Raw genomic sequence first — 72089 nt, forward strand, 5'->3', positions numbered from 1 at the left:
TTGTGTTCTATCACATTTTTTGCCTGTAAATTGCATCCAAAATATTATTCAATTGCAGTTTTATAACCCTTCACTTTAACCTCCCACCCTATTTCATAATAAATTTGCAACCCTGTCACCATTTTAACTTCTTGCTTCAAGTTTTTTTGGATTTAGACCTTGTGGAAAGTCCACTGGGTTTCCAAAGGAAACCTTAGGAATCCTTCCCTCTGACATTCTGGCAGCCTTTATTAATGAAGTAGCTCAGCTTCAATATAATCTGTGGGCATCTACACTCATTTCAAAAGATCTGCCCACTCTTGATCTTGAACTGCCTTTATAAATTGTGACTTATTTCTCACATTTCTAGACTTTTCTTTTTGCCACTCTTCTATATCCCTTTCTCTGTCCATTCTCCTTTCAAATAAAAAGGCTGCCCTTTAAATACTCTTTCCCCATTGCTTCAATTTGCCACATCCATTTTCAGATTTCATATTTATACAACCTGCTCCTTGATAATCTTATTCTTAAATGGTGTAATTGATGTTGTTAGATGCTCGTGGATGTCAAAGATGCTACACCTTTCAAAGATCCCCAATACTGCCTTGCAGTTACCTGCTTAATAGCAAATACACATTCTTTATTTTACATACTCTCTAAGACATGTCAGTGCACTTTGGGCTCTTCTCCCCTCTACCTGGTTTTAAGTATGCTGTATCTCTATTCCACTTTCTATTAGCTCTTTCTTGGTTCATATGCAAGTGGATGTACATGGTTTTTCTCACTCTGTTTTTTTACTCATTAAGTGTCCTTCTTACCAGGGAGCAGGATGGGCCAACTGGTTCCTGAGGAAAGAGGAGCCAGGTGCTGAACATGGCAAGGTGGACAGGGCAAGGGCTCAGTCCCTCCTCAGGAACACTGTCTCAGAGCTGGCCCTGAGCAGAGGTAGCCAAACCTCCAGAAGATGGGGTTCTCTTAGTTCCTTTCCTGTGCTGCCTCTCAGGTGTTCCAAGAAATCATTGGTTTGGGCAACTTCTGATGATCTCCCTGTTCTTCTCCCTGTTCTTCTGCAGAGACTAGCCGGTCCTCCATCAGAATCTGTTCCTTGCAGTGTCAGTCCCTCTCAGATTAGGACCAGATGTTTTTCTATTCTTTGAAAAGATGATTAAATGTTAACTCGGATTTAAATGGTGGGGTTTTAGTTATTTAAATGGTGGGGGTTTAATTACACCTTGCATATATATGCAAATATGTAATTACATCTTGCATCTTCCAAAGTATTTTTTGGTGATCATTTCTGATAATATTACAACTTTTAAAATGTGTTTCTTTCTGTTTCTTTTAGTATCTCCGGAAGCAATTGGATTCCTGTCTGCTGTTGGGGTGTTCATTATTCTGATGTTGCTACTTTTCCTATATATTAATAAGAAGATGTGTATTGAAAATGTTAGTGGTTTCCCAGATCTCGATTCAGGATATACTACAAGAAAGAATTCACAAGATAAACTTTGTAAGTATCCAACACACAGTGTACTAAATCTAATTATAAGAATGCACATTGTTACAAGGATGTAGCAGCACAACAACATTGGCTTTTTCTGTGACTGAAGTGCTTGAAGGGAGCAAACCTTTGTATGCACAAGCCACAGAAATTCAACAGCTATATAACCAAAGAGTTTGCATTTACTTATGGGGAGATACTTCTCTTGCACACTGAGAATACTCTTGAACTTATTTTAAACATTCCATAATTTTGTATAACCAAATCTTTTCAGGTAAATTTGTGAATGCGATTATTGGATTTTCACTCAGCCTGTTAAAACCCTTTGCCATACATTTGGAAAAGATCTTGCTTTTATTCACCTGGAAAATAATTTTAAAGAATAGTTTTAGTGATATCTTATATCTGACTTAGACATTACTGGATATCTTTTAATACAACTAGGTCTTTAAGCATCATGTGTAATGAAAGTAGTTAAACTTTGAAAAAGATATTGAGGGTTGGTTAAACAACCTCTTTGTAGTTTTGTACTGTGGAAACTGAACAGGCTTTTTTAGCTGACTTGAGAGAAGGAGACAGGCACCAGACAACAGAATGTGAAATTGAAGAGGCCTTCTTCCCCTCTACCTCTCTAAAAGATAGAGCTAAATTTTTATTTTCAGTTTTCCAGGAAGTGAAAAAAAAATTTCTCCACAGAAATTGTCTGTCATACTACCTTACTTTTTTGCTATAAAACAAGTCTTGATATTCAAAAATATCTTACCTTATGTAAAAGACAACAAATGTTTTGGGGTGAAGAAGTCTCCACGATGTGTATTGTGTTATGTTAAAAGCTTGTTTTAGTGTGACATTGATGAAAATTTAAACGTCTCACAATTTCTTCTTTTCAGGTTAGAATAAAAAAAAATCCACCTCACACAGTTGTCTTGTTTTTGAAAATAATGAATTTTATTATGGCTAGTTGATGCTGCAGTTGGTGAAAGACTATGGTTTTGCTGGTTGATTGTGGCTTCATTTCAAGATATTTATTTAGCTGCTTTCTTATTATTTTCAATGATTATTGAATGAAAAGCGAAAAGCTGCAACTTCCCCTGGTAAATGTATTGATTTTTGAGATAGCAAAGGCAAGTTGCTCTGAAATTGAAGGTGGAGGAGAAACAGAGATGATCAGGTTGTGAAACAGGGGACCTCTCAGTATTAAGAGCTGTTGCTGAATAGCCTGGACAAATGGCATTTTTTAGAAACCTTCACCAAAATCTGAGCCTCCCCTCTGTGTCTTCCCTGGTGGACACGCTCAGCAGTGCTGTGGACGACCTGGCCAGTGTTGTTGGTGAGGTTGGCTACTCTGTAGCTGACTCAGTGACAGAGCAAGTAACGAGCATGATCAATGGCCTGCGGGCAGAAGATGAGAGCTCCAAAACGCAGAGTGACAAACCTGTGGAAGGCAGAGAGGAACATGCACCGTCATTAACTCATTCTCAGGAAATGAATATGAAAACAAAGAGAGGTGCTGCAGAACATAAGGAGACTCATAATTCTAATTCGTTGGATTTTGTAAGAAAAGGTACAAGTCAGGTTGGAGTGTCTAACCCTGTATTGAACAAAAACCAGTTAAGAGGCACAGATCGTAATAATCCTCTCAGTGATACAAAAGTACCTCAGGATTTGAAGACTGTAGGAGGACCTTTTAAAAAGGAAGTAGGAGGGGGAAATGAGTGTTTTGTAAATGATAAGTTCTTGAAGGATAGTAACCTGAAAAGTAAAAAACTTACAGTGGAGCAATCTATTGAGGAGCAAGATAATTGTCTATATGCAGTATCAGATAATTCAAAGAATTGTGAGCAAAAAAAATTCAAACCACAGTCACCTGGAGCTGATTTTAAAGATTCTGATGAAGTGCACAATATAAATGTTCCCCAAGATTTAGAAACAAAACAGAAGGATAAATTATCAGACTCCAGATTGAAGAAGATGCACAATGACCGTCCCAATTGCCTTAATGAAATCAAAGACAAGAAATCTGAAGCCTTCTTTGAGAGAAAAAGAAAACCCATCTCAAAGGATGAAGACAGTGCATCAACTGCAATTCCAAATGAGGGTAAAAGGAAAAACTCAAAGAAATTAGAAAGAGAACTATGTAATAAGAAGACAGCAGGAAAAGGTGAGGAGTCTGTCAGCAAGCTGCATTCCTCAGCCTTTCCTGAAACTTACGATATTTCTGACTTTTTTCACCTAATTTGCACATTTAATAATAGGGTTTCCTGTGAGTGAAACTAAGTTTGTTTCAGTGCTTCATTTTCTAATTATATTAGTATTTCTTGGAAGTTAATTACTTTCCAAAGTATTACTTAAAGGAACTGATTAATAAATGCCTTTTTTCTGTTCTAACTTTATTCTTTCTCTATACAGTTTTTCTTGCCTTCAAAGCCTTGTGTGGTTTCTGTAGAAAACTATCAATTAATTAATACTGGCAATTAACACTTGTTCTGTGAAAGTGATTTTTATTTTGTTTCTTTAAAAGGCATTGCATAAGATGTGCTATGACGATAAAAAGAATAATTTCTTTTGCATTTACATTACAGTAGATCTTCAAAATGTTTCTGGGATACTTAAGATAGTGACTTCAAGACACAATGAGAAATGAGAAACTCAATAAGAAATGGCATTTAAGTGATTTTAAGTGCAGAAAGTAGTGGATGAGGCTTGTCTAAAAGTTGTAGTCTGCGTTGTTATGGATACTTTGTGTGCCGTCTTCAACATCCAATCTTAGTGTGATAAGGGAGTTGCAATAATAGTTTGTGAATAAGAAGTAAAACCTTGTAATTTTGCATACTTTTGCAGGCTGCATAATAAACTTTTAGAAAGCAATACATGCTTTTCTAGAGGTGCTAATTCTGTAAAGAAATTAATTATTTTCTAATAGAAACCCATTTTTTTTTCCCTTCAATTGTGTGTTTTTTCTTTATCTGAAAAAGTCAGTTATCTGCTTTGTTGAGTTTTGGTTTGGTTTTGTTTGTTTGGTTTTCTTTTTAGTTTCAATCAGGAGTGTTTTCCATGTTTGTATGATTGACTATGATCTTAACTATTTCTTTACATAATAATACATTTGTAAGGTATATTCTCTCAAAAATGTCATTTAGGTCCCATAATATGCAAATTAATAGCTTTCAATAGGTTAATAATTGCTCATGACCTGTGAAATAAAGGAAAGGTTTTGCTAAGAACATAAATTCTTTTAGGCAAGTTTCCAAATAGGGTATAAAAATCAAATGAGAAGTGATAAGGCATAAAACTCTGAGATTTTTTTTTTTTTTTTTAATGTTCGGGAAGCTATTTTTCCCAAGAAACTGAAACTGATCAGCTTTGTAATTAAAAAAAAAAAAAAAAAAGCATAAACAGCTTATGTTTAAACTTTGAGAAGGTTTTTAAGTCCTCTGAAGACGTCTTGCTTCATGACTTATAATAATGGTATACATTCTCATTTTTTATGATAGAAACTGCAAAAAAAATTAAAAACTGCTATCACTGAGAACTTCCGGATGCTTACAGAAGTCAGTGTATTATTAAAGATGTCACTTTCAACTCTTCTTTCAGCCATGTTGCTGCCATGTTTTATGCTATTCCACTCTTTATGCAGGCTGATTAATGAACCTGATTTCATATTTGTGAATACATTTCTTGTAATGTTAAGGGATGCACCTAATACTGATGTTTAGCACTGTATTTTAGGCCTGGTATGCTCTGATTTAATTATAGATGTGGAAATCTGTAGAAGTTTCAACGTGGCACGTTTCAACCCCTGGAGGGCCATATGGGATACAAAATTTTACTGTGTGTTACAGCAAAGGAGATTCCTTTTTCTGGGCAGTCTCTTGCAGTAAATGGGGTAGCTAGAATATATCCTACTTGGTGTGATATTTTCAGTAAATGATCACTGAAATTGAACTTGCTTTGTAGCCATCCATAAATGGGAAGACCCATATCTGCTAGACTTGAATTAATAGTCTAGAGTTGAAAGATCTAGTTGCTCCTTAGAAGTCTTTTAGAGCACCTATTATTTTTCCTATAAATAGTACATTAAATTGATGTACACATTGTGTGTAGAGCAGGTAGCCCCACATACAGTTAAGGTTTTCTCATAATTTCCATTTCAAGACCTTATTATGAGTTTCCTAAATTGTGTGCCAAATTTGAAAGAATTGTGAAGAAATTAAGCATTCTTTCTGTCTGAGATTCTATAGTTTGGTTTTTTCCTAAGTTACAGTATAAAATCTTTAACTGTTTCCAAAAATAGGTTATGGGAAAAACATGAAACATGCTGGATATTTGTGCAAAAAAAAAAGCCCAAAAAATGTAGATTTCACCTCATCTTAATAAAGACGCTGTGGCACTTTTGTGTGTTGGAATATGTGCTTGAAATGAGCACTTCTGCCATGTCAGAAATGCCCATGTTCTTCTTTGAAAAAAAACACCTAAGTTTGACAAAGTTGTAAATTTCTTAGAAGTTTGCTTTTTGAAAAGACATGGTAAACACTTCTTATACTTTGCTTGTTAAATTCACTGACCATCACATTTGCACTCATATGCTTCATTGTGGGGATTGAAGAATGGAGCAGATCTTACCCTGCCTTTGATGCTTATGGTTGCTGAGGGACACTGGGGGTTTGAACAGAAGAACTGAGAATAAACATATTCTGTATGAGGACAGACACCTTCTGAACAAATAGGACCCGATACACATGGTAGATTGGGATTTGAACTAGGAAGGGTGACAGCTGTGGAGAGAGCTGATAACGTAATATGAAGGTGGAGAGACTAAAGGTGAGAGAGCAAGGTTACATAAGTAGTTGGTTAGGTGCAAGTAAAGTGAATTTGGGATTGAATAGCCAAAGAGAACAGAGGAAATCACAGTAAGAAACCAAAAGCGTGTGCTTGGAGCAAGAACTTGGACTATGAGGCTGGGAAGCAGGAACTTGGCATAGGATTTTACTTGTATAAGTGTAACTTTCCAAAAGATTTCTTACCTAAACTTGCAGCAGGAGGTTTGTCTGTATGAGTACCAGGGAGAAAAAGACCTCTATGGGAAGTGATTCCTAAAAGTAGGAAGGCTGGAGCTCTGTAGTACTAAGAGGCAAACACTTGACTGTAAAAGAGGCCTAGATGGGTGGCATACATTGAGTTAATCTAATTTTAGCTGGCTGAAATTTTGAATAAGCTGAATCTCTCTTTTAGCAGGAATATGCAGCCAGAGGACTGAGACTAACTGGGCATGAAGACAGACACTAAATGGGAGTGGAAATGCAGATCTGGTGCTGAGGGCCTGAAAGAAGGGAGGGGGAGAGCAGTTGTGTGTGGCTGGATAGCATGTTAGACAATATTCCCTCAGATTCAGGAGCTGAGAAACAGCATTACACACTCAAAGCTCTGCTGGTAGTAGAAATGCACGGACACATCATAAGCCCTAGGTTTGCTCTCAGAGTAGAGGTGATGCTGACTTCTGAGTTTACATGAACTCTTAACTCCTGTTAGAGTCTGATGTCTACAGAACCTCTGCAAGGCATGCTAAATTTGAGCAGAATCCATTTGAACTTTAGAAAAAGGGAGGAGGAAATTGTCCCTTTACAGAAATAAAAATGCAGCTAATCTTTGATCTGTGGGAGGAAGTCATGCTTGAGATATAGTTGGAAGACATTGGCCACAGGAGTGGACACTACAGAACTGCTACAAAATAATTAACTAGATAATTTTTTTCCCCGTGTAATTTTTGCTGTTGCCAGATGTTTGCAGTAGAAATCTGCATTGATTTCAGTTATTGAATAAGGAGCTGTTTATTGTAAGTTAAATAGAATTGTGCATGCAAACATCTTTCACTAGCATTTTCCCATTTGTTATTGTGAGTTTAAGCACTACTGGCATAACTATCCATAAGATGATTTTATTGTAGGTTTCTTTTTTTAAATCAGTTTCATTTCTATGCCACATGCTCACTGCAAAAATCAGCAGGGAATGTAGGATCAGGAGCTGCTTGCTTGATATGTTAGGTATCCAAATGTAATATTGCAGCAGTGTTGGATTTACTTCACATAAATTATTTGAAGCCTTTTCCTATCTAATGAAGGGTTTCAAGAATGTCTATGTGCCGCCTTACATGAATTGATCTGTTTTCTGTTAAATAAGTGTTAGTTTGGTTTTTTGGGGCTTAATGATCTTTCAGGTCTTCTAGAAAATGAGAGCAGCTCTCAGCAATTACAAAATCACAATGCTTGTAATTACAAGATATTTTTAAAATATTACAGAAATTTTAATTGAAATGGCTTAAATATCTTCAATAATAACCTCTTATGGTTATATTCTTGTATTCTATTTTGAGCTGTAGTCGATTTGCTTTATTTTATTCAAACAGACAATTCTTATATGAGTAAAGACCAGCATGGTTCATCATCTGAGAGTGAAGATGAAGCACTGGGTAAATATCATGAGGCCTTGTCTAGAACCCAGAGTTCCAGGCTGCCAGTGGTGGATGGCAGACAGCAAAAAAACTATATATGGGAAACCAGACAAAAATATAGTCCCCTGTCTGCAGAATATGATGGATACAGTAGTGAAGCCTCAATAGATGAAGGTAAGAGTGATTTAAAAGCCTTCCTTTTATTCCAAATTTCAGTATTGTGTTCTGGATAAGTAAGTCCAAGACGGGAGCAGCTTGGCTAGCAAATAGTCAATGTCTGCAAGAAATATCCAGACACCTCTTATATTAGTGCATGCTCAAAAAAAAAAAAAAAAAAAAAAGAAAGAAAAGCACACATTTGTATACTTTCTTCCAGAAATACTACAAATGATACAATATCTTGTTATATTAAGTTTCATTTAATTTTATCATTATTCATTTCATTTTTGGGGCAATTTAAGCTGTTTTGATTTAGGAAGGAAACATGGCAACTCTTGTTGAATTTGTGGTACTATAAATATGAAGAAGACATGTTTTTCCTGTATTAATAAGCTGCTCTAACAGCGATGTAAATAGAATTGGTTATTGGCTACAGTGCATATGGTCATTGCAGTATGCATTTCTGGAATGTTCTGTATCTTTTCTTCTCTTGAAATTACAGAAAGAAATTACTACAAAGATTAGATTAATGTATTTTTTCCATGGTTAAAAGTTGGATTTAAACAGTGGATGTTTTCTTACATGCTATGTATTTCTTGATATTAAGTTGGGGTGACAGCTTGATGTAGAGGCTGAGAATTCTGCTGTCAATATTTTGTCAATATGCATTTTGTATTTGAAAATAGTTGTGTGAAAACTGTGTCTGTAGCCAGTTTCAAGCATGAAAAGTGAACTTTTCTGGGAGTTAGGTGAAAGTCAGATTCTGGTACAGGTGCTGGATTATAGTAAGGTATTTTTGGTCTTCCTTTGGTTTGTTAAAATGCAAAAGTTTTTTAGTCTTTGATGCTTTCTATTAAAAGGTAGATACATGCAGTTAAAAGACATTTCACCTTAAATGTTGTATACAGTCCAGAAGGGCTTGAAAAGATTTAGAATTTCTACAGTTTGATATAATCAAGTTATGTAAAAGTCTGTTTGCAGCTGAAATTTGAAATTAGTACATGGTCTTTCATTATTCCAGGCTAAGACTTGAAGGACATGAAAGCTCTATTTCAAGTAAGTTGCAGAGTAAAAGGATTCTCTTTTGATCATTAGAAAATTAGTTTCTCTCCTTTGCTGTTAAATTGTAGGAAGGCAGGTAGTCTGAGTTCCAGCAAATAGTGAAGGAGATGCAGAAGAGAGGTCAGGTGGTAAAAACTGATCCTTGAACACTGTGATGGAGAAGGAATAGGCATAGTAAAAGCATGTTTGGTTTTGATATCTACTGAGCTCTCTCAACAGTGTTGGTGGGGGGAATCTGAGATATAAGATACTAAGAGTTTTTTATGGCTTCTTCACTACTGGGAAAGAACGATGATGCATATTAACAGGAGATGGAAAAATTACTAGCAAATAATACCAGATATTAATTATACAAGAATTACACAGGAAGACTCCTTTCAGATATCTAGAATAAGATATTTCTCTTTGCAGACTGCTGAGGTTAGTTTATGAAATAACCATAGTTATACGATATTCCTCTTTTTATTTTGTAATTGCTCAGAATTTTTATCCAGTCTAGTTCATCTGCTCAGTGAAATGTCCTGTGTTCCTCTGAGCATTTTACTTTGGCTCTATAGGATTTAAGCTTGAAAGTCATTGTGCTAGCCTGTATCAATTTTTTTATTATTATTTTTATAATTGCATTCCTTATCATCCTTTTAATCCATCAGAATTTATATTTACTGATTTTTATCAGGGGAGTGATAGTTTCCAGTCTGGAAATCTGTATCAGGATTACAACCTAAGACAAAAGAACTTTTGTGGCAAGTCCAAATATTGCATCTGGAAAGTTACCCCCTCCTTGTTTTTTGTTATTCTATTGCTAAATATATCTGTCACCAGGTGCTATTCTTTTTCAATGCTCTGTCTCTTCTGGAAGCAGGCTGGATATAAATGCCATTTTTAAGTTTATTGTGGTGAAAGAACATTCAGGGTTTGGAAGCAAAAAAACTTCTAAAACAAAAGCTATCAAAACATTCTAACTTAAATTTTTTAACAACATACTTCTACTTGCACAAAAACTTTAATGTCAGTATTTTACTTTTGCTGCTGCTTATGAGAGCATTCTCTTCCCACATTTTACAAGGAATGGAGAATAAACTTATTTTTTTGAGAGCCTGCAAGCATTCTACACCGTATGTTTGGCAAAATGCTTGCAAATTAGAGTGAGGAGTTAGTCTCATTTTATTAATCCATTATTCTCAGATAAAATTGTGTTCAATACTATTAAAAAAAAAAGGTTTTGGACATGGTAGCAGATTAACAACCTAATATTTTTCACTTCTCAGTGACCTGAAGGTGTCATACTGGAATAATTAGTATTAGTACTTTTCATGTTCTTCCTAAATTACTTCAAAGAATCTTTGCACAATGATAAAAAATGTTTTAGAATAGAGGAAGAGACAGTGTATGCCTTATGTGATGGTCATTACAGAGGGAAAGCTGTCCCACATAGAATTTTGATGAAAAGAAGTGAAAACCTTATGAAGAAGACCTGCAATCAGAAATAAATGAGAGATTATTACTACCAAGCTGTTCATATGTGTTCAGAGGAGCAGTTCACTTAACAGATGACATTAAAAATCTCTGATTCCGAGGGGGAAGCATCAGCTTTCCAGATGTTTCAGTGTGATTTCTAAAAATGCAGAGCTTTGCTGTTCCATAAACTTGGGAAAAAAAAAATCTGTAGAAGACTTGATGCTGTAGGAATGCTGAATTATTTTTTTTTTTTGTTGAAGAGTTGGCTTTTATGGGTATTGAATTATTTTTTATAAAAAATGTAAAGTCAGATTATAAAACCATTTCTTGACTCTTTTGTGGACCGAGCAGTGTGTTCCTATGTGCTTTAATATGAGAAAAAATTGTCAGTGCATTTGACTTTGAGTGTTTCTGTTTTCTCATAGGTAGTTTGTCATGTCTGCTTCTAAGTCTTTAACATTTCAGCTGTGCTTCTGCTGTAAGGCACTGATCTGTCCATATGTTGAGCATCTATCACTTGATAGTGTTAAAGTGAAGTGATGAGAGGACAGAATTAATTTTTTTCTCAGCACTGTTTTTGTCCTGCTCATTGCCAGAAAAGCAGACCTTGATCATTAAGGATAAGGACAAGGGAGAGTGGTTTTAAGGAGATCTGGAAGATCTACTGAAAGAAGGTAGGTTTAGCTTAGGTATTAGGGAAAAAATTCCTTTTTGTGAGAGTAGCAAGGCACTGGAACAGATTGCTCAGAGAAACTATGGATGCTGCATCTCTAGCAGTGTTCCAGGCCAGGTTGGATGGATTTCTGAGCAAACTGGTCTGGTGGAAGGTGCCTCTGTTCAGGGCAAAGAGGTTGGAATGAGGTAGTCTGTAAGATCCTTTCCAATACAAAGCATTCCATGATTCCATGACTCTATGCATTCCATCAGAGATAGAGCAGTACGAATAATGAAAGTGTTATTTATTTTCAGAAAATTCTGGATTTCTCTGCTGAATTTTCTCTTCAGTTGCTTATCTCTCACGTGCTCTATTTTGCAATAGCGAGCTGTGTGTTTTCAAAGGAGTCAAGAAACAGTTTTGCTGATAATTGTTTACTCTGAACTTCTCTTTTTAAATTCATTTGTTTAGATGTGTGTGAACTTAACTCCATACACAAAATTTAATGGAGAGACAAAAATATAATCTCGTCTTTATTAATACACCCTGTATGTTTTGCTTGCCTTGCTAAAAACATGTATAATATTAATATGTTGGCATCATTCAGACAACCAAAATACCTGAATGTAGTTTAAGGTGTGCTTATTATCAATTCTGTACTTAGTCTATTGCATTAATTTTCTGGCTGCATGCCTCTAAAAGCATCATATTCTGAAGCCTGAAAAATTGTGTTGTATGTTTTCATAGCATTCTTTTCTCCTCTAGATGGCCATATTAATCTTTCTTTTCAGCATATTTGTATAGAACTCACATGGCGTTTTGTATAACGTTTTTAATACTGAAATGAAGAAAGCGATATGCTCTGCAGGATTTGTTGGTGTGTTTTCATGATGGAATGTTCTAGTAGCACTTTTAGTAATTTTTTGTAATTCAGGGATTTAAATTTTCATTCACAAATACCTGCTTATGGACAGTGCCTGATGTAGTTTATATATTTGTATTGCACATGATGCATTTAGTTTTTTGCATGTTTTACATATAGATGCACACAATGAAAGATAAATTACAGCTGTGTGTGGATGCAAATGTTTCTACAGACTGTAAGCCATTGTAAATATAAAACTTCTGCAGTGAAGTCCTCATGGACAGGCTCAATTCCAGAGTAGCACCAAAAGAAAACCTAATTCAATAGGAAATCAAGTTGATGACAAATGTCAACATTAAAAGTAACATGGTACAGAGGTTTACACCTGAAATTTCCAACTCCTGCACAAAAGACCAAAAGTTTTTAATCTAAGAAAGGAGAAGTTACATGTGTAACTGCAGCATGTGTGGCTTGATCTGTGTGCTTAGGTTCTAGAGTTCCAGAGTCAGCTTGAAATTTGAAACCTTAATTTTGCTAATAATATTATTTTTGTACTTTGTAATATTATCCAGTAAAGTATGGATACTTACTGAAGTAAGTATCTTCTTCCTGTTTTCCTGACAAAAACTTCCTTTTAGGTTTTTGTAATGTGTATCCTACTTCTTATATTATTTCCTATCATTTCAGTGTTGAATATGTAGTGTTGTCTTTATGTGCTCCAACTATTTGTAATATATTGGAAGAGGGAATTAATATAGATTGTAATATTACACATTTCATTCAGAAAATAAAGAATAAAAAATAAGGGGGGGATGGGGGAAGCAAGCAAAACCAGCGCAATAAGATATTTCCGCTTACAAAGAATTTATGGTTTGAAATAGGCATCTAAATAAGGAAGTGTAAAAATTTTATATTTAAAATTGACATTAAAATTTAAATTGGAAGTCTTTGTATTTCATAATAGAAATAGTTTTTAATATCTATATTAGGATCATAAGTGGACCATGCCTTCTTAACTTGAATTTCAAAAAACCGTACAGTAGTATATTGAATTGGCCTCTTTGTCTCCAGTAGTGGCTGCTTCCTCAAATTTGAAAAGTCAAGCATTATACTGACAAGTCATTGTGTTTTTAGTGTCTCCATAAGCTTCATAGGCAATGTGTTTTCTCTAAGGAAACAGTTGCCTAAATTCCTAAAAACTGAAGTTTTTAAACTTAGAAATGTTAGGATAAATATATTGAAATTACACTTTGCAGGCAGATGTCAAAAACTATAGATGGCTCTTTGCTTCTGAAATCAAGATTCTCTGAATCCCCTGAGATGAGATAGGTAGGAGAGGAGAAGAAAACAGTTTGGGTTTTTTCATAGTTAATTTGTGATATGCTTAAAGCATTACCTCTTTAACAGCTGTGCAAAATTCCTGATTAGGAGCAAGCAAGGGGAATTTGTCTCATTTTGAGGCAAAATAAGTCACATCATGACGGAAAAAGGAGTAAGCTCACTTGCTTATTTAGCATAGTTAGATGAACTTTATTTAGCTATAGTTTACCAGTTCAGTACAACCACAGGTTCCATCTCCAGCCTGTTTTAAAATCTTTTTCTAACTTCTCAGTTGTAAAGCCCCCTGGCTGAAGACATGTTATTTTCTGAGATTGGCCCAAGTGCCTTACATTTCACAAGGTTTTTTTTGAAACATATGGAAGCACTAAAAGACTGCAGTGAGAAAACATAAGTTCTCTTAAATGAGAATCTGCTGCTCTAGCAGGCATATGCTACTGGATTTTATCCATCTTTTCCATATTGTGAAGGTAGAATATGGTTATTTTTGAAGTTTATCTTCTCCCCTTCTATTCTTCTCTAGGCTTTTGGCACTTTATGTTGATGTGTCTGTGGACATATGTTTGCCTTGTTCCTCAGTGTCAATCTTTGCACGTGAAGAGGACTGTTCTCCTGTAATCTCTTGGATCTAATTCTTTATGCAGCTTTCTGCCTTTTCTTTCTCTCCTGTTAGTTTTCATGTCTCAGGAAAAGTGTCCTCATTGAATTACTTAAAGTATAGAGAGAGATTTCCTCTCCGTATCTTTCCGATGCAAACACTAGAAGCTCTTTCACAAGCACCTCACAGGTGGTACAGAGGTGAATCTCCCCAGTCTGTTAAAGCAACCTGGCAAATTTTCATCAGTAAATACATTTTGTGAAGCAGAATCCTACTAATTCAGACTTGCCAAGCTGAGGTGAAAGCCTTAGGACAGGCTGAGAGAGGAAAAATGGATCACTCAGTGAATTCCATAATAACCATGTATTTTGCAGTTTAGTTTCTATCACTATTCCTTGCATGTAAGTAGATCTATTTTCAAGCCAAGTTTGAATGAAAACTTACTGTTTTGGAATTATAGAGTGAGGGTCTCTGTATGGCTGTATTGTGTTCAGCAAAATAAGGCAACAAAGTTCTCTCAGAATTGGTCTCTGTAAATTTCAGATACTAAGGATTACAGGCAAAAAAAGATGTCTGACATGGAACAGAACTGTGTCCTGGTATTCACACTGGAGGACTTAAAGCTCAGTTGAATACTCAATTATAGTTATTTCTCTTCTTTTTCCTCTAATGGGCTTTAAAGAAATAAATAAACTCAGTGAAAAGAGTATTTAGAAAGAAGGTGGCCATCCATTTTTTCCTGATGTATCTTTATCAGATTACCTGTGAGATTTCTCTGGTATAACACCTATTGGAAGGTGTCTCTTTTTGTCCTGCTAACTTTGAATAGGCTTAGAGCTCCAAACAGTACATTCAGGGTACTTTGAAAGGGTCTTTAGTGAAGAGTTTTAAGACAAGTCTTAAGACACCTTCAGAGCAGTATTTCGAAGTGCTTCAGAGAGTATTTTGAAGGCTGAGTTATGTCGCAGCTGTGAATACTCCAGATATTCATACTCGTGTATCTTTTCTGATAGTACCTGTGTACCATGAGTTGATGTTATTGATATACTTTTTGGAGATTCTGGGGGGCTTTTTTTAGTTACAGTATTTCTTTAATTGGTCCAGCTTCCTTATTCTTGTTTCTATTATATGGGCATCTACCCTTGACATTTTTTTATTCTAGGAGTAATTAAAAATCTTCCTGTAGTACAGGAGGGTGCAGTGATGCAACACTAATGATATAAAGTTCTAGTTCCTGATCATGTGTGTCTGCCTCCTCTGGTTAATTGAAACAAGTCTTCATTGGCTCCGAGCCCTTAAAATCTGAAAAAATGTCTGTATCTTGTGATTTTGAAGCTTCTAGGGAGTGTGGCTGTTGAATCCATTGCTATATGAAGGGAGTATTTAAGGATAGTTTTGTAATAAAGATACTTTTGTAATTCAAGGACCTGCAGTATAGTGTCTAGAACTAACCTGATTTGCAATACTTTCTACTTAGTGTCTGTGATGCTGTGGGTTTGGGTTTTCTTGTGGTTTTTCTTTAGTCAGGTTTTTGCTTGGGGTTTAGTGGGATTTTTTTGAGTTCCAAAGTAGCTTCCCTAGTGCATTATAACAGACCTCTATTGTTCTTCTATAATAGTGGGAGACAGTCTCTTAAGTGCTTGAAATTGTGATGTGTGTTTCTAGAAAATATACTCAACTGAGCATTGCAGAGACTAAGGTGATTTAAAGATTAACTCTTGCTCTGTCTTTTATTCAGTTTTGCAGAATTCATGCATTTTTTCCATCCCAAGGAAGTGTAACCCTTTATCTTATGAGAAGTTCCCGTTAGAAAGGAACTTTTCTTAGAAGTAATTGGGCTATGATCATGTTAGGTTAGCTTCTTTATATGTATGAATAACAGACATGCATAATGTTTACAAATTCTTGAGTCCTGGAATAGGCTGAATTCACAGATGGGGGTAGAAACTACATGTGCATTTCAGTATTACTCATGTAATTTTCTTGAAGAATCTTATGGAGGCAGCAAGACATAAACAGAGGATTTAAATGCAAAGGAGATCCATGTTTGAGTTGAAACACAGTTTGGAAAAGACAAGATTTACATTAAGGACTTGTGAGTTTAAAAGCCAGATAGATGGTATCAAAGTTGTGCACAGTCTTTTCAACAAAAGGAAGCATATGAAAGTGCTTGATAGAATGAATTTGAGTAATTCTGAAATCATAGGTTTACCTAGTGATGAGCAGCAGAAATGCTGGGGGAAAAAAAGATGGGGTTAAAGTACATTCATCATCTACTGCTGAGAGAAGAAACCTAGTAACAAAACTCAGAGGTAGGGATGATGACAAGATTTTCCACAGAAAAATTCATTTTCCAGCTAGACCAACTCCAAAGAGGAGGGAAAACTGTCTCCCAATGGGTAAAGGCTTTTTTCCATGATGTGCCCTAGTGAGCAAAGCAATCTCTCAAATTCAGTTCCTCCTGCCAGCATTGTGAAGTCTTTGAAGAAATACCCTTTCCATCGATGTGAAGGCTTTGAAGAAAGTCACCCTTAGCAATGTGATATCTCTGAAGTGATGTAAATCATACATTAATGATAACAGGACAGTTTCCATTTTATTGTAAACTTACTCTTTTAATAGCTGTCTTATCAATTTGCACCTGAAATTTATGAGAAGATCATTAAAAGGCTGAAATGGTGACTGAAATAGCTCCCATTTAAAATAGATGCTCTCCATTCATAAAATGTAGAACTGCTTTGTGATATAAACACAGGAGATAGTACTATATCAGCAGTAAAGATCATTTCCGTGATGAACCAAGTGCTTTTGCTGATTCTGAGGGTTCATGGCTCTGTCATGGAAGGAGTGACTGAGAAAAAAGATTGAACAGTAGTCTGGAAATCTCTGTGTAGACATTATTAGGAACACTGGAGAAAGAAATTTTACCCAGTACTCTCCTTACCTCCTGAGAACAGTCATGCTGCTTGATTAGCACAATGGAACAGTTTAGGTAAATATGAGAACTAAAAACTAGAACAGCTTTCATAGAGTGGAGTCATAGAATGTTTAGGGTTGGAAGGGACATTAAAGATCATCCAGTTCCAAGCTCCTGCCATGGGCAGGGATTCCACCCACTAGGTCAGGTTGCCCAAGGCCTCATCCAACCTGATCTTGAACTGTATATAAGAATATTACAAAAGAATGGCTTACCAATACTTCCTTCATAGCAGCTGTGGATGAATGGAGCATTTTTCTTACCTCTAAAGGTTAAAACCAAAGGATTTTTAACTCTAGTCTGAAACTGAAGTTTGCCTCCCAGTTGTGCCTTTTCCCTCTAGGTTAAGGACATGTTACCATTTGGACTGTTTGTTTATATTCTGAGCACATTACATTTTAACCTTTTCTTTGGTAAAAGAACAACATTATGTTTTTTTTATAACTGAACTCTTTTTGTGTTTTGTTACCTAATGTAGATAATTTTCCTTATGCATATGTATCAGTTTCATAGACATGCTGTAACTATCTTGTAAGTATTCTCTTGGAATTGTTTAATGAATATTTTGCCCTTACACAAGTTGAACAATGTTGCCATTTTAATCTGAGAGCAGGTATTTTATTGTTAGGGTAACTATTTTCATAGCTACTTTGCGTATATTATTGGAGACTATATTGTATCTGAATAATATCTGTAGCTTCTGTGAAGGTGAAGATCTGTAATTTGTTTTCTTCAAAATGAGTTCTTTTTTGCTATTTGGAACACTTCTGTCTTATAAAGTCATCCTAAATTTGAGGAATTATTGGAATGTTTTCCTTGGGGAAAGGGGTAAGCATGATAGGTTCTCCAACTTGAAGTAATTTTTTTGGTTTATGTCCTTTTAGTTCGGAGCATGCTTTTGGTTTTGGTTCTTTGGTGGGTGGCGTTGTTTTTTTGCAGTTGCCTTTACTCCACTGTATTTACAAGCTGGAAATAGATCCTTGGCTAATGTCATTACCATGCTTCTGGTCATTTCAGCACAGTTGAAGATTATCTGCTATGAAGGAATCATGATCTCATGAAAGCACGTAGGAAAACTTAAAAGGAAAATGATTTTGTTATGGAAATTCTGATTCTCGTCCTTTGAGAGAAATTAGCAGACATGCTTAACAGGGTATAAGATTTTCTGTGTGGTCACTTATGTCCAATTCAATTAAAGCTTGATCTTTAAATTTATAAATAGGAAATCTTGCTGCATTCACCTTCTCTGCTAGTTAAGCAGCCTGTGTTTTTGTGTATATATCTGTACAATTTGCTTGAAAAAAAATTACTAATGACCCAGCTCTCTGTTTTGACCTTTGGTTTCAGTCTTGTTGAACCATTCTAAATTTTGTTCTTAAAAGTATTTTGTAAAATATTTTCAATTATGATTTCCTAATTATTTTAATTTTTAATGAAGTTTTATTACATTCCTTTGCAAATATATCAATTTGTCAGATAAAGGTTAAAAATTAGATAAATTTTATTCATGTTGAAGTCACACCCAGCTTATTTAAAGGCAGCTTTGACTTGGAGTTGCAAGCCTGAGGATATTGATTTGAATTATGCATGACTGTCTGGTATGCAGTTCCATTAGCCTGCTGGATGGATAATGTAAACATGTTCAGAATTTTAAGTATCCTATATGAGCGGCAGGTTAAAAATAGAGCTGATAAGAGCATGTGTATCAGAAAAATCCAAATCTTGGAGAATGAAACTACAAAAGGTTCATGTCTTCAAGGGGCTGACTTCAGGTGTGCATTTCTTTCCTTTGAAACTGCTCAGCCCAAACAAGTACAGCTGATGTGTGTGATTTGAACAGGTGACACGATTGCTGTTGGCTGCTGTAAAGCACTGACATCTGTACCAGAAAACACACAGCCAAAAGGCCAGGACCAACTCTGCAACTTTTGGCAAAAAAAGAGGGGTTGTATCTTTTCTGGTTTAAATTGGTGAAGATTTACTCTGGGGATCAGGCTAATTTTTTCGTATCTTCAAGGAAGATATGACTTCTAATGGTATTTGATTTTGCTCAAACTTTCTGTGGCTTTCTGTTCATGGTCATATCTGCTCTAGTTGTTTGGTAATACCTGTTTGCTTGGTCAGTAGTTTGGTAGTAATAATAATGACTTCTAAAACTTTGTTTTTAAATCTTCAGCACGGTGCTAGTAGGAATTAAAAATAGTATTTTTTTAGAGTTTTGCCCAAGTTCCTGTGAATTTTAATAGAAAAAGGTCCACTACTCTGAAGTGAAATGTACAATGTTGCCTATGTTATATTTTATAAAGATTTATTATATTTCTAAGTGTTTCTGTTGCATCTATAGCATTTGTGGCAATTTGGTGAGTTAAATGAAAATCAAAAAAGTGCTATTGTACTTATTTTCAACATCTGATGGATACAAACCAGAAAATTAGTCTAATTTTGCATTAATTTTTACTCACCTTCTCAAAACTCTTTTGCTTGGAATCTTCTATATTTGGCTTTGTTAAATGCTATACATAATGCCAGCATTGAAGTATTTTTAGATTATAAGATTGAGAGAGAATAATGATGTCTTCTCCTTGGACTTTACAATTTTCATTTACTTACATATTAATATAGCAATAATCCCATGAAAATTTGCAAGTGTACGTATTACTTAAAAGCTGTTCTTGATGATGTTGATTATACTGCTTTGATATTTCTTTTTTTGTTTTCCTCTAAACTCTTGGTTCATTAACTGTATATCCACACAAAAAAAAATTTGCACAGGGGATAATTCTTGGGTAGTACTAGTGAAATTTGAAAAGGTGCTTTGTGTTGAGGGTCACTTTCCCTCTTAACTGAGGAATAGTTAATCTGTTAAGAGACAGGCATCTAATGCTCCCCTTGAGAGAAACTCATCATCCTGCTATTTGATAATAGCTGTTATCTTACTTGTTTTCAGAGTGAAATTCCTTTCACTTGCAATAAGAAGCACTGCTCTCAATCATCTGCTTGACCTGGTGCCAGTTTTTTTCTGTTAAGAGAAGACACTTTAGAAGAGGAAAATCTTTTGAAAAATAGCAGCAGTAGTTGTTGTAAATGTTAAAGGCAATCTCTTGGCCACAGAAGTCTAGGGATCTACATTGGCAATTTCCAGAGAACTTCAATATTTTAAAAAGGAAGAACTTCAGATGAATGGTAACAATGGTAGTGATTTCTTAAAAAAAGACTGCTTTGCACTTTACTTCTTCTCAGAGAGGACTGGGGGAATCTTTTTTGTGTTTTTGTGCCCAGTGAAGATATTGTGCCCAGGAGAGAATTATACAGAGGAGAAACAATAGCATGTGTAACAGTGAATGTAATGGCCTGAGTACCGAGCCATTCTGTAAATATCACCACTGTTCCAGGTGCTCTTTTTTTTTTCTTTTGTAAGTGGTTCTGACACAAAACTGCAGAACTGTAATATTTTGGTAGCACAGACAACTTAGTGTAAATGCCACAATGTAGCAGTCAATTTTGAGTTCCTTTTCCTTTTTCTCAAGCTTTCAGATAGTTTTGAAAGAAAAAAAAAAAAAAGAAGTGAGATTTATTTCTAGTTGAAAGTTCACGGTAAAAACATTATGTGGATTTTTTTTGTCCCCAAAAAGAAGTTTGAGACAGAAGTTAAATTTAAAGGTTAGCAGAAATCCAGGGAAATATAAGTCTAGCCTACATTGACACTGTTACAAAAATGAAAGTATTTAATATTTCTTTACGTCATAAAATAAAGAACTTTATGGAAAACTTGTGGAAGAGTTGAGAATGATACAGTTATTTCATAATAAAATCAAAGGTAAGAGTCTGGGTTTTATACATCAATAACTCTGGTTCAGATACTATACTTCAAATTCCCTGTGTTTTAAAGCAGGGTTGAGCCTATGGATGAGAAGAAGCCAAGTAGTTTTTTTGTTGAGTCTTTTCTTGTAATACTTAGAGTAGCTTAGATAACTGAGGGAAAGAGGCAAGGGTGGCATTTGTCTACTCCATTTTCACTGTCTTTCTTGCTCTTAGTTGCCATCATGACATTCATTTATGCAGTTTATGCCTTTCCAATGATTTAATGCATTGAAAGTTGGGAGGCAGTTCTGAGTCTTTATCAAGTTTGTGTTACAATAATTTGTTTTTCCTTCTGGTTATTCCCCTTTACTTTTCACACATAAATTCAGATTTTGCTATCAGCACTTGGTTTTTGAATACTGTGTAAATTTTTCTGTCTCAGTGAGTGTCTTTTGTTTTTAAGAAGAGGTCAGAATGCAAAAAGCATAATGGGAAAAATCTGTTTAACTGCCCTCTTCTACACTGAATAAGTACAAATTATTCCCAGCTTGTTGGAAAGCAATCTGCACTTGAAAATGTCCATAAGAAATTGGTATAAAGAGGGAGTTTAGGGGAGTTCTATTTACTCTAGTTTATGCATAATCTCAAGAGTTGCATGCAATGTTTCTGCGACTCCTTTCAGAAATGCTCATTGAGATTTGCCGTGTTTTACATCTTCTGTGGATGTATTGATGTAGAAACACTTAAAGTCTGCCAACTCAAAATAAGCAGCAAACTCAGAATGACTATGTATTCCCATTTTCATTTCAACACTGTTTCAGTGTTGGTCAGACTAAATTAATTTATGTCTGTACCTTTTTTTCCTTTTCCTTGAGCAAACTTCCTGGATTTCAGACAGAAAAGAACCTGCTTGTTTATTTAATTACAAATAGTAGTATATGGCATACTTGAATTTTATTTTTTTTGGCGGGGGGAGTTGGGGGGGAGAGGAAGACAAACACTTGAAGGGGTTAGATATTCATCCTGTATAGATGGCTTAGATTCCTACTGTGCCAGTTTTCTGGTGTTTGATAAGGCACACAAAGCAGTTGTGGGAGAAAGCATATCACTTGTATCCATGGTAACTCGAAAGATACTTTGGAACTCAAAAGGATGGAATAAGCCAGAGTAATAGGTCTCATTATAAGAACGAAATACATAAAAGGTTCAGGCATATGCTTTTAATTAGTTGCCAAAAATAGCTGGAATCAGGGATGATGCAATGAAACAATAATTCTTGGTGTTAGAAATGAGCAACACTTGAAATCTAAAAGATGTGCTCAGATGAAAGGCTTTATCTTCCCATCTTATGGGTATTCAGTCCATGAATACTAATAGGTTTGCAAGGGTTTCTTAATCATGCTTAGGACATGAGAGTGCACACTGATAAAAGCTCCTGCAAGTCTCATATGACTGTAAGTTTCTGAAGTTCCATAGTGATGTTAATTCTTGTGGCTGTGATGCATCTTCTTATGAATAGTATGTGCAAAACATTCTCTCCCGTCTCACAAGGGCACTGCTGGAAAAGTAAATGTAGTGTGTGCTTCTATGTTTGGATAACAAACAAGTCATTGAAAATGAAGATTAATTTGAGGTTAAAGATCCCATACTTTTTCAGAATAAGTCATTTTAATTAATTTTAAAATAGGAAGGTAAGCAATGGGGAAAAGTGTGAAAATTTGAATGGATGAACTAGAATTGAGTACCAGAGAACAAAAATAGTGCAATATATGAAGTACAAGATATAAGATATTTGAATAACCATTTTAATAAAAATATTTTAATACAGTGAATAATTTTGAAGTTTTCTATTTGAATATCAGTGTTTGTAAGGAATCCATCTTGTATTGCAGTGCAATTCTCCACATTATTTCCTCTGTTGCTATAGAAACTAATTCTAGTGCAGCTGTGATCGCTTATCAAAATTCTAATGTTTCAATAACCATTTCTTATTTTGAGTTATTTAAATAGCCTTGTCTTACTTTGAATCAAACTGCACATTTCATCACTGCTGAATCGTTGAGTGGTCAAAATGTTAATGCAAAGTGATGGCAAATGCTGTGGGGTTGTGGTTTGGGGGTTTTTTTCCTTTTTGCTATCTAAGCTATCGTACTTATTGTTAAAGTTTGAATAACAAGCAAATTAAGGCTCTTTTCACTTGTTAAATTTTAAAGGTCAATATTTGCTGTCTAAATAGCATTTTGTAATGCACATTACTTCCCCAACTGTAGTCTTAAATATATTTAATATTTAATAAACTTTAAATGGTTCCTTGTACTGGTATGTGGCCATGGGAGCGTGTGTGTGTGTATGTATACATGTGTATTGACATATATGTGTGTGTAAACTATTTTTAGGATGCTTTGAACCTAAAAGTATACGTCTGGACATTTTCACTTTGTTGAAATAACATTTTCAATGATACTACACCAGAATGGCACCACTTAGCAAAGTATTCTGGATCTCTCTTTCTCTTTGTATTATTTGTTTCTTTGGGTTTTTTTGTTTGTTTGTTTTTTGTTTTTTTGTTTGTTTGTTTTGTTTTTTGTTTTGTTTTGTAGTGGTGGATTTTGGGGTTTTTTTGTGGGTTTTTCTTTGGCTGGTGGTTTTGTTTGTCTGCTTGTTTCTAACAATGTCAGTGCTACTCTGGTAGGTCATATGTATTTAATGCAGGATGCAGCAACGTTCCAATTGTGACCCATGTTAAACATCATTCTGCTGATTATATTTTCAACTATAAGGCTAAAATCTTAACTCCACTGACACCAAATTATGAGGAAAGGTGTGATGGTAATTGGCCTGGGGACACATGTTGTATACTTTTTGCTGCTGTAGCACAGCTACTGAAATGTTCCTGTAGTACTTTTCAGGATAATCACTGACTTTCTAATGAGCATACACTAATTTCATGTAGAGTGAAATAAATAATTTCCAATTTTGAAATTTTCATACAAACATTTTGCAGCTGTAGCTTTCAGACTTTGATTACTAATTAACTGCTGTGAACTACCTTTAAGTCTTTATTCGGCAAGCAGCATCAAACAGTAATCTCAAATTAGGTTTATCTTTTTTTTTCTAGTAAAAGAAACGTCTATGAGAAAAAAAGTTTGATAGGCACATTTTCACTCTGTGCCAATAGCTAGTAGGTTTATTATTGTGAGTATAAGACCAGGACAACACAATTTTCCAGACAGTGTTTTGGGAAGTTCAGTCTGGTGAAAAATGACTGTTCCTCAATTGTTCAGTGCTGTTGTTTGTTTGGGTGGGTGACATGGAAGAGCAGTTCCTCTTCTGTTTGCTGTGGGCTGAAACATCGTGCTCTAGGTCTTAGGAGCCTTTATGCAGCTTGGCCACTGTTTTCTCATCCTCATAAACTCTTGCTTAGCTCTTATGGATAGTGCTGGGCTGATGGAAAATATCTTTACCAGCCAGATTTATATTCACTTAGTCTTGTCAAAATGCATAAGATTATGTATTTTGTGAATTGTATGACAACTATGGAAACATAACAACACCTACATCATACATTATGTGTAAGCCTAGTAAAGCAGCTCATCTGTGACAGTGGGAGGTCTCAGAAACTCTGCAAAGAAGTGCAAGAAATTTAGTTTTGAATAATTGTGTTTCTTTATGCCTGGAGAAACTTGTTTGAGCCCTCACTGGAGTGAGCAGAACAGACTGACATGCTCCCTGCTGCTTAATCTGTGTCTTTTCTGTGAATTCTTCACCCTCTTACTGGGTGTGTGAAGGAAAAATACCTTGGTTTCGAAGCATATCCATTTCCTGTGATTTCACAGAATCTAATTTGCCTTTCTTTTTCTGGAGAGATGGCTCTGTAAATGATACCAGAACCATTCCTAAGCATACTTTCTACAGACACCAATATCTAAAAGGTTTTAGAGCAATTCTTGACCGCTCATAGACAATTTTCTTCTATTGTTGACCTGTTAGCTGTTCCTGCAGACTGAGACCCTAGTAGATTTTTTTTTTTCTGGGTTCTAGCTGCTTTTTATTTGGTCAAGTTGTGAGATCTGTTTCAAAACAAAGCAAGAAGTTTCTAATGATAATATTCTAATTCTAATTAATCTAGAATGCTTTTTCCAGAAATACTGTAATATACCACAGGATAGGCAGTCCATTTTACTAGAGCAAGTCACTGAGCCAGTGTGTCAAGGAGAGATGGAGAGAAAGTGCCTGAATAGATCAGAGAAATCAAGGTCCTTTGGAATTGTAGGATCTGAATAAATAATTACCACTGTCTTCCCACCTAGAGGAAAAATAACAATAAATCTAAATTATAAATGTAAAAATAAATGCTTATTGTGGGAAGTGTCGTGCCTCTCCTGGAATGTAACTAAATGTGTTCTCTAGGTTGTGCAGATTTTCACCTACAAATATGGATATTCCCACCCATCAAACATCACTTATTTCACTTTTATCTCTTTGTTGACATTGCTTTTTTTCTCAGACCTGAACTACTTTTTTTCATGTCATATGTTGTTTTATTTTCTGTTCCTCCACCTTTCTTCCTCTGTCACTTTTGCTTTGTTGTTTTACCTGTTTGTAATTTTTCATTCCTGCTTGCAACTTCTGTTCTTTATTTCTGTCTTTGCACTTTTTCTCATTTTCCATATAGATATACTAAACTTCTCTCCCTTTATTTATTTTCTTTGTTCATTTGACAACTAACCACTTTTTTTTTTTCTGAATCATTGCACGACTTTCTCCTTTTGCCTTTTTTTCCCTTATTCCCTGTACTTTTTGTTTCCCATCCACATGATTTATTTTTATTTTCTGTTCCTTCTTGTCCACTGAAAGCTGATGATATTGGAAAATTCTGCAGGGGTATATATATGGGAGCTTTTCGTGTTGGTGGTGGTATTAATTTCAAGTGAATTTTAGATTAATAATAATTTAAAAGCCTGAAGTATAAATAAATAAAAACTAAAAAACAAACAAAACCAAACCTTCAAAAACCAACAGAAGAAATGGCTAGAGTACTAGTTGTAAAATACTTGGTTTCTGTTTTTCTGTTCCACAGTTCTCTGAAAGCTTTCTGAGATGAGGAGCACTTCTGAGTTAGATTCACAGCAATCTTTATTATCTTGTTCTCACCCTGTGCTCCAGTTCTCCATCCCTAAAATGTCAAATATGTTAACTTCTACTATTATAATACTACAGTTATCCACCATAATATATATTTTGCTAATATCTATATTAACAGCTGCGAGGTAGCCAAATTGTCATCATATAGCTAGCTGAAGTAGATGGGCAGAAAATCTAACTCATGCCCTACTGAAATGGTTCATACATAATCCTTACAGTGCTGCTTTGTTAGTGACTCACTCCAACACTGCATCCTTTTCAGTCAAAATTGCTGTGAAAATGAAGCAAACGAATCAAGCTTTGTGTTCCTATTCTGTAAGCAATTCTTGATGGAAAGTATATTTTATGAAGTTCATTTTCACCTGTTAGGGTTGATAAATAGAAAGCTTAAATAATGGGGAACTCTATTTTTTTTTTTTTTATTGCAAAATGCAGTTACCAGGGTAAAGGTATTTTTAAGAAACCCTAAAGTTACTGCATTTAAGTTGCAGGAGGAGTTCTCAATAAGAGAGTAGTTTTATTTTACTTCAAGTATGGAAAAAAAGAATGACGGAATTCTGATAATTAATTACTGTAAGTAGTGTATATACTGCTGAATGGATCGTGTTTATATCAGTAAATGAATTAAGATTTTGAAAGGGGAGTTTTGTATCGCTTAGAAAACTTTTGTATTTTTTTTTTTTGGTCAAATATAAAACCAAATATGCCTGAAATGGGCTACCAAAACATTAAAATGCTCAAGAAAATTATCCACACAACATATTAATCTTGACTTCTAATCATGCTTTGTTTCCTCATTTGAGACTGAATAAAGTGAGCACAGGAATATTGCAGGAATATTAGCTGGGTGTTACAGTACTTCACTGGGAATTAATTTTAGACCTCTGTGGCGTTTTTTTCACCTTTTCAGCACTTCATTGCTGCTCAGCTCCTGTGCTTAACACCACAGCTGTAGTAGAATTAAACTGGACTGGAATTTGAGCTTTAATTTAAGGTGATAACTGTACTCGAAAGAAGTATAGCAATGACAGGAAAATATTCCCTAAGCCCAGATCCTGTTGCTACGGTTTAGAGATATGAGGGAGATGCTGCTGTGCACACACTGGTGAGAAATTGGGGTTCTCAGGGGCCTGGGATGCTTTACAGTGGGAGGAGTTTTCAAAGCTTTTAGCTGTTACGCTCTGAATTTCCCTTTAAGCATTCATAAATGCTGGTGAGAGCTGAATTTGGGAGAATTTTCACAGAGATGATGAAAGGCATTTCCTTGTTCACAAAGATACTCCTAAGATTTCAAAGCTGGTTGTCAATCACACCCAGAAAGCAGGACTTCTAGCATATTTTAAAAGAGGGAAGGATAAATAAAAGGAAGATTCTATGAATTCATATAACTTATTACCTTGTTGGAAGTGATATTTTTCTAACAATTTTGATAACTTGGAAAAAACAAACAATGAGCAGAGATGCATAGGAATACCTGTTCATTTATTAAGTTAGCCAACATAGTGACCTGAAAAAGTAGTCTAAAGGAAAGTTGTCTGCTTTTAAAAATTGTAAAAGTGTAACCAGCATCTAAATGGAACAGAAAATATATTTTTCTACCTCAATGGGTATACTTAGTACATATGCTTTACCTAAGGAAGTAGAATTACAGAAGGAAAAGCAAACAATTTCACTTGTTAAAGATCACAGCTTTCAAAAAGCTTTAGAGCTGGACAGGATTTCAGAAAACAAGAGGTTTTAAAAGGAAAGAAAACAGTGTTCTGGAGCTTGATATAATGGTATTCACATGTCAATAAAAGATTAAAAATATTGAACCATTATATTTAAGCATTATTTAGATGTATTCTGGACAACTAAAAAGTATAAATACAGAACCAGGTAGCAGAATTTCTTCCCATACCAATTAATACCAATGCTGTAATACGAACCAGAGAATGATACTTAAATTTAAAACAAATTAATTCAATAGATGGCAATGTATAATCTTCATTTAAAGGTGACAAAAATATTTAGGAAGGAAACAAAATTATGTATTTGACAGCTAGTTTGCGATAATGTTTTTAATAATGTATTTGTAGTTAAAATATTACAAATGGGGCTAATTTTGTAAAGAGATTTTTTTCACTAGTCATGAGCTTTTCTGTATTGTTCTGTAAAAGAGACCATAAATTCTTGTAAATAAGAAGTGCTCTTGTAAGTACAGAGAGCAAAGAGCAAAAGAATAAATTTCTTTTTAGGGAAGCAAAACTGAACTGTAGTTCTACGGACTCAAGATGTAAACAGACACAGTAAATAAAAAAAATACTATGTGTGTTTCAAATATTTCAGTTGGTCTTAGACCTTTCTTCTGGAAAAAAAATTGTAGTTTTAAGGACTGGACATAAAGACAATTCTATCGTTTTGAATTACGTTTATTTAAAAAGCAAAAGAGAACCTTTTTATTTACATGAAGAGCCAGTAGCATTAGCTTGAGAGAGTGAGGGAAATGCAGTGCTAAGAGCACCATGTGACATCAGATGTAAATAATTGCAATGTTGTTTTGATTTCCATAGGTCTGGGATTATGCTCATAGTGTATGGAATTTTCTAAATATTAGAAAACAGAGTTATCTATTATTGGAAAAAATGCCCCAATCAAACCGATATGATACTTTTACTTGTTTGTGGTGAATTGCCTAATGTAGAAGATCACCTGTGAATAGAAGTCTAAAATATGGCAAATGCAAGAAGAAAGCAAATTCAAAAAGAGAGAAGTTTTTTTTTCAGTTGTCCATAATGATCCCATACACTCCTATATTTCCCTTTTTTCATTAAGTATGACTCATGCCATAATTCTTTTGGGAAAGAAATAGAATAATGCCAAGATGATTTGTTGTTCTATGAAACAATTTTGGTTTTGTCCTCACAAAAATGCATGTAAGCTTTTAATTTTAAAGGAAGGAGAGGCCTGAGTTTTCATTCAATATTAAATGTTTATATTTTATGCTCCCTGTAATGTGGGGTAATTCAGTCAACATAATATTTTTGGATGGTAGAAAAGTTCAAACATGAAAATTCCATTTGGACTGTCTGTGCTGCCTATCAGAAATCTCTATGGGTATTTAATCATTCAGAATAAGAAAGGTTTCTTTAATTTTTAAACATGTATTTCATTTTATGTTTTATTTAAATTGTCTTAACATTTACATAGAACCCCTTGAAGGCTTGAAAACTTGAAATTTACGTTTGATTAAAAAATAAATACTTATGTAGCAGAGTGTGAGCAGAGATATATTAGAGAATGGAAAGGTACCATTTGAGTATGAAAGTATTCTGACAATTGCAAAATATTACTTGCAAAAATTACTGATTTATGAAGTGATTATTTATTTTAAAGGGACTGGAAGCCAGATTCCAATAGGGGTGCTGTGGTACTGTCGCCTCCCACAACAATATGAATTTTTGAAGAAGTACTGTACATGAGAAACTCAAAGCTGCAGCAGTGTAGTTAATGATGGCTTATGAGACAGGGGAATTAAAGGCACAAGGTTAGTTTCTTTTTCCTTGTTAAGAGATGTGTTTTCTCGGAATTGCTCAGGAAATATGGGCTAAGGGAGGCTGGGTTGATGCTGCTGCTGTGAACCTCTGGAAGAAATAATTACAGTAGGAAAACCTAAATGCTGTAAACATGGGAAAAGGTCATCAGCAGCTGCATGGTGAAATGTGCAGCCTAGCATGGTCCATGAGAGACCAGAGCAGAGAGGAGAAATAAGCAGCATTGGAAGAAGCAATTTCAAGCAGTAACTGAAAACCCAAAGCATTTCTTATTATAAAATTTTACATCTTTAAACTTTGATTCCCCCCCAGCAAAATTAATGAAAATTTCCTGGGTTTTCTCGTACTTATCAATTGTATGTTCCAGGAATGCTCAGTTTGGCCTAGGTTGCTGTATCTGATTTAACTTGTGAGTCTTTTGAGGTTGATGGCAAGGTATGTATCACCCCCCTTTGACTTGCAGTATGTCCTGCAGGGGCTTATGAAAACAGATGAACCTTCACTGCTTAACAAACACTACTGAGAAGAAGATATTTATTTGCTTCTGGCTTAGACGTGCTAATGACAGTTTACAAGCTGTAATTTCTGAATGCACCAGCAAAATGCTAATCTGCTCAGGTTTGTCAGGTATTTCATTTATGGTTCTGGTTTCTTCAGCTATTAAGCAAAGTCCTGACTATCACCACTAAGTGCGTGTTATCTCAGCTAACTAAGGGAGGATGGAAACTTTTATTAAAGCAGTTAACCGTTTAAAAAATGTTTATTCAGATCTGCCTAGTGAAACCAATATACTACATTCTCAATTTAGAATTTACCAAATACTCATTACTAAACAAATTTAATTTCACTCGTATCATGAGAATGCTAAGTATTTTCTCATACTTTGGGTGAAGAACTGAATGTGAGGTCTTTCTATTTGTCTTTTCTCCTATGCCATTTTCTGGTTGGTAGGAACCTCAGACTAAACCTGATTTGATTTCTCCATAATTGTACCTTACTTCCACTTTTGGGACATATGTTGGCTTGTTTTTCACCCTGTCAGTCTAGTCCAAGGTGATGTGGTTATTTAATATAATGAATTTAATTTACAAATTAATTTACAGAAAGTATTTTCTGTGTGATTTGAAACTTGCATAGAAGCAGTGCAATGATTAATTTTAGATTTTCAGTGTAACCATTTGTTTGTAACCCTTTAGCAGATGTTATTAGCCAGGTTCAGTGGTCTTTGGGAGATATTCTTTGGCTTTGTCACAGCACAGAAGTATACATAGCTGTGTCTGAAGTTTACACCTTAAATAAAAGGTACAAGGTATGTAACACACAGGGGTTTCATGTGTAAATATGCACATACTTCAGATCATGCTTGCTTTTCACCTTCAAATGTTTTTCTCCAATACAGTTAGTGATAAGCCAGCAAGTATTAGCAGTGGTTTTGTATTTTGAACTTTGATACATGTGCAAAATTTTATTAGACAGATTGTCAAAGTTAGTCACTACTTCTGAGTATTTTTTAAGGAAAATACCCAGGATCAGATATTTAGTATTGCTGTAATCACTACTGTCTGTGATATCATTTGGCTTTGATATCATCAGTCATTGGAATGTCTTGATGGAATTCAAATCTTCATGGTTTTCAAAGAACTGTAACAAAAAAAAAATTCATTTTGTTGCATCATTTACTGTGGGAAGGGGAAAATTAGAATTACACATTTTCACCTTGAGAATTAATTTGAAAACATAGGTATCTTTTTATGTAGAGAAAGCTGTTGTTCAAAAGCAGTTTATACCTCTCTGGACAGAGTTATCCCTAGATGCTAATCCCAGTTTTAAGAGTTTACATGCTATTTCAGTTTGTTAAACTGCAATTTGAAAGACATGTAGTTAAAACCTGCCCTGGTGTTTTAGCTTTTTCTGAGATTTTTTATTCACAGCTGGTTAATAGGAATTTTGTCTTCACTTCTTCCACGCCTACATTAAAAGCATATTTTCTGTCACACAGCCTGTACAGTTTTCCCATAGGGACGTATAATGGAGTTCATCAAAGTGAAGAAAAGTGAGTCACACAGTCATTTATTTACTCATGTAAGACAATAATGATGTTGATAGTTACCTGGACACACTTTCATTTCATTAGACTGTGGAAAAGCTGGGAGTTAAAAATTCTTAGCAGACTTGGTGACAAGTGAACAGAAACTCAGGGCTGCCAGGTGGTTACTGTGCTCTTTGTTGTCTTTTGGTGACAATGAGCAGAAATGCTGTTTTTCTGAATTTTCTAGAATATTTAATTATATAAGTTATGACGAGTCCAGTTTTCGTTGTATAGACAGTCAAACTGTACATATTTTTATTTTTTATTATTGAAATATCAGTTTATATTCTAAAATTATGCCTATCTAGTTTCAGGGGCACAAGTTGTCTAATATTCATAGGTAAGGTTTTATGTTTATCTACTAGACAGCTGATTACAATTCAGGTTTAGGATTCCCTACTGCCTGTATTGTTTTCCAGCCCTTTGGGACTGGATTTTCAAGAGCTAGTAGAACTGGGTCACTAACAGCAGAAGACTCTTTGCAGGAGTGCTGGAACAGTATTTTGGAATCACTCTGAATAGTAGCCTGGCTCTGATGGGTTTATCAGAGACGAGAGTGGTCCTGACAGTGGTTTCATCTTGTAGGAGTGTTTTAATTCCTTGTTTGCCATGGTTCTTTTTGGAGCTGTTGAAATAGAGAAGAGCCCTGCATTCCCCAGTTAATACTTTCTTTAACTTGCTTGTTTGGTAGGTTTTTCTGTGAGTGAAATGGTATGTCTGACACCAGAAAACATTTTTGCTTTGAAAATTTTATGTATAAGGTAATTCTTTATGTCAGGGGCATTGAAATCTTCATTGAAACCTCTACAGAATATGTAAATGAAATATGAGACAGTTCTTTACCCGTCCTTGATATTCCTTACATTTCAGCTGCTGCACACCTTGCTGCCTTTTCCCAATTCTACTCAACTGTGTAATGCTGCATAGTAAAATATGAGATAAAAAATTGAAATATAGTTATTTTGAATTAACTTTGTGTCTGTGGCCATGCATCAGATGTAATTTCTGAGACGTATAATTTCTTTCTTTCTATCTATCTATCTATCTGTCTGTCTATCTATCTATCTATGTATCTATCTATGTGAAAAGCAAAGATGGTCAGCATCAAGTATTCATCCCAAGCACAAGATTGCTCATGATCCTTTTTCCACTGTCTTTAGTGACTAGAGGTAGTGTGTAACTTCCAGACCCTGAGTACCCTTTAGTTGTCCTTAACAGATAAGCAAGAATCTGAGACACTGCTTCACTTTTTAAATTCTCTAGTAAGCAGAATTCACTTGTATGTAAGGTTGCCTTTTTTAGTACCTTACTTGTCTTCAGAGTTTGATTTAGTATGTCCCTGGTGGGCAACTGCATGGGAGGTAATCAGCTTGATATCATGGCTTTAGGGAGTGCATTTTGTTTCTATAATGGGCCTACATTCTATCTGCACAGAATCTGACTTAAGATATCAAAAGGTTTTTGCAAGGTAAGCTTCCCTGAAACTCAAGCCTAGAATTTTTGTCATATCATATCCATGCTATATTTATTTGCACAATCCATTCTGACTATACACTTAAAACTTTTCTTTTATCTAAATGTCTTTCATCTGAGAGATCATGCATTTCTGTTTTTAACAATATTTTTTTCAGTAATATTTTTCATCTGATTTGAAATTTAAAGTTAAAAAAAAAAAAGACATACATAGATTTTAAAGTTCTCTGTCCAGGCATTTAGATTTATATTTTCCAGAGAACTGTTTGAACAGTGAATAATCAGAAAGTAAGTAAAGCATTTTCACTTATTCTCAGCGAACTGCATTCAGAGGATGAGAAGAACACCTCCGCTGGATGAACTGCAGCCACCTCCGTACCAGGATGACAGTGGCTCTCCTCATCTTTCCTGCACGCCCTCCGAAGTCGGAGACAGCAAATGTGAATATTCCCAGTGCAGCAACAGCCCAAGATGCTCATATAAGTGCCCAAGTGAGGGAAGCACGGGACACGAAATAGAAAGCTTTCATAACAAGGGATATGAAGAGGATGTTCCGAGTGATAGCACAGCGGTTCTTAGTCCAGAGGTAAATGAAAATGCTTGAGTGTGGTGAAGCACGTTTTTAATCTAAAGATCAGTGCATAGTTACATGGACACTAATACGGCAGCTAATTTCATTTTTTAAAAAATAATTTGTCAGAAAATAAGACAGCAGGATTTCAGATTGCTGTAGTTATCTTTATGGCACCTTAACTTTCAAATCAGCTCCCAGTATGAGTGAATTATTTTTTTAACCCTTTTCAAACCAGTCAAAAAATTTCGTCACACTGTAAGGGCTGTAGTCAAAATTCTTCCACATGATTTTTCAGACAACCCAAATAAAAGTTCTGTTAATGCTTTTTCAAACTGAACACCCTATAATATAAAACAAGTTCCATGAGGGGGAAAAAAATTTGCAAAGGTGGTTTTTTTTTTTCTAATTGTTGATATGGTATAGTGATTTGGGCCACTTAACGTTCCTATTTTTCTTCTATAAATTGTAATGATATGTATGTATATTTTTTTCTGTGAAGAAACAATCTTTTCTGACATGTATTTCATTGAAATGCCTTTAACAACCAGTTACTGCACTGACATCTATGGGTAGGTCTAATTAGTGATGCCATGTGCAGAAGCAGCTCTTTTAGTACAAATTTGTCTTTTGCTGCTACCAGAAGTTTTGAAGTGCGTGTTAGAGCTCAGTCCTGATGTTTCTGTTGAAGTAGCCCTTTTGGAAATCTGGTGTTGTGTACCTGGGGTGTTGGTGCAAGGTCTGGAAAGCCCAGCTGCAAGGCCTTCCCATTTTGTGTCACTCCAGTCCTTAATGCAAGCATATTCTGTAAGAACTGAGAATGCTGCCAATTTTTTTTGTAGCCACTCAAAGCTTCGGGAGTGATGCCGTTAGAGGAATGCATTCCCACAGCTATGTGGCAGCCAGGTTAAAGTAAGAACATTTCTTAGCCCAGAAGGCTTTGTTTTGGCATCTATTTGTTCATGTGAACAAGCTTATCTTTTGTAATATGAAGACACTCTTGAAATATCTTTGTTTTACACACTTGGAATAATTTATTGTATGTGCAGTCGGTTGACCTGTACTTGTAAATATTTTCTGTTTCAGTATCCCTATCAAACTGGCTTTTGTAACTTTATAGAGGATTAGTATTTTATTCAAAACTTGAAGAGACAATAAGCTGTTTGAATTTAAGTTTAAAATACAGTTTTAGGACTGATGCGGTTTACGGAGAGTTCAGAAGTTGAGTTCTAAACAGATGCATCTTCTACAGTTCCAGTAAAATTACATTAATAAAGCCACAATAGTGACATCCTTGGCTGGAACTTAAAGATCCTAAAGGTCCCTTCCAACCCAAAATCTTCTGTGATTCTATGTTTCTACAATGATTTTTGGCATATTCATGTAACTCTTGTGGGCTGCAATAGGAGCTGTGTGCACAAGTAGGTTTGTAATTCTTGTATTCTTTGCTGGCATCTCACTGTTCTCTCAATCATTGGCTGTCTCTTCAAGCAATGTAATAGATGAACTCTAAAATACATGTGTAAAATACGTGAAATAAGGTGGTTTTATCTTGTAACAAATATATATACTTTTTAACATGTGGGGCACAGAAGAAGAGATCATTACTTAATTCAGTCTGAGTTCAGACTGATTGGCTCCTGGCTTCTGGTGGTATTGGTCAGGTAAAGTCTTGATTTCATCTTGACTGCCAGTCAGCCATCCCCTTGGGTTTTCAGTGCTTAATAACCTTGTTTATGAAATGAAAAATGATCATAGTGCCTTCATATTGTCTAGAGTAAACCATATATTTCCATGCTAGATTTAATAATAGAATACAAGAAATAAATAAATAATTGGCACTTTTTCTCTTCTTTTTCAGGATATGTCAGCTCGAGGATCATCTTCACAGCTTCCTAAACCTTTTGATCCTGAGCCAGTAGCTAAATATGGCACGCTGGATGTGACTTTTGACTATGACTCACAGGAACAGAAGCTTTTGGTGACAGTGACAGCTGTCACAGACATTCCAACATACAGCAGGACAGGTGGAAGCTCGTGGCAAGTACACCTAGTTCTTCTCCCTATAAAGAAGCAGAGAGCAAAAACCAGCATCCAGCGGGGACCGTGCCCTGTCTTCACAGAGACATTCAAATTTAATCACGTCGAGTCTGAGATGATTGGGAATTATGCAGTTCGCTTCCGACTGTACAGCGTACGGCGCATGAAAAAAGAGAGGATTGTGGGAGAAAAAATTTTTTACTTGACAAAATTGAATCTTCAAGGGAAGATGTCAGTGCCAGTGATACTGGAACCTTCTTACAGTCTGCCTGTGAGTATTAAATGAGGCAGAATAAGAATGCAGTGAGATACAGTGTCCTGAATTCTGAATAAGAATAGTGTGTATATTTATAGAGTCATCACATCCACTCAGTTTTTTGAGCAGTCATAGCACTGCTTAGGACAATGAAAATTTTCTTAGCGCATCTGTAAGTGCATTCACTTTCCACCTGCAAAAGCTGGCCATATTTTTCCTTTTAATTATTTAGAAATTTCCAGTCCATAAATAGGGCTATAGTGCTGAATGTATCCGTGCATATAGATATGTACATGTATGTAATAGTATTATCTTTACCACCTGCAGCACTTCAATTTAAAGAGAAAAAACACACCAGAGTGGAAGAAAAAAGAAGCTATACTAGCAAATATCCTCCATCTGTTGCAACTAAGTCTTGGTTGCAAATAGGTATTTTCCTTGAAAGAAAGAAAGACAGGAAAGAGGAATTTTGAGAGCATAAAGCTATTTTTAATAACTTCACATTAGAATCTTGGAAATTATTGATTTCTGGTTCAATCTGAAGTGAAAAGTAGTTGAAACTGAAAAGGGTTTTTTTTGTGGAAAAACTACTACCTATCTGACAAACTAAATTATTTTCTCTCTCAAATAATAATTCTAATAAAGCAAAGCAACAGTAATTAAGGATAAAACATAGGTGTCATTATCAATAAACACATAAGATCACTAAACTGGCAGTGATCACCATCTTCTTTGTTTTTGTAAGAATTTAAGTATGCTTTTTTCCAGAAAGAGAATACGTGTCATGTTGTGGTCTTGGCATCCTAGATTAGAAGTGCTTGAGTATTCCTTGCTTAAGAGTTCCATGTGTGCTATATTACAGATGTATTTTGGGGGGAAAATTATGTTTATCAAGGGATCCATATTTGGTCATTGTATGTATTTTGTGGGATTTTTTTTAAACAGTCAATAAAAGAAGAAGAGGGGGAGAAGGGAAAGAGAAAAATATTTTTTTAGGTGAAGCAAAGCAATTAATTTGTTCTTCATTTTAAAAAAAGTTTGGATTGGGCAAAATGGTGTTTCTGGTGAACCGGAGTATTGCCAAAGACTCAAAATAAAAGGCTGTTGTATTTAATGGTTGAAAATAAATTTATTAGTAAAAGCTGAGGTTAAATAATGGATCTGGTGGAGGATCAACTGACAATAGAGCAGATTTCTCCTGGTTCCTTAAGAAGCAGATTTCTCATGGCTCCTTAAGAAGCACAAATCAGTCTAATCTAAGGATGAAATTATTCACCTCTCTAGAGCAAATTTCCTTAGTGAAAAGTTTGCTAGTTTCACATCTTGAAAAAAGGCACCCCATAACCTAAAACATTAAATATTCTAAGGATACTTGCTTAATTTGTGTGTTTTCAATAGTTTTGTGTATAAAATTCACTAAAGTCAGTGAAAAAGGGCAGTGAATGGGCCAGGTTTGTGATTGATTGGTGTATCCCATATGTACACTGGTTATTCTTCAGTATTATTTTCTTGAGGTTTTGTGATAAGCAGAATAAAACCAAGTTCTATGAGGCATGAAAGATTATAACGTTCCTTATTTTCTATTATGGCAAGGCATGGGTGTATCAGAATTTTTGGCTCCTCAGTTTTTAGGGGTTGGAACAAGAATAAGGAATATTGGTAGAAAGTGAAGGGATTTTCCAGAGTTGTTTGTTGTAGCAGGATTTAAACAGCTCTACCTGTTGCTCGAAAAGATCATTCAGAATTGTGATAGATTGAATTAGGATCCGTGGTCCTCTGGAACCATGCAAATCAGTTTTTAAATCTTTGGGAATTCATTCACTTTTGAGTTTATAGGGGTTTTTTTAATCTTATCATTTATAACCAATATAATATTTTTTTCAGTGAGCAGATTTATTGCAAGATTTAACATCTATTTGTTTTGCAAGATTGATAAAAATACAGTGGTTTTTTTTTCTTTTAGGATGTGTGACTGGAAGTGAGTGGCATCCTTGGGCTCTTGATCTCAAGCCCTGGTTACTCAAAACAGCCAGGTCATCTTGATCACAAAATTGTGAATTTTCATCTGAAAACATCAGGTTGTTTTGTTTGCATCCTGAATTTCTTCATGGCCAAGTTATTACCATTTGTTCTTCTGCCAGCATTGGCCTTGATCTTAATTAGTTCATACCCTTCTCAGGTGTTTGCCTCTGGGTATATTTATACACATCAGTTGTATTCCTTTTTGACTGTCCTTTTGCTAGAATAAACCAACAGTCTTTATATACAACTAATCATAAATGTCAGGCAAGAGTTATTTAACAGGAAAAGGTAAGTGCTCTTTGAATTTGGAGATATCCAGTTGCTCAAGGATATTCGTAATTATAAGATCCATGCTGAGGCACATTGTACATTCAGAATTAAATTTGCCTTGTTCAGTTGCAGAGGGTTTTGTTGCTGAGAAGTGTTTATATGTGACAGCTTTTTTACAAAGATATTTCTTGGACACATGACAGTTGTCTTATTTTTTCAACTGCTTCTCATTATATGGATTTTATATATTAAATATACCTTCTGTCACTGAAACTTCCTAATCCATTGGAATTATCTATGCTAATCTCTTCTGCAGAAATGTATTTTATTTCCTTCTGTCTGTGCCTGATATTATATTAATGTATTTTATTATCTAATCGTATGCCTTCTGGTTGTATAAGAACAGTCTGTATCCTGTGAAGTTCAGTATTTTTTCAGTGATACCTTAAAGCTGTACACAAGGGAATTTGGCTAAAGGTAGATCAGCAAGTTCAGTGCCTTTCAAATATAGTGACATGTTGACGTGAGTGAGGCCTGCAAGTCTCTGGTTGTTGTTAAAATGTGAACAAGTGCATGCCATGGTGAGGACATGATACTTTTATGTTCCTTAAACAGGTTTCAGAGCTACACGTGACTTCAAATTTATAAATATATTCACAAAATATCATTTCCACCCAAGATTTCACCCCATTTCTCTCCTTTCCACATGGTGCATTATGTCTTGCATTAGCAGCTATTATCCCCAGTCCCATTGCCATTTGTCTTTAACAGCCCTGTGTTGCTGCAGTTCTCCCACGTAACAGGGAATTCCTCCTCAGCCCCCTTATTTACCACACGTTTTCTCCCAAGTGTATGTTCAAATTAGGAGGACGCAGCAAAACTAATATGAGTTGGGCAGAATGCAGTTGTCACTGTTATCTGAGACTGTGTCCTTTCAGATTTAATATAAATTGTCCAATGCATCAAATGTTTAATAGCAGGGGTGTACATTGTGGTTTTGTCAGAGCATAGTTTGTGTAGGAAGATATTTGTTGATGCTTTCAGAGAAATTTTCCCTTTAGTACAGCAGAAGACAAATTTTTCTTCACCCATCTTGGAGTTTAGAAAAGCTGTTTATTCCTCTTCAGGAAATCCCTGTGGACCTGTTTTCAGTTACTCTTCGTTCTCACCCAGTGAAATTTTCCTGACAGTGAAAAACAGCCTCTAGTTTGATGTGATTATAAAAACATATAAGCAGTTTATTGAGTGAAATCTGTTTGGAAAAGATCAAAGAGACATGTGTAATCCCCATCACCATCCCATAGGTTGTTTTTTGGCGTAGAATAACAACAATCAATCATGGTTTTTATTTTGTGATTGATTTGGGAAGTACTGTTTGGGTGACCAAAACATACCTCTTGCTGTTAAGCAAATCTAGTAATCATTCATTATGTGTCATCATTTTACAAGGTGTTTACTGGGAAGAATTCAGTTTGTTTTTCTTTCTTTCTGTAGCATTCTCCATTTCTAACATATTGAACTCCTACTGTGATCCTCGTAACAAAGAACCGACAGTGTGGGGAATCATAGGTGTTTAAAAGATTATTTTGTACATCTTTACTATAAAGATCCAGAGTGTCTGGATAATTATTTTAATTAGCTTTTTTCAGTGAAGGCATTTATGCATGCGGTGTATAAAGATGCTCCCCCTTGCACACATACAGATGCACTCTCTCCGCTATGAGGACAGTGGTTAATCATTTAGTGTGCACTGGTTTATGCACTGTGCTTAAGGCCTTTATTTCATGTTGCCCTTTATGTGTGGTGTGTCTTCAGTATTCCTTTTATTGTTTATCTGCTCATAAACTTTGCAGGGGTAAAGGCTTTCAGAATGGCATTTCTTTTTTGGGAATTTTTGTCCGTTATGGAGTCGAGCTGTCAGGTTTTGTACAAAGAAAGTAGGAGAGTCACTACTAATGACTTTACTACTGTGTTCTTATGGCATGGTCTATCCAGGATTGTATTTGGAAGGCTAAATGCTAAAATTCATATGTATAAACAGAGCTTTATTAAATACCAGTATGATACTTTGAGCTGCTAATAAGAAATAAAACTTGTCTAGGGAAGAAACAAAAAGACAAACTGTTTTGTTCTTAGTATTGTAACTGGAATTCTACCTAAAACAAAGACTTCCTATGTGATGATATATAAATGCTCTTGCTTAGCTTGTATAAATTATGTCTATCAAAGTAAAGAGCAATTATGTTTACACCCTGAGCACATTTTATCTCAGGAATAACTTTAATTCATCTGAGTTAGTGGTAGTAATACACAGAAAATCAGAATTGATCCTTTGATACAATAAGAAAGATGACCCCTGTGGATTTCTTTGAAGAAAGTTATTAAAGTGAAGTGGAGATTGGAAGATGGTGATAGTGTTAGTGAGGCTGCAGGAGAACTTGACAGTACTTGGCAAACAAAGCATTCCCTCTGTATTTGGCTGCTCAGGTAACATTTCATGGCAGTATCAGCAAACAGCAGCCATTGTCTTCTCAGTGTTGTGGCTGGGGGTAAAAAAGTTGACTTTCAACTCCCTTGCTGATGCACAGGTGGGAAGCAAGCTCCTACATGGGTAGCCAGATCTATTACCATAACCCCAAATGTAGGATACTGATTTTTTGAAGTCAGCAATGTAAAGAATTTAGTCTAGTGATCAAAGTCATTATTTGGTCACACAGAGTAAAATAACAATAGAAAAACTGGTATGCTTTGCCTTCAGTTAATGAGTTGCTTCAAAGAAGTTACTTACTCAACTTAGTCCCTACAATCTTTGATATTTGCAAATAATGGAAGCTATGTTTCAGACATAGTATTACTGTTTTGAATATACAATGATGCTTTTCAGTCTCTCAAGTGCCTCCAGTCAAATAAAAGGCTGTGAAGGACTGTTCTAGATCAACTCAAAATAATCCTTTTGAGCAATACTCTTAGAAAAAAAGAAAAGCCAGTCCCTCAGTGGCAAACATTGTGTAGGATTCTGTGTCTCCTTTTGATCATCTTTAGAAAAGTAAAATAGAGAAACCTTATCAATACATACAGCTAAAAAAAGTGAGGTAACTGTGAGATTCTATCATTCTCTGTGGTAAAAGTCTGGTCTCCCAACCTGGACTGTGATTTCTAAGAGCAGCAAGGAAAATAATCATACTGTAAATTCCCCAGAAGTTACTTTTTTAGAAGTTAAGATTATCAAGGTTGTCCCTCATATGAAATTGCCACTTTTGAAGACTATGAGCTGCTGCTTAAACCTTCCTCAAGCAACTCTTTCAGTGGAGGTACATTCTTTAACTTATCAATCCAAGTGAAATTTCTGGTTCCCTTAGGGATGCTGAATTTCACAAATATTTTGTTTTCCTATAATTTTTACTCTTCTCGTTTGCATATGTATGCACACGTAAATATCTTCTCACATTTGTTTCTGTCTTTCAAGAAAACTAGGAAAGGTCAAAATGCAGAATTAGTTCTATTTGCTGTTTTGAGCACCCTTCTGCTAAAGCAGATGCACCATTTTCCTTTGATTTATTTCCATTGAGGGGCGTCCTAATCAGAGATTTTGCACAAACAGATGAAGTCACCTGGTCTGCAAATTCATACAGTACATGATTGCGGAACTTTTTAATTAGTTTATGATTTATTTACTGGGTGATTCTTTGTATTACTCTGCTGTGCTTTGCAGTATAACATAAATCTTCTTCATTAGCATTCTTCATTTCAGACTTGAGGATCTTCAGGTAATCACTTCTTTTGTATATTCAAGCAGCCTGTATTTGGTATCAGAAAAGCATTTCTGATCATAGAGTGCCTTTAGCAAGGGATCCTTTTAGTTGTGGCGTGTCAGCCTCTTGTCAGGTTTGCCCTTTATATCATTTGACCTTGAGCTGAGTCTTTCACATCTCCTGTCTTTCAGTTGGGCTTAATCATCTGTCAGCTGGCCCCAGGAGAATCCAGTTTATCTTTTCCCTTTCTTTTTTGTGTGTAGGACAGCTCTAGGAACTGAAGCAGATCCCTTCTGACTGGAAACACCTGGTGGTCCTCTGATCATGAGATTAAAGGTGACCTGTGCAAATCAAAAGGGCACCACTAGCAATTGTTAATCACCAAGAGTTTACCTGACAAATACATTCTAAATGTACAGTTAATGATATGGGTTTGTTCATTGTGAAAAATAATTGCATGTATGTTTGTGTAATCAAACACTAATCCATAGATTGACTACTCATAATTTGTGTTTACTGTTTGCTGAATAGTTCCCTTTTCCCAGACTGAAAGGGTGTAATCAAGAGAAAAATGAAATTATTTGCCATTGATCTCCCCAGTGAGCATAGACTCAATCCAGCTGGACAGAGCATTGTCATTTAAAGAAGTCTGTGGTCTTGGAAACTGTCCCACAGTAACATCTCCATGCTCTTTACATATTTGACAGGGAGTAAAGAGAGGGGAATGTGTGAGTGGATCTGGGTGGGAGCTGTTAGCGTAGCTTCATCAGGAATGTAGGTAAAATGTCTGCATTTTGTGTCACGTGTTCTTACCTAAATTGCTTACACAAATACCTAACAGCTTTTACTGCCTGAATGTTTCTTTATGCACCTGTCTTATCACAGAAAACAGAATTTGATAATAAAAGGCCTTTTGCCTCTTTTCCTCCCCTGGCCCATGGCTGTATAAAAAGCAGCTAGGCTTCTGCCATGTAAAAACAGAACTTTTGCAAATGCTGTAAATTCCATTGTAGGTTCTTTGCCTGTTGCTTCCTCCAACTGCTGCTTGGGTTTGCTCTGCAAATTTCAAGCCTATTATGTCTGTGGAACAGCCAGGTCACCTTTTGTCATCTACCAAGGGTGTAATTTCAGTACTGACTAATATTAGTTAGAGAAAACGTAAAATGTTTCCCTTTCAGTAGAAAATTAATGTTTTGTTCTGTAGAGCTGATAATTTAAATAAAATTTAGGCACAAAGTACTGACAGCAAATTCTCATGAAACAGGAAAAACAGCACAGAACTCTCTGTGAACTTCCTAAATATCTTTCAGAAAAGTTGAGTGTTAATTTGCCATTATTAAGAATATGTACATTTTATTTTGTTATTTTAGTATTACTGCTAAGTTATAGTATCTTAAATTTGAACCCAAGCCTTTCTTTAGCAATACAGTATTATTAGAAATCCTACAAGCATTTTAATTTTTAAAAATAATTATTTAAAATTATTTGGAAGTGGGAATTTGTGTATTATCATAATGTGTCTTAGGAAGTTTGTTGTAGTGTCTGTGGTAAATTAAAGCTACGTATAGAATTTTTGAGGTTTTAGTCCTTTGAATGTAGTGAATCAAAAAATTTTAATTTGATCTCACTCTTTCAGTGTTCCATCTGTGTGAAAACAATGTGTTTTTTAGAATTCTGCATCTAGAAGTTTTTCTCTTGAGAGTAAAAAAATAGGGTAGAGCAGGAGCTTTTGATGAGAAATGGGAATATTATCTCTTCAGATAATCTGATTTTTAACTACATTAATAGTATTAAATAATCAAAACAATCCATATTTGATGTGCATACCGTTGATGTTGAGTGGATATATTTGCTAAAATTGGAATATTTGACTAGGAAATATTGGTAATATTTAAAGCATGCCATTTTACCCTAAATAAATGGGTTTTTTTTCTCCTAAGATCAAGTTGCATAATGGAAATATTATTAGACTATTTAGTTTCATGTTTGTGATTTAAGTTGACTTAGTAATGCTGTAAAGCGTTAAGTACATGAATAAAAATGCACATTATACTTAATTGGAACATGCTTCAAGGAAGCTATTAAGCAAAAACCCAAATAATTACCTGTCATAGATAATGATACTTTTACTTTCCTAATTTTGAATCTTTGTGAGATGCTTAAAACGATATGTTTCAATGTTTGCAAGTTCAGGTTATAAATTTAAAGCAAAATACTGATAACTGTGTGATCTCCTAATTTTACAGTACAGGTCAGCTGGCTTCAAACTTTTATATTCCTAATTATTTTACATCCCTCCGTTTTCAGGGCTGATTCTTCAGGTGGTTGAAGTTCTCTTTCCGAGGAAGGATCTGGATATTTTTTCAACAGTATTTTAGCTTTGAAACGTATTTTTGTGAAGTATCTGGTGCTGAAGCTGCTAACGAAGGATGTGGAGCCCCTAGGTTTGGTTTTCTCCTCTTGGCAGCTGGTCTGGAGCCCATGTGGGGCTTGAGTGCTCTCCTCAGCAAGCTCAGAAGGGAGCAGGAGCTTCAGGGTTCAACCCTGGGGTTATGATTGAGACATGAATGCTTTCACCTAAAATCTGTTGGCATACCTGGATTGAGGGCCCTCCTTTGCCTGCTAGGATTCACATTTCCTAACCTCTCAGTTGATCTAGATGTAGGAAAAGTAATGTGCAAAAAAGTTCTTTAAGAGATTAGTGGTATAACATTAACATTTAAAATTGGAGAGAGACATTTTGACAAGTAACATGCTGTGAATCAGATTTTTGTTGCTGAAGGATTGTCAGCAAGGTTTCATCTTTTCTATGTACATTTTGAAAAGCCAACAGAATCAGATGCTCTTGTTTTGTAAGCCTACAGACATGTGGTTTTTACCTGTGCATTGTGGAAAATGAACTTTCAACTGCCTTCAGAGCATGGCCACATTATTCCTTGTCATTAACTCTGGTCGGCTTAAGAGCAGAATTTATAAGCAGAACTTCAGGGTATAGAAAAATAACAGTAGGAGATGAATATGTAAGTAACAAATACTGTGTTTCCATGGAATTGTGGGGAAGGAAGACAAATAAATACATTTCACATATATTACCATGGATGCAAATGGATGATTCTCTATGTTGTAAGAAGGGAGAGAAAAGCACTATTGAAAATGCTTCTCAGGGATTGAAGTCTGCCATCATGCATTCTATGTTTATGTCCATTGTTATGAGGGGGAAAAAGGAGTGGTTTTTTTTTTTTGATTGCCAACTTTTGTACAATAGGGACATACAAAATACAAATCATGCTTAGTGGGAATGTTTTTATTATATATTTATTAAGATGTAATGTCTTTTCCCCAGATAATATATACAAAGAAGTCACCAAGGGCAATAGTTTGGAGAACTAGTAATTAAGTTTTTGTAGAATATTACACGTACTACTTTTAGAGTCCAGTGGAAAGCAGCAATTCTTTTAAGTGTTAATCAAATAAAATCAGACTAACTTTATTACAAAGTACTATCCTGTGGTGTATATGGAAAGATTTAGGTCCTTTGCACACAGCTTTGTGTTAGACAACTCAAAAGCTGAACATTTTTTATTTACTGCAGTAAGACAGATATATGAACCAAGTATTTGGAATAGACTTCACCTTTTTTTTGCAGTGTTTACTGTTAATAAGGTATTATGGCTAAATTGACCTAAAAAGAATTTAGGATTTAGTATTAATATACTGGACACAATCTCAAGAGACAGTTTCTTGCACTGTGGGCAGATCAGTAACACTTTTCATCTAAGTTCTTAAAAATGTACAAGGTTTTGTGACAGTTCTTACTAGGCTCTTCTGGTGCTTCGCTGACCTTGAAAAGTGTTTGCTCTTACAGAACCTTAGTACTTTTCCTTGCTTGTTAAATTACATACTGTGTTTATAGAGGATGAGAGGGAAGGTTTATGAAAATAAACTTACATGGACATTATTTCAAGCAAAGAGTAACTTTTGGTCTGAATCTTAAGTTTCCAACAGGGGACGCAGCAGTGTCAAAGTGGGCTAGGGATAGCTTTATAGACAGATTGAATGCAGACCTGCATGGAGATGAAAAGCATCTGATTGGACCCAAATGTTGTTCATTGGAGCTCCATCTATGTTCATGTTGTACCAATGAGCAATTTCTGTGTTAATATTTTACAATTTGGCACTTGATTTTGAAGGTTATATTTTGAGCAGGTAAAAGTATAACTTCTTGTCTGGCTTTTTTCTTGATGAGTTTGTCGGTGCTTATCTGGAATTCTGACTCGTGTAAACAGGAAGAAACCCTCTAAACAGAAACTTTAATAAAGCTGTTATTTCCAGTTCTAGTGCAGCATATGACTTAACACAAAGTCAGGTTATTTACCCAGAGATGTCATATATTCCTTAAAACAATGGATTTTCAGAATGTGAAAAATAAACTGAGCTGGAGAAAATACTTCTGAGAAGATGTCTAATAATACTCAGTATCTCTGCTTTTAACTTTGTCCAGCAATGGAAAGTCTTTTGTGCTGTTGTTGAGCCCAGTTGATCACAGCTGTCTCTTATGATTCCTGATTCTGGTTTCTTCTATTCCTAATAAAATTTTTGTTTTCTTTTAAAAGAAAACTGATAGAATGCAACCTTGCTCTCCCCTTTTCCTCAGGTCTTTCACATACTTGTCCCTAAATCCTTTGTTTTCTCCCTTGTTGTAGCCACAAAATGTATACTTTGGTTTATGTTGTGTAGTCTTTTTCTACCCAGTAACATCATTGTCTCTTCTAATCTGCTTCACTTTCCTTCTTAGCATTCCATTTTCTCATTAGGATTTTTCAGTTCATAACTAAAAATAAGAGTATTTTTTTAGTCCAGTTGGGTCAGCATGAAACAAAGTGAATTGAAGTTGAGGTTCTTTTAGAGTGAAAGGGAAAACAATGCACTATTTTGATTTTTCCTTTGGTGAATTTGATAGTTCTATTTTAATGTCTATGTCCCCACAGTTTTGTAGGATGGAGATCCATAAGTTAAATAAGGGTTAAACAACATTCATTTGTTTTTTCTCAAACCTGCGAAAATATTGTGGTTTAGAAAATATTGTAGCAGAATATTTAAGTTAGATGGTCTCTCCAGATTTTCATCTAGCATATATCTACCAGTTCTTTTTGTGCAACACTTCTAAGGAACAGTCATTTAGTTGCATTTTCATCCACTTAGAGTTCTGAAGTATCACCTTGGTCTTCTCAACCCACGTTTCAGCTGGTGAGATCCTTTTGCCTGGCCTTGAGAAAGTCATTCTTGTCCTTCTCCTATCCACTCAGGATTCTGCTGTAAAGGAATGGTATTTCTAGCCCATGCTTATGTAACTTTGTAGTACCACACATTTAATTTTTTGGTTGTTTTGCTCCTTCTCTGTTATACTACACAGAAGCTACTTGTCTTTTTCCTGGTACTTCAGGAGTCATTTACACTCAGTAGTCATTCATTTACTGTTCACTGTTTCTGACAGGTTAAACCTTACTCTGATACCCATTGTAGTGAGTTTGACTCTGTCATGAGCCAAGTCCCTCTTAGGACATCAGTAAACTGTACAAATAAGTCCCAATTAGGCAAAGATACTATCATCACCTTCTCTCAGCATGTCAAAGCCTTTTGAGGATTTGGGGACAATGTTACTCAGCTGCCTGCATTGTGTTGCATCTTTTTCTTTCTTTTTTTTTTTTTTCTTTTTGTGGGCTTGCAGCATGATCTCAATCAAATTTGAGACCTATGCTTTTGAACTGTGTCAGGTGTACTGTGCTAAAATTCCTGGCTCAAGAAAATAATAAGGTGAATAAGCACCATGGGGGTAATGGGTTACAATTTTAAAATGCCAGAAAGCTTAAGTAATAGCTGCAGTTGTGACAGGCTGAGGCTTTCAAGTGTGCTGTGTATACTGTGACTTCTGAATCGAGTCATCTTTCTTTTAAACTTTCCATTTTGTTCCTTCTGTTGAAGTTAGGAATCAAAAGATTCCTGTTCTATGAATGACAAGAATCAGAGAATGAATGTATACTTGTAATTAAGTTTCAGCAGTTAACAATTTGCAAGCAGTTTGAAATTTATTCTTGGCATTGAATAAAGAGCTTTTGGAGAAATAACCGAAGATTTAAATTTTTGAATTTGCAGCTTGGGAGGGGAAGTCAGAGAAATTTGTTGAGGTACTTCTTCAGTGGTAAGAATACATTTGTTAACAACAGTGAATGTTTATTAATGAGGAACTGAATTGCTACTTGAAACTTCTGCTAGACTTCTGGGAAATGTTCTGTTGAAAAGAACTAGTTAAAATGTCAATAAGAGGGATATTATTGTAGAATCATGTCTTCTATAATTTGAGATCCTATAATGCATGTGGGCTTTACATGTCAGCTGAACTTACTTGCTTATAAAGTTAACATTTATCGTGATGAGGATTTGTGCTATTTAGGTTTTAGATCAGATCTTGTGCCCATGTCAGCTGTTGCTGGAAATCACAGGGACAGACATTTGGAATCTGGAAGAATCAGCTTTACAATATCATCATGACTCTTCGAAAGAGTGATGCCAGCTTTCCAAACGAGTCAAGCCATATTTGAAAACTCTGTGGACTCAATTTACTTTTTTATTTCTGAAAGACTCATAAAGGGATGTGATGATAATTCAAAAGTGTCTCCTCAGCTACCAAGTACTTTGCCATTCCAGTTGGCTACTTGCCATCCTGTTTATTTGTTTTCTGTTGTTCCTGTCATGTGCCAGTGCAAATGAAAATAGGAACAACCATGGTGTGATTAGCATGGCAGCATAAAGTATAAATTTCTCCCTTTTTTATGTCCAATAATGAGGAGTTAAAATGATAAAAATTAGTATTAGAAACTCCCATTACAGATGTGATGTAGTGAGAATGCGTGGAAGATCTAAGTTTTTTGGAAGTTCTCAGGGTGGAAATTAAAGCTTTGCTTCCTGACCTTCAGATGGCATTCTTCCTTTCCCACCCAAGACAAAGGAACTATTGCAGTTCTGTATCCCTGGATCAATTAAATTCCTTGTAAGCCAATTCATGCTAGACAGAGTGTATTTTTCTGAATGTGTGTGTTTTGTTATTTTACTACTCATAAATTCTCAGTCTAGAGAATAACCTTTAGAAAGGATGAATAAGAATTTTCTGTATTTTATTATCTTCAAGGTTCCACTGGTGTTTTCCATTTTTTGGAACGTAAAAGATCCAAGGTTTAATGTTTTCCAGGATGCTGACAAATTGTTACAGGTCTTACCTTAGGAACTGAAGTAAATAGGGACCATAAAGGCTGTTCTTCATCTTCTGATATTGTTTCTCCTTAATCATGAAGCAGTGGAAGCACCTAAGAATTATTTTAATTTCAGTCCACTTTATTGTTACCTCTAACATGTGCAAATTAAGTATATATTAAGAATGTATATTTTTTATTGGGTGACTGAATGGAACTTGTTATTGTCACTAAGTTGCTTTCAGAATTTTCTATGCATTATTCTAAAAATTGACTTCCCGGTAACATCATGCCGTAACACACAGAACTTTGTATCTCTTTTATAGGGTTGTGACTCTCAAATGAGCATGTCAGAAGTGTCCTGCAGTGCAAGTACCTCCTCTTGTCAGTCTCTGGTACATGGCTCAGCTCCAGAAATACTCATTGGCCTCCTTTATAATGCTACAACTGGAAGATTATCAGCAGAAGTGATAAAAGGCAGCCACTTCAAAAACTTGGCAGCGAACAGACCACCCAGTGAGTGAAAAATCTTTTTTCATCCTAATGCCTCTGTACTGGTGGGGCTCTCGGTAGCAAGGACTTCAATCCTACCACTTAGTCTTACCCAATCAAAATGAAATAGAGAAATCATCAACTAATCTGTTTCATGTTTTATATTTCCAGTCAGTTGGGAAATAGCAAAAATCTAAAATTCAAAATATTAATTGTAAGTTGACAAGCCTGTTTTAATTTTTCATGACGACTGGCTAATAAATTACCTTTATCATAATGATTAATTGCTAAATTACTAATGCCTCACATCACAGCCCAAGAATAAAAAAGTCAGTGTTTAAAGAGAAAGTACATGCCAGTTAATATTAATATAAACATTATGAACAGTTATTGCTGCTCCTAGAGGGGTTGATACTGCAGTCTTTAATTGCTATGTGCCTGTATATATGTGGTAATATATGTAATTGGGGAATGTCAGTACAGACAAGGAGCAACCACTTGAGGCCTTTGGCATATTTATTGTACAGGAGGAATGTTCACCATCAGAAAGGACTTGAATTGTGTCTTCAAGCATTTGTTCAAAAATACATGTCTGAAATATCTGTGAACTTTGTACACGTCATAAGTGGAGCCAGATGGAATGTCACAGGGAGAGAATGTTATTGCTGTCTCTAGCTCTTTGAAATAGCTTGAGAAAGTTCAGTAACAAACTTCTTAAAATATATATTTTTTTTTTTAAGATGGTGTGTCTGATTTACATAAGTGTTAATAAGAAATACCTACCTGTTCCTTTTGATTTTGTGTGGAGGCTCAGCATTTAGCTACTCTTGCTGTTTTGTAAACCCCAGATTAGTATGGCACTAGCAGATTATTTGATACTGGATTATGTATTAGGCTGCCAGCATTTTGTAAGTGGTTTGCATGTCTCACTTCATCTCCTGAGTTTAGGAAGTAAGCCAGACTTGATACTGATGCTCTCTCCTCTTTGTCATTTTCTTGACCCATGTTTATTCTATTCATAATTGGCTCACCTTACTCTGCTTTGCTTTCTCTATGCTTTTCACACTGATGGAGCCAGACTTTGTTAACATGGTCAGAGAATGAAGGTGGCAGATGAATCTCTAGTGCTTTTATATGCTTGGGTAGCTGCCCTAGAGTCACCTATTTAGAGACAGAACAGATACATAGTGATGGGGGAAGACAAAGAGGTCCAAGGACACTGGGATGTGGGAAGAAAGGAAAGGGAGAAAAGAGACCCTTAAAGCAAAACCAGATACTTATCTTTCTGGAATCTCAAAGATGGCCAATTTTTATTTAATATTTAGAATATGCAAGTTAGGAGGGGTTCAGTACTTGCTTTGAAAACAGAGATGCTCATTCCCTAGTATCTTAATTCCCAAAATGTGCTCGGTGGGCCCATGCTGTATAGCTAAGAGTTGTGAGTGTCACTGGGGTCAAAAATCTGTTTCAGATTGTAAAAAAGGAACATAGAACACAGCCCATAGCCCTGTAAAACCATGTTCTGTCTAACCTTTTTGGAGGGAAGAGCTTCCACGCTACCTTTTGTCCCTGTGAAGGATAGGGGGAAGATTTGATGTTTGTAATAACAATAGTCCAGTTCTGTTTAGGCAAATGTGGGTTTGGAGTTCTGTTGTTCCTAGAAAGCTGGAATCTAAGAAACTTTCTGGGTCTGGTAAAACCATGCGCAGAATATTGTGGAATCCAGATTTCTCCTTTGGGCTGTTTTGTGCCATCCCCCTCTCCTCCCCCCTGCAGTGGTGGCACCTTTTAAACTCCTGGACCCAGGTCCCTGCCACTGCCATACCCAACTCCCTGTTGAATACATTGTGGACATCTGCCAGCCTCAGGCTGTGCCATCCATTTCCACAAAATGGAAAATAAGGCCTGTAGGGATGATGACGATGATGATGATGAAGAAATGTCCTGGTCACATTTGTTGTTTGGACTATCAGTGTTCCAAAATCCTGAGAAGGGCTGCAAAGTATACGAGCAGCTCGGTTTTCATTCATGTGTTGGAGAACTGTGATATAAATGGAAGCAATTACTCTTTCCCACTCTTTCTGTAGACTAAGGCTTGGGAACTTAAGAATTTTTGTAAAGTGCTTCTGCAGCAAATATGAACTGAACACTAAATTTCTACTTCTGGCTAGCTCATGCTACTCTACTGCATATTTGTGTTACATAGTAACTCATTTAGCAATTGAGTACAGGCAAATAGGCCAGATCCTGCAGGCAGTAACAGTGGATGTGTCTTTGCTTCTCTGTGTAACAGTTAGTATTTTGTCTGAGAAAAAGATGCTTCTCAGTTTTCTTTAAGGTTTAGTTGAAAAAGGGTATGAGCTTTTGCATATTAAATGTATGTGTGTGTATGCATGCACACACATATTAAATCCATAAATACGTGGATTTGAATAAGCAAGATCTTTACATCCTAAATCGAGACCCATTGCTGAATTTCAGATATAAGTTTCCCTCGGATCTTTTTAGAGGTCAGAGTCATTCTTGTGCCCAAGTTCATAATTACTCAAGAACTGAAGTACGACGATCAAATATCAGTAACTAGAAAAGCTAAGGGCAAAACCAGCTTGGTTTTCAGTTCAATGATTTTTCATTTTATTGCTTTTAATATATCAAGTTTAAACACTTTAGTGTGCAGTTTTTCTAAATATGCTGGAGTTTGCATGAAAAAGCATAAGGTTTGATAAGGATATAGTGATTTTTACCCAATCTGCTATAACTTAATCATTTGTATGATTCTTCCTATGGTAAGTGTGGCTTAGAATCCAGTGTCTATTATTCCTGAGATAACCCATTATGTAAGCAATGTAATTTTTGTTAAAGATTACACAAAAACTGCACATATTTTTCATTTCATTAAATTTTACCTAACAATCCTTTTGTTCACTCCTTTTTCTGATCTGTGCTGCTAAGGTTTCATGTTCTTCCACTCTAGTGAATAGTGTTTCCTCTTAAACTTTAACCTTTGACCCTCTCTCACCCAACTATTGACATCTGGTCATTATTTCTTTTACTGCTTTCCACCCCCTGTTGTCAGATGGACTGTTCTGTTGTCTAAAACACTTGATAGGTGGACAGGTTTATATAATCCGAGGTGAGTTCCTGTAGAAACTAATTGGATGTTGTCTTTTTCATGCAAAAGAAACCTGCCAGCAGTAAAATATCCACAGCTGCCTACCATACCAGTTTATGAAAGTACATGTTTATTTTTTGTGGCACTCTCTAATGCAAAATTGCATTTATCTCTGAATATGGATGTTGGCATTTCAATGTACCTGCAAAGTGAAAATACTCTGTGGGTTTTTTTTAACTTAAAATCCAACCTTTAATTGATATTATCCATTAATATGAAAAGACAGGAGTAAAAATTAAATACCAGATTGTTTTATACAATTTTATGTTTTCTATAATTAGTTAAATTCATGAAATGTGCATACTTCTGCAGGAGCATGGTTTGGTGCTTTTGGTCCAATGGAAATAGACATTTAAAAATAAGGGTTTATACCCAAATGCTAACACATAATGTGTGCTAACTACATTACTTACATCAGCTTCTTAAGTGTATGCTTAAAAGCACCATACAAGCTACTCTTTGAACAATCGTCTCGAATTATGCAAAGACTTGCTTTTCTTTAAACATGCAGTAAATGTATTCCTTCATGGATCTAGGAAATAATAGGGTTTTTTGTATTGTGTAAACTGACATCTTTGAATGCACTTTGCTGCATTTTGGTTTTCAAAATAAATAAAACTGAAAAGCCCAAAACGAGAACCACATCCATGCAGAGATTATTCTTAAGCATTTTATCCTGGCTGTTTTGATATCATCGCTGCATATTGACATCGTTTTCTTTTCCTCTTCATTAATTGCCTTTATTAATTGCATTTTATTTATCCATATTCTTTGAAATTTCAGTGGTATGCTTTACAGTGTTGTGGCTAGTTGGAGCTTGCTAAGTGTTAATGCAATTTAAGTTTTTGTTAGACTAAACAAGTGGGGGTTGATGGGAAGAGGATTATGAGGTATACCTTTAACTTAACCCATGTACATAGTACTGGAACTAGTTCATTTGTTAGTGTGTTTGTAACATTTTGTTTACTTGTCATCTCTCCATGTGTCTAAACTAAGCTGTGTTCAGCAATCCTGGTATACACCATATCCTTGTTCTTTGTAAACGCCTCATTCTCCAAATCTTCCATTCCAAGGTATCTGACACTCCACAATGTGACTTCTTTTGTAGACACATATGTGAAGTTAACACTGCTGAACTCGATGGGGCAGGAGATGTCCAAGTGCAAGACTTCCATCCGCCGAGGGCAGCCGAACCCCGTGTACAAGGAGACCTTTGTGTTCCAGGTGGCACTGTTCCAGCTCTCGGACGTGACACTCATACTGTCCGTGTACAACAAGCGCAGCATGAAGCGGAAAGAGATGATAGGCTGGATTTCCTTAGGTCTCAACAGCTCAGGAGAAGACGAGCTCAATCACTGGACTGAAATGAAGGAATCGAAAGGACAGCAAGTCTGTAGATGGCATACTTTACTGGAATCCTAAGGGATGGTAGAAAATGCAGCCATGGTTCTAAGGGAACTTGTTCTCCCGGGAAGATGATCATCCCTGGTCACAATCAGCGGGTGCGCTGTGGGAGTGAAAAATGGAAATTGCGGTCAACATTCCATCACAAAGGATGCAAAATAGTGGGATTTAATAAAGGATCTTCACTTGGTGTCATGAGGTTCCTTGGTGTCAGAGGATCCTTGCTGTACGCAGATACGATACTTGTCCCTTCCCCATCCACCTGATGCTGTATTTGTTTGGGTTTGTTTTTGTGGTTTTCAATTCAGAAACATTTTGTGCGAGGTTTTCCTAATTAATGTAAGCTCCACCTTGTGTACCTTTTGTATTGCTTTAATACTGTAGCTTCTGACCTGCCTGCATTCAGATTAAAGGTCAATAGTTTGCACTTTGAGAAAAGTTAATGGTCTGCAAAGCAAAAGCGAAAAAAAAGAAAAACCACTGATTGAAAGAACACTTAATAATATAGCAAATAGAAATATAGTGTTGTTTTGCACTGAGTTTCTATCCAGGAGCTTGGTAAAGTAAGTTTTCATTTTTTGATATGCAGTTGGTTTGAAAAATACTAGCATTTGGGCATCAGGTGAACTTTGACGTCAAACTAATGTTTCTTCAATCTGTGACAGGAACAAGCTCTATATATGGCAAAAATTGGGTTTTTCCCTCTTGCCTGTACTTCTGCCTAATCCAAAGAGACCAGATCATTAGTTTGGTCCCTTCCAAAACTCCTTAGACAGGTTGTACTGTAAAACTACGTAACTTTCTGTTGAAAGCACTTCCTCTATTCATGTATTCCAATGTAGGAAGCTCATAGAGCACGACTTTACTAAAATATATTTTCATTAAACAAATTGATACAGGTTTCTTTAAAATGTCAGCAGTTGGATGTTAGGTTGGAAGACTGTGAAGGAAGAGGCAGCAGTTGAACTACTCAGAATGAATGCAAAATACTATGGCTTTGCTTGAAACAAGTATCCATTCAGGTCTCTTGTGAGCTGTTTTAGGCATTACCATTTGCTGTTTGTTGGAAGTAGAGAGCAGACCAGGAGTTTTTACATTTCTTCTTGAAGAAGAGAACATCAGTAGTTTTTTGGTTTTTTTTTCTTCTCCTAGTGATTTGCCAGCAATTGAACAAATGTTCACACACAAAAGAGAAGTTTGCTTTGCTTGTGTTTGGGTTGGGAAACACAGCTTTCCAGTGATGCAGCTGAGAAGCTGCAGTATCACCAGATAAACACTCGTGGCGTCCACCAAAACTGAGAAAATATCAGTGCTTCTGAGGTTCCTATTTGTCCCAAAGCCTTTAGCTGGACTCACACTAATTTATTGACTGCTGAATCTAATTCATGTTGATAAAATTATGCATTACCGAGTATAAGTATTTTTTTAAAGCTTCCCAATTTAAATATCCTTTTTTTTGCCTGTTATTACAAGTTTTGTTTATTTTTAATTGTTCCTGTAAAAAAAGCAATTTCTTTTTTTTTATAAATAAGGGTGATGTCTTACTAATATGAGACCTCACTGACTGTTGTAGCACTTGGTGGGTGGAAGAGTAAAGTGTTGGATTTTGTTGAGACAATTGGTCTTAGTCTGAAGTGTTCTCATTAGGACAGATGTGTTCCTCTTGAATTCCTTTATAATGCCTTTGAACAATCCTGGCTTTGGGGTGTGCAGACAGTCAGGTACAGTAAGACGGTGATGGTGGGTATGCTGTAATAAAGATATTTCACACGGATCTCAAATTCTCACACTATTTAACAGTTTCATTAAGTCCTTTTTAAAGGATTTTGTAATTCCACATCTTGGTTTATTTGGTGACTTTTGAAGGATTTATTTGCAGAGCTGGGCTTTCAGGTTTTGTTGATTTAAAGATTTAAACACTGTCGCAGGCCTTTGGCTTTGTTTCTTTTCCTCCTGATTTTGTGCTGCTGCTTCATTAAGCTTTATTTACTAAATACAAATAATGCAAAAACTTTCTTTAAACAGGAAAACAGGAATAGTCTTGAAGTAATACAATGCAGGTTGTCTAGTCATTTTTGTTAGTCCAGTTTGAGAAATGAAATGTAATGTTGAGTGTAGAATTTAATACAAAATCAGCATTAATTTTATATGCATCAGGAAAATGCTCAGATTTTCACAATCTTTTCAGCTTTCCATATAATATAAGCAATGACGTAGAAGCTGTTGTAAAGCAGCTTTTCACTGGATGTGGAAGTGGTTTTATCTATTCTTTTTGTGGGTATTTAGATGCTTTTTTCTAAAACTGAAAATTGTCTCTTGATGGTTGTCTCTTTGTACAGGTTTTGCTATTTAAAATAATGTACACTATTGAACAGCAGGAACTGGGTCAGGTAATTCCAATGGAGAACGTAACATCATCACTGAACAAATGCAGAAGTCAGTTTGGAAGGTGCAGCAAATAACTTCTTATGGAACCAAACTAAACTAAACCATGACGTGTTTTGGGTTTCTGTTTGTAGGTTGCATTGCTTCAGCTTTGCATTTCAGCATTTAGATTTGTAAGGCACTGAAATCTTAATTTAGACACAGCAGAGATTTATGGTACTCTGTGTTGGGCTCATTTGGGAAGAGGAATCTCTCTCTAGGACTTTACCTAAAATACCTGGGACCAGTCCGTGCTTCACAGAAGAAGGATTGGTTTACTTGGATTTATACTGTAAAAAGGCTAGAACTGAATGTGTGAAGATTGGAAATTAATGTTTAATTTTGACTGCAGTAGAATATGGATTTGCCATGCAATACCAGTCATAGCAATGACTGGATTCATCTTGGGATTTTTGTGTGTTAATTGTAGTACCAATAGCTGTCATGTTGGATTTTTTTCTTCCTAGAACCTATTCTTACTATTTGATTTGTTTGTAATTTTGTTTTTCATTGCTTATGCAAACCTACACCTTTGTATTTGAAATCTGCCTTCAGCTATTGTGGGTTTTTTAAACCCTATGTAAGGGCTTGCACACACAGTTTTGTGCATTCAGTTAGGTCTTAAGCACAGAACAGAATTGCTGAAGAACAAAGTATCAGTGACAAATTAGAGGCACTTGTATTTTCCCCAGAATTGGCTGTGTTTTTCTTTTCATAGCTTTTTGTTCTTTGCCTTTGTTCAAAAGCAAAGTAAGTACTTGAAAAAAATGTATCAAATTAATTACTTTTCTGTATGCCAGCAAACCCTGTAGAAATTGCAGATCTTGAATTGAATCTGTTTCCTGTCAGTGTAGCCTTAAATAATTGTAGAACAGTGACATTCCTACAGATTCTATTCTTGGAAGTATTGCATCCTTTCTGTGTATGATCTGTTTGGTTTTAGTGCTTAGAACGTTTCCCGTAGGTCATCCTAATGTATTATAAATGTGAAAAAGTTGGTCAGTTCCTTTCTGTTAAGGGCAAGGACAGCCAAGCATGAAATCACTGCACTGGAGGAGGAGAGGTTGTGCAGCGCCTGCAGGACAGCACTGTCCCCCACATCCACATGGGAGCAGCAGGAAGGCAGCAGAGCCATCCTGCTGCTCCCATTCAGCCTGGGGGCACTGGGAACGAGTGGAGCACTGGAAAGATGCAAAGCTTGGTCCCCGTGCTGCTGCCTCATGCTCAGGATTGTGAGACCAAGTTGCAGCTTCACTGTGAGGTCTGACTGCAAAGGCAGAAAGAAGCAAGGCAAGGTGTAAGCTCTACCATAGGAGAAATATGACACAATTTCTAAATGAAATGGAAGTCCACTGCACTCATTGATAATTAGATTTGGAAATCTGGGGAGCACTTGGAATGAAGGTATGTGCTTTTGTGGGAGCTAAATATTGTTATCAATTTAGAAAATGCTTGAGCTGAAAATAAGTTTTTATGGCATTTACTGTTGGAAATATTTTTACTTGTAAATTTTTGCAATGACTTTTGATGGCAGATGCAGTGTCAGCATCAGTACTTTCCCATTTTCACACCTTTGGAGCAATTCTTTTGTTGTGTAAAATTTGTGTTTATGTTCTTGATTTATTCTCTCTTCTCCCCAGTGGCTCACTCCTGCAAACTCCCCATGGCCCTGAAAAGCTACCTGTGGCAGTCACTGGACCTTAGAGGTCAGGGACACTCTGTACTTTAAGGTACTGGTGCAGAATTTATTTGACCTCTCCAACTCCCAAATATTTCTGAAATACAGTCAGTTTTAATGTAACGAACCAGAAGAAGAAAACCTCTTTGAGGGAGACATTTTCATTTAAGAATTGAGTACAGATCACTCTTGCACATGCCAATTCTAACAAAAAGTCTGGGGTAAGATCAGGGATTAGGCTTGAGGGGAGGCCTTTTGGCCTGAGCTGTTCCAGCCTGAAACTAATAACAGAAATGCCCTTTTATTGAACTCAGAATTGTACTGAGCCCTCTACTTATGACACTTTTTTGGAGGAAAAAAAGCTGTCCTCTTTATAGCAGTCTTTAAAATCGGTCTTGTCACTTGTTTGTAAGGCAGACTGACTTCCTTCTGAAGCTAAATTCTCAATAACAGTTAAACATATTTTTTTATTTTCCCACTGATGTGCATACCTACCTGCCATTAATGTTAGTGAGAGGAGCCCACAGGCTTCAAAAGGAGAGCAGACCTCACCCTGAAGGTGTGAAAAGCAATAGGATTGGTAGGTTAGAGGGGTGCTACAGCCTGGCACCAACAACAGTCAAATATGATTTCACTTATAAATGGAGGCAAAAAACCAAACATCCAGATACTGTCACAAATCTGTTATTTGTTCATTATCTCTTTTTTTCTTCTTTTCCTCAGCTTTTGAAATATTTTTTAAAGCTTATTATTAAAAATGTTAAAGCAAGCCCTAAACAACTTGATCATTTTAACTGGAACATTCAGCAGTGTTTACTGTTGTAAGGAGCCATCAAGAATGTTCTGGTTTTTTTGGTCTTTAACTTGATTGTGTAGTACATCACAGCTGGATTTCAGACTACTTTGTTCTGATGGTAGTTTTTGAGGGAAAAGTCACAGGAGCATTTCCTTGTTAATGAAATCACCAACACCCATTGAAGAGATGTCATCTGAGAGCAAGAGAATTAAAATAAGTGATGGCTTCTTACAATAGCAGCAACAGTGACTCCTATTCTTCTCTTGGATCCTTGAGGCCCTCAGAGGGCCCCGCTCAGACAAACTGTGACATGTTAGTTGAGGAGTTGATGCATTCAGAGTAGTGCTGGTCTCTGTAGACATTGTGTGTCTTCTAAACCAGTGTGTTTTACCGAGCGTAGATGGTTTTTTTATTTGCCTTGGGTGAGTGGGGCAAGTGCCAACTGGCCTACAGTGACATGGATTAGTTTAGCCTTAAGAACTTATCACTGCCCCTCCTTAAATTCAAGCAGGGTTTCTTCCTTTCTGCAGACTATGCGGAAATCTTATGCACCAGTATCTGCTCATATTATGTCTACCTGAATATGGCACAATTATTAGTGCTGGCAAGCTTAGTTCTTCTTATGTGGTGTGACTGAAGTAATGGATGGGCCTGGTACATGCTGGGTCAGGTTTTGTTGGATCAAGTTTGCTGTTCAGGCTTATGCTGGATCAATATAGAAACATGGTCCTTATGCAGAGGAATGTGCCAGGAGTCAGGAACGTGGGTGGTACTGCTCCTGTAGGAATGAAGATCAGGAGACAGCTCTGCCCAGAAAAAGGGCCAAGCTGTCTTATAGGAAGCAGGATTGATTCATTTCCTTGGAAGCATCTTCTGGTTGAGCTGGCATAAAGGCCCTACTCAGGAGAGCAGAAGCAGTAATACCATACCACTGAAGGAATACCTCATGGACATTCAGGGATGTAATTAATGTCATCCTTTTCTCTCTTATATCTGAGGACAAGAGTCTTGCCCATTGTGTCAATATAATTTTTTTCCTGTGTTTTGCAAACCTCATGGACACTGACTGCATACTGAGGGTCTAAAGTGGATTGCTTTTTAACTTTTGGTTCATTTCCAGAGTGTGAATTTGAATGAATTTGCAGAATTAACTAGAATCATTATCATAGCTTTGAGATGCAGTCTCTAGGCCTTAGTACAAGCAAGGAGCAGGGCTTTGAACCAGTTTGGATTGTCAGTTTTGCAAATGGCTTATTATGACATTTTAAGAAAATTTCTAAGCAGTTGAATGTATTAGGGAATATTTACAAAAAAAAAGGAGATAGAGCAATGATCATTTTTTACTATACAGCTAGTTTGCTGTCCTTTCCAGTAAACCACAAGGTTCATTAGTGCTCAGTACTGTTTCGTTTACGATAAATGTTTTTAATGTGATTTTCATAACAAAGTGTAATTAGTGAAAACTTTTATTCAATTTTTCCCTTTATTTGCTTTAAGGAGAAATTTCTCCTTATATAATATATATACTTTCTTACAGAGCTTTCTTACCTATTTTTATATAAGATGATTTAACAATGTAAAATTAAATGCTCTATGAGCAAGCTATATCACTGTTAACGCAATCAGAAGTGCTAATATAATGACTAAGGGCCTGAACCTTCTGCCTTTTACTCAGGTCCTGGTTTAACCAGATGTCTTTCATGCTGTGTAGAACCTTTCCCTGTAAGCACTTCCATCTATTCCTGGGGATGTCTCAGAGAAAGGCACTATTAACATGAATAACAGTGGTAAAACTGAGCCTCCTCTCCATTCTTAGTGGGACATCTGTCATGAGTAAAGGCTGCTGGCTCTGTCCCAAAGTATAGTTTTAGATTATAGTTCCCTTGATCTTCAGTGATTTTGAACTTGTTTTTCTGGTGACTATAAGCTAATAACTGATCTTAGTGAATACAAATATTGAATTGTGCTGTTACCAGCAAGATTATTAAAATGTGTTTCACATTTTAATTCATTCTTTCATTGGGATATAAGGAGTTGGATTCGTAAAGCATTATGTTGCATAGAGATAGCACACATTCACCACATTTCTAAAAGGTATGAAAAATACAGTATGTAGCATTTTCTTGCATACTTTTATACTGCCTGTACGTCACCGATGCACTCGGTGCCTTCCTTCTTTTGTATAAAATTTAATATGTAGAGAAACTGAAGTTATGATGTGTAAGCAATGTCACTGCAACTGAAGAGATGTCTTAAACTGATTATTCCTAGTCCAGGAGGTTTCAAAGGGCAGTTCAGTTTAACACAATGCATTTATTTGAAGTTTTTCCCTTTCCTTCCTCGCCCCCACCCCCAATCCAAAAAACTTCCTCATATGGCTGTTTATTCTTAATTGATTCCTGTGTCTGTTGTAAGTCACATGGTGTTAACCAAAGAACCAAGCCTGTTTCTAATTATTTGGACAAATAATGATTGGACTTGCAATACTTAATGACAAAAATGATATGATAGATCTCTGTTAACAAATATAGAATAGGCTTCTGTAAATGTGACTCCCAGCTGAGAATTCCAAATACCTCTTTTCTGACTGGATGTGCATTGTTGTATCAGTAGCAAAGTGTTTGGGTTGTGTTTCTTGGTGCATTTTAATCAAAATCCTATCACAAACAAAAATATCAGTCAGTAAGTGCTGTTGGATTAGCTTGGTTTACCATGTTATACCTATATCTGAAGTGTGCTACCTTGAGAACAGATTTGGCTTTCCTGTGTCTGAAGTCCTGATGTTGTACAATAATTATCTGGTGTATGCTGGTCTCACAGGAACAGACTGATGCTGCATCATATGTACCAGTGTCCCTTCATTGTACAACTTCTGTAATATAACACAGTTTTCAACTACTGTTTCAACCTGAAATTCCTTAAATTTCAATGCATGTATAGCCTTAAACATCTAAGACACCAAGCACAGTTTTAAAGGGAATAGGTTATATTTGCAAGTCCTGTTTGTCTCAGAAGTCATATAATTATTTTTATATATCAGTCAAAGATTGTAGAAAATGGGTAAACTGCAGTTGTGTTATCAATCATGCTCCTAATTATATGCACTAAAAAAAGGGGGAGTAATTTTTGCTAAATGTTTTGGAGATGAAGTGTCAGTGCTCATTTCCTTTCTTGATTTTGTTTTTGTTTTCGTGCTTTCGTTTCTGTACAGAACCTTGGTGCCCTTAACTAATATCTGTGACTGAATTCACGCAGATTTTCAGTATTCCTTGAGCTGCTTTTCTTTTTTGTTCCTTTTTAAAATTGGATCAGCAGTAATTAAAATTCCCAAAAAAAAATCCTTTTCTTTTTTTTTTTCGTTTTGACAGTAACATAATTAGAGCAAATGACTGTTTGCAGCTGTTTATGCAACTTATTAAAGCCTGAGAACTTTGTTTGAAACTGTCATTATAATCCAGATGAAGACATACGTTTCATGGCATTTCAGTCCACATCAGGTGAAAGCAGGAGCTCTGGCAATGAATGTGCAGATCTGCACATGGCGTGTCAGACTCTGAATCCCCAGAGGGATTTATAATTAAGTGTCACCTTGTATCTACAGTATCTCCAGTTGTGTGTTGTCAGATACTTGTTGTTTTGTTTTCTTTCTTATTACCTAGCAAAAAACTACTTTTATCATTTTCGTGCTGCTGTATATTAATCTTGAGGGTTCCCAGTGTGCAAGATCAGTTCAATGTTGTTAGTTCTCTTTCTGTAAAAAAAAACCCCTGGACTTTCAGCATACACATCCCATTCCTATTCTGGGGAGAGCCAGAATGCCACCAGCTGGTTTTAGTTATATTTACCTGTACAGCACAGGTAACTTCAATCCCATGTTAGTTTGATTGAAACATGCTATAGTATATTTTCAAACCTTGGATGTGTCATAACATTAAAATAGTCATTTTGCATATCGGAAACTTTGCAGCTGTGGATTTGTATTTTGTTTACTCTCTGTGAAATGTATTTTTGTCAGTTTGAGGACTTTGGATATTTCAGAGTATTTTCTGTACGTGAAAACAGCTTTTTGCATGTGAATTTAATTGCTGGGAAGTATTTGAAAAACAAAAGGAAAAATCACTTTTAAAACTTGTTGTTGTTGCTTTCCTTTGGAATTCATTACCTTGTGAACAAAAATAGACTTCACTGTTCAGAAGATAGTAATGCTTGGTGAACCATTGGAACTGCTGTCTGCATTAAAGAAAAAATCTTTTTTAATTTTGGCAAGGTAATCCTAACCCTTACACACATTTTGGCTCAGTTTACAATTTCCTAAGTTTCCCCTATTCCCTTTCTGTTCCCCACACTCTTTGTTGATGTCATGAACCTTCTGCTTAGAGAACTTTAAATTAACCAGTGTGACAATGTTCTAACAAATATGATGTGTATACTGCAAATAAAGACACACTCAGGTGATCGTTCTGTTTGACTTTATACAGTTTCCTTCTGGGGTCATCTGTGGTTCTTTGCTTCTTTGCCCCAAATGCATTTCTCAGATCTCATCTAACACATTTATGCTTAACTTCTGCTTTCTAGAGGATAAGTAGGATGAAATAATTGAGGTTTGATTAAAACAGCTGTAAGTAAAATGATAATTTTACTGTGATCCAACTTGAATCTTCTATACTATCCTCTGATGATTTTTGTGATACCTATTAGGAAAAAAGTTTTCTGGGCTTTCATGGCAGCTCAGCTTCAGGAGGTGTCTGAATATATGTATGTTTTGATACCTACTAGCATGCAAAAAAGAATTGTTAGAACAATTAAAGCATTTTTTCGTATCCTAAATGTGGGAACACAGTATAAAAAGCTTGTATCATTTCTTCCCATTTCTGCAGATGAAAGGGGCATAGCCCAGGGACTTTTACCAGATTAAAATGGAGGGAGGGGTGCATTTTTTTGCCGTATGATCCTGACACCCTGGACCATCACCATCTGTGCAAATCATAGAGCTCCTGCAAATAAGATAAAATGGCACTTTCTGCTGTTAAGGCTAGCATTTTCCAAAGACTGTACAGCTAAAAATAACATGGCATTCCATGTGCAGATGGCTGCATATTTGGTGTTTGAGAAACTTTGAATAGAGCACTTGTGACCATATTCTCTAGAAGATGTCATAAGACCTTTGGTATCCTTGTCTGTCAGAAAAAAATAGCAACCCAGGAGTATCTTCCTCTAGACTATATAAGATCTGTTAACAGGTGATAATGTGAAAAATATTCACTTTAAAATGAGGATTTGAGAAGCTATGAGAACATGGCAGAATAAGTGAAGTACAATCTGTTGGCTGATAGTTGGTCACCAGTTATGAACAGCCATTTTCTACTCAAAGATCACAGAAAAAAAGATTTGCTACACAGCTTCAGCTGCATGTGGGGTACCATGCAGATACCCATGTTTTATACAAGTAACTGAGCAGAATTCTGTGTAATCCTCACAGTTGGTAATTAGTTTGTTATGAAACAGTAATTGCTTCAGACAGGTAGAGCCAAGTTACATCACTTTTAGGCAGATACTCCTTTACCTGTCAAAGGTTTTCTCTGAGTAGGTGTCTTCATATAGCAAATTCTGCATTAGATAGTACTTAAAATCCTTTGGAAGTCACTACTTACTTGGTTCTGAAGGTTCCTGTGGGCTAGGGCTGTTTAGCATTTTTCCATATGAAATTTTAAATTTTTTTCTCTAGTATTTTTGTTTACACAGTCAAACAGTGCAGTTCTAATTTAGTGTTCTATTCATATTAGACATTTCATTTTACTTGTAAATTAACCCTCCCAAATGAATGAGACTCTTGCTAAGGCATTTTGTTACTTGATAATCGTATTGAGTGGCTGCATTTCAGCATTGGGATTGAAAACCTAAACTTACTGTTGTTTTGGAATACATATAGTAAGGATAGAAGGAAGAAAAATTGCAGAAATGAAATAAACCCTCATTGAGTAACATCATGCAACAAATCAGCTGGGCTTTAGATAAATGATTTATTATTAAATTTAAAACCTAATAGGTTTGTGTGTTCTGAGTGTAGTTTACAGTGGTTTGTTTTCTGCTTAATTAGAAGTCTTACATTTCATCTTATTAATAATGAAAATCCTCTTGTCAAATTGTGTAAGATCATGTTGAACTAATATGTATACTTTGGAGGCAGAATAAAACTTTCCCTCATAGCCTTTCATATTATTTCATTGCATTGTGCAAAAATTATATTCTGCTTTTAATTTTGCTAGTGTGAAGTAAGAAATCTTCATCTTCCCTTCCTGTCTGAGAGAGTCCTGGTTTCAAGAACTGTGATGAGGAGAGTCCAATCATCATGGCCCACTGTTTGCAATTAAAGGTTAACTGCAAGCAGAAATTCAGAATACCACACCACCTGAGCTTTACAAATGCAATGAAAATGGATATAAGTGATAATAGTAATCAAATCTAAAGTTACATCCTGTGATATCAGCTCTTGTTGCAGTGGTTCACAAGTTCAGAAAAGGAACAGGCTCAAATGTGCCAAAGGAGACCAGAGTTGTACTCCATTTGCTGTTACAGTTAAGTACACATTTCTCCTGATACCACAGTATTTTCAACTGCAGAGACCTAAAGTACCAATGGACTAAAACATCAGTCACACAAGCCTTTGCTAATTAATGTCTTCACCAGAAAGTGTCTGGCATTCTTAGGAAATCAGGTATATACGGAATGCAGAATTCATTCATATTTATATTTTTAAAAAATAGGCATGAAAAGGAAAAGCCACATAATCAGCTGTTTGATAAAGCTCCAAATCAGTCAGCTAGGCTAAAGGTCATGAATATGTAGCTAGATCTTAGTAAGCCTCAGTGGCAAATCATCGCACACATTTGCTGCAGTTTCCTGAGACAGTATAAAACACTTGGGAGCACAAGCCAGGCCAGTAGGCTGAGAAATGGCATTAACCATTCAGCCTTCACCATCTGTCACCGTGCAGCCAAGCAGACACTTCTGTTGGAGTCGTTCTGTGTCTCCTCATCTGGGTTTTTAACTGAACTTCTTCACCTGGGGCTTGCCAGTGAATACAAAGTACTGTCACCCACAGCACTGCCACTCTTATTCTCATTGCTAAAATTCCCATTTTCTTCCACGTCATTGACATATCCAGGCAGTAGATGACCTGTCACACCGGTAAAATCAGTGAAACTGATGCACATCTCTGTAAGGTAGTATGAAATACTTTGTAAAGCATTACTATATAGAAATTGCAGCCCATAGTATTATATCCAGGAGAATGCTTTTCTGCTTATGCTTAAACATGCCAAATATGTTTGCTGAATACCCTAGTTCTGCAGTCTTTCAGTTAAGCTTACTATCAGCAAGTCACTGAAGGATCAGGATAAAACCTAAAAAGACTTTTTTAGTTTTCAGTGAGATCAGCTCCTTGATGTGACTGAATTGGAACCTAAATGGGTGCCAGTGCAGGGAGGGGGCTGGAAGTGCACAGCTGGAGCTGAGCTGTCCTTCCCTGGCAATCTGTGCTTATCTCAGCTAAATACGACATGGAAATCACTACCTGAGGAAGCTGTTCTGAGCATGGAGGCATTTTACACTGCTGACTGTTGCCTGTTGGAATATAACCAAATATAACTTCTCTCCTTACTTTGAAAAAAAAAGCTTGTTAAAGTTGTTAAAAAGTTAAATCCATAGGGGCAGGCAGAAACGGATCTAGATACTTTTGGAACACCAGTGAGTCATGTTTTCCTATATAATAATTCATCCTTTTAAAAAAATGAATTAGAAAATGTATAGCAATGTCGTATTTTAAAATTACGTCCTTTTAATACAGTTGATGTTATTCTGGGGGTTCTCCTAAACCTCCAGCAACATTCTCTCATTTTTTTCCCTCATCTTCCACCCCGAGAAGACGCCCCCTTCAAGGTCATAGGTTGCCCTTGCCATCTGACACAAGAGCAGTAGAAGAATTGCTACTGCTGGTGCTTGGACCCGGGGACCCTTTTGGGAGGAAGGGTGGCTGTGTGTGACCACGTGGGAGCATCAGCACCACTAGGAAGCTGAGAGAGAGCAATTACTGAAGGTAAATCAGAAGCAGGTGTTTCCAGACAACCTGTAAAGATCTGAGGATGCCGGTACCCAAACCACTGCACATCTCACAGACCTCCTGTTCTGCTCCCTTCTTGGCTTTTCTGTGTAATGGGGTGATCCACACTTAGGCAAACCTTTCATTGCCAGAACTATTTAAAGGAATTGTTCTCTGAGTGCGTATCCATCCCCCCCCCCCCCCCCCCCCAAATTATGCAGAACATTTTACTGAAAGCTTTCTCAGTAGGCAGACACGCGGCATAAGATCAACTGCATCAAGAGCCTGAAATACAAAATGCACTTCCACTGTTCATTGTCATTCTGGACAAACCAAATTAAGCATCCCCAGAAAATGCTGCCATCAAAGAACAAAACCTGTAAAGTGATTCAATGAATTTATAGTCCATGTAACCACTGGATGACAAACATTTCTGCCTTGTACCAAAACTAGGAATGCTGTTTATGCCAGGGGTGGGTCTGAAACAATGTTAAGTCATCATGATGGTCTGCAGTTAGATCTTCAGCCTTCACTTGTATCCACTAACTCCATTTGCCAATGGATTTCTCAGCAAATTTAGAGCATGTGATCTTTTCTGTTTTGTTTTCTTGATACAGTGGGGAGTTGTGCTTTTCACATAAATTAATTAATTAAGTCATTTTGAAACATTATCAAGTACTAATTTTGGTATATAGTCCCGGGTCAGGTGGGTGTACTGATGTTCCTAACCGTACTCTGAAATCAGCCAGTTTGAAGATGAAACCTAGAAAGCTCTTCACAGTTCAAGCCACGGCTGTTCACCAGTTTAAGGGAGGAGACAAATCCATCAATCCTAATTTAATGGGAGAATGTTCAGGTAGGCAGTAATTGAGTTGGAATTTGGCCAAAGCCTTGGGGTTAAAGAACCTACTGTTATGAAATGTGTTAGAGGATCTTTAATGAGTACAAACAATTGATATCATGGTTTCTTCTCTTCTGCTAGGGGCGGGAGAAAATGCTGGTTTGCCTCCAGAAATAATTTGGTGCCTGTAATCAGGATGGGGCATTGAAAAAAATACGACACCTTCTGAAACACCAGAACCATTTTGAAGATCTCAGTGTATTGACCTGTAGGAGGAGTAGCTGGACCATGTATTTTAGTAATAACCCTCACATCAGTATTGGGAAATAACCACGAAGTAAGGAAAGAAATCTTAAACTAACTTGAATTGATTTACATTCAGTTCAGCTAAGATGGGGATTTCTTCCTGTTTTTTAGTCTCAAAAAATCTGCTGATTTGCAGAATAATTCCAAACAAATTTATTAAGCCCTTCAGTTAGGCTGGATGAGAAGAAAGTCTCCAGACTTCTTGTTTTCTATAGATAGGTATATCCATAAGTTCTTCTGGATTTCTTACACATATTTATTTCTAAATATAGCCAATGGTTGGAAAAGGGGGCATGACTGAAAAAGTCTTTGGTAGCCTAATAATGAGGGAAAATGGATGCCTTACAGATACTAGAATTGTTTGCCTTTGAAGCTCTCCAGGTGAGAAGAATTGTGTCAGCCAGCTGAAGCCCAAATGTAAGTTTCTGTGTGCACAGAGGGGGGTTCCATTTTGTTATTTTAAACCACATTTAGTGTGGGATACTTTATCAGCGGGATCAGGGAAGTCCCTTTCAAAGCAACAGCCTTTAAAATGCCTGTGAAGGTATTTACTTCAGAGATTAAAAAAATATGCAAGTCAAACTTTGTATGTGCATTTAAGTTTTTCAATATAGGACTTGAAATGCTGAATGTATTATGCTGCCTTGCATCAGGACAGCCCCCCAGAGCAGCAGTGATTTTGTAATGCTTCTTGTTGAAGCTAAGTTCTTGCTAAACTAGCAGAGATAATGATTTATTTGTATCTTCTTTAAGTATGCATTTAATTTTCATTTAAAGCTCATAGTGGGTGTGTAGTTCCCAGCACCCTGACAGAGAAGGACCTGACATACCAAATATCTCCAGAACTCCAGAATTATTACAAGCTGTAACATTTACACCTCTGTGTGTGTAATGGCTCAAGTGGTACTGGGTGAATCATATTTAGGCCAACCAGTGCCCTGCTACAGCATATAGTGGGCCTGAAAGTGAACCTCAATTCCAAAATCTGCATTAAAATTTATATATTTAACTTTGGGCTTCTATTAAAGAGAGTATTTCCTTTGTACAAGCATACTTTGAAACACAGTATGTGTTCTGTATTACCAGGATTAGGTTTTGGAAGGTAAAATCAAATTTATTTAAAAACATGCACAGTAAGTAAACTGAGTAAGTAACTCAGTTTTAGTGCCCTGTCTGAGATTCCCTGAATTCCCCTAATACTTTCCTCTCCAGTCTCAGTCCTTAGAAACAAATAGACAGCAAAACCTGGGCAAGTGGTTAATTCCTTCAAGATGACATGGACTTGGAATCCAGTGAAATATTATTCTTTATATTTGATTTTTGGTTTGGATTATTCCAGGATATTTATCTTTCTCTCTTGGAATAATTTTGCTTTTGGAATAATTTCAGACAACAAATATAGTACACAGTTTAACTTGCTGTGACCCACTGGCTCCCAGGATAACTTCTACCAACTTATTTCTCAACTGTTGGCTATGCTCTGCTGGCTTTTAACTCCTTTTGTGCCCCCTCAGATCTGGATTTTCTGCCAAGATATCTTTCTTGAGGACCTTTTATTTCTGATTTACTATGTGCTTGCTTCTCTAAGTAAAGGAATTACTTTCATGGCTGTAAAGTAGCAGGAAGCTGCGGATGCTTTTTGAGAGCAGAACCACACATAGGAGACCCATATAATTTGCTTTGTAATTGAATGGTTCATTTCTCAGCATCCAGATTTTTAGCTGTTTGGATTTCTCTTTTAAGATGATTTATCCTTCAGAGGTTGCATTCCTATTAAAGACAACTAAGATGTATTTCCCAAGCTCATAATAATAAGTTACCTGAGCTCAGAATTGCCAGAGAATCTCCTTTAGAGTTTTGCATAATCCTCCAGTTACTTTGTGCAAACTTCTCCTGGGATGTAACAGAAATTTGGCACCTTCTGCTGGCTGTCCCCAAGTTGGGCTGGTGCCTCTTGGAGCTGTGCCCTTCACCATTGCTGCAAGTTTGTTTTTATCTTTGGGCTGATTGGATGTTTCTTCTGGAGGCCAGGTTGTGCCAGCTTTATTTGGGCTGAGAGGTCCCACTGTGCTCAGTGAAACTATTCATGGAGAGAGGTGAGCTTGAGGAACTGCTCAATGGGAGCTGGGCTAGCACTGTCTGGCCCTTGGAAGCACAGAGAGGAAAGTCTTTTCCTCCTTTTGTGAAAAGCAGAGAGCATGTGTAACTGAGAAGGATGGTGAGCAGGAAAGTGTCAAGAAGTAGACATGGGAAGGAAATGAATCTTCGATTCATTATCATGAACAGCAGATAAGCTGGAGCCAAAAAATACTTGAGAGATTTAACATGAGATCTAAATTTTATTTTAGAGTTCATACTGCAATTTCTTTGCAATGACAAAAATGATTCAAATGAATAATTGAACTAAAGCTGATCATTATTCAGTTTTTCTTGGTGGTTTGACGGATGAACTGATACTGAAGTTTAAAAATCTCTCTCTTTTTAGCAAAAAAAGTCACTGTTCTGCTCCAGACTGCATGCTTGAGAAGGACTGGATATGCAGTGTCTTTACTATTGCTTCTGCAGATGTAGGTGAACATGGATATGGACACTGGAGCGAGTATCAATATATTATACAAACCTTGAAGATATGAAGGAATACACAACTGCCTCTCCATGTCTTCTTTTTTTTTTTTTCTTTTTTGTTAAATTTGGAGAGTAGTGCATTTCACTGAAACCACAAGTATTCCTGCACAGGTTTGTTTAAACCAAAGCAATTGCCTGTCCCTAGCCATTACTCATAGCAGTGAGAAAACTTCACAGGACTTAGCTTAGGCATCTCCCAGTCCCTGGAGCTTAGATATAGTCCAGGACACACCATGTGGATAAACAGAAGGGTTGACACAGCTGTACAGGAGCTGTGAGGAGGTTTTGGAGCAGGCAAGCAGGAACAGCTTTGGGTAATTGCCGTTGTACCAGATCCTGCTCTGAAAATGCTGTCCCTCCCACACATAACACTGTCTTCCTTTCTGGGCGTTGGAGACTACCCGGCTCTGGGACAGAGGAAAGTAAATTCTCATCATCAGTGCAGCACTTGTTTTCCTGCTCCCCTTTCACCCATGTAGAGCAGGGGGAATATCCTGCAAGGAGCTGGATTCCTCCAGCTGGAGCACAGCCGTGTGCTCCCCTTCTCCATGCACACCTGGATCTACACTTCCTGTCCAGAGCATGCACTGGGGACTCTGCCAGGACACCTGGTCCTTCCTGGTCCCTGGGAGTGTCACCCACACTGGGCTGCACCGTCCTTATGAACAGCCCCTGCTCATGGCAGTAAAAGTACTCCTAAATAATGATGTGTTAACACAAACCAACTGCGAGCGCTGGAGGAAGAACCACTGGCGTGGATCAGAGAGCTACGATTCCCAGCTTCCATGAGGACACACGCCTCAAAACAGTTCTCTAATTGAAAATTAATTCTCAGAACAACTTTGAGTTTTTTTAAGCTACTGCTCATGTAAAAGGAATAATCACTTTCTGTAGCACCAGCTAAATAATTGAATGCAGATCTTAGCAGGATATTATCCATCCAAGGACAGTGGTCGCATCATTATTTAATATAATATAAATATTTAGAGATTACTTTTCCCTTAGCAATTAAAT

The 72089-nt window shown here is 36.2% G+C and overlaps 1 protein-coding gene across 3 annotated transcripts; it reads left to right on the plus strand.

Moving 5' to 3' along the window:
• Positions 1 to 1332: 1332 nt before the first annotated feature.
• Positions 1333 to 54325, plus strand: SYT14 (synaptotagmin 14). 3 transcript variants are annotated; one of them, XM_062489268.1, is made up of 7 exons: positions 1333 to 1489; positions 7884 to 8102; positions 33399 to 33667; positions 35514 to 35963; positions 49566 to 49755; positions 52808 to 52864; positions 54012 to 54325. In XM_062489268.1, the coding sequence occupies exons 1-7, from the start codon at positions 1378 to 1380 to the stop codon at positions 54323 to 54325; spliced, it is 1611 nt and encodes a 536-aa protein (XP_062345252.1). In that variant the 5' UTR covers positions 1333 to 1377. The 3 variants fall into 3 exon arrangements, with proteins under 3 accessions (XP_062345252.1, XP_062345253.1, XP_062345251.1); XM_062489269.1 differs by lacking the exon at positions 52808 to 52864; XM_062489267.1 differs by lacking the exons at positions 1333 to 1489; positions 52808 to 52864 and adding an exon at positions 2708 to 3641.
• Positions 54326 to 72089: the final 17764 nt, after the last annotated feature.

The sequence above is a fragment of the Cinclus cinclus genome, chromosome 3 (genome assembly GCF_963662255.1).
Source record: "Cinclus cinclus chromosome 3, bCinCin1.1, whole genome shotgun sequence".
Lineage (NCBI taxonomy): Eukaryota > Metazoa > Chordata > Aves > Passeriformes > Cinclidae > Cinclus > Cinclus cinclus.

Bases quoted from the DNA above. Each gene is read 5' to 3' on its own strand.
- SYT14 (XM_062489267.1), top strand. From the start codon at position 2,708: ATGGCATTTTTTAGAAACCTTCACCAAAATCTGAGCCTCCCCTCTGTG. The intron at 3,642-7,883 runs GTGAGGAGTCTG...TTATTCAAACAG, and splicing joins TAAGAAGACAGCAGGAAAAG to ACAATTCTTATATGAGTAAA. The intron at 8,103-33,398 runs GTAAGAGTGATT...ACTTATTCTCAG, and splicing joins TGAAGCCTCAATAGATGAAG to CGAACTGCATTCAGAGGATG.